This window comes from Amaranthus tricolor, chromosome 8 (assembly GCF_026212465.1).
Source record: "Amaranthus tricolor cultivar Red isolate AtriRed21 chromosome 8, ASM2621246v1, whole genome shotgun sequence".
In the NCBI taxonomy this organism is placed as follows: Eukaryota; Viridiplantae; Streptophyta; class Magnoliopsida; order Caryophyllales; family Amaranthaceae; genus Amaranthus; species Amaranthus tricolor.
Window position 1 is genome coordinate 28,293,464 of NC_080054.1, and position 60,902 is coordinate 28,354,365.

General features: G+C 30.3%; 7 protein-coding genes across 8 annotated transcripts; 5 read left to right on the forward strand and 2 right to left on the reverse strand.

Moving 5' to 3' along the window:
• Positions 1-8,446: 8,446 nt before the first annotated feature.
• LOC130820761 (zinc-finger homeodomain protein 10-like) lies at positions 8,447-9,644 on the reverse strand. The gene has a single exon (XM_057686265.1). The coding sequence runs from the start codon at positions 9,561-9,563 to the stop codon at positions 8,754-8,756; it is 810 nt and encodes a 269-aa protein (XP_057542248.1). The 5' UTR covers positions 9,564-9,644; the 3' UTR covers positions 8,447-8,753.
• A 15,104-nt stretch (positions 9,645-24,748) lies between these two features.
• Positions 24,749-25,516, forward strand: LOC130821763 (uncharacterized). Its single transcript, XM_057687545.1, has 2 exons — positions 24,749-24,855; positions 24,982-25,516. The coding sequence occupies exons 1-2, from the start codon at positions 24,749-24,751 to the stop codon at positions 25,514-25,516; spliced, it is 642 nt and encodes a 213-aa protein (XP_057543528.1).
• A 4,518-nt stretch (positions 25,517-30,034) lies between these two features.
• On the forward strand, positions 30,035-37,251 carry LOC130821237 (uncharacterized). Of its 2 annotated transcripts, none has more exons than XM_057686919.1 (5): positions 30,035-30,503; positions 30,595-31,664; positions 35,488-35,901; positions 36,607-36,669; positions 36,772-37,251. In XM_057686919.1, exons 1-5 carry the CDS (start codon positions 30,418-30,420, stop codon positions 36,879-36,881), a joined length of 1,743 nt encoding a protein of 580 aa, XP_057542902.1. In that variant the 5' UTR covers positions 30,035-30,417; the 3' UTR covers positions 36,882-37,251. The 2 variants fall into 2 exon arrangements, with proteins under 2 accessions (XP_057542902.1, XP_057542901.1); XM_057686918.1 differs by having other exon boundaries at positions 30,038-30,503; positions 36,443-36,669.
• Positions 37,252-38,910: 1,659 nt separating this feature from the next.
• LOC130820758 (60S ribosomal protein L34) lies at positions 38,911-41,620 on the forward strand. The gene is made up of 4 exons (XM_057686261.1): positions 38,911-39,066; positions 39,173-39,252; positions 41,066-41,175; positions 41,267-41,620. Exons 1-4 carry the CDS (start codon positions 38,988-38,990, stop codon positions 41,358-41,360), a joined length of 363 nt encoding a protein of 120 aa, XP_057542244.1. The 5' UTR covers positions 38,911-38,987; the 3' UTR covers positions 41,361-41,620.
• Positions 41,621-41,652: 32 nt separating this feature from the next.
• On the forward strand, positions 41,653-43,008 carry LOC130820756 (kunitz trypsin inhibitor 5-like). Its single transcript, XM_057686260.1, has one exon. It carries the CDS (start codon positions 41,653-41,655, stop codon positions 42,433-42,435), a length of 783 nt encoding a protein of 260 aa, XP_057542243.1. The 3' UTR covers positions 42,436-43,008.
• On the reverse strand, positions 42,991-45,453 carry LOC130821764 (G-type lectin S-receptor-like serine/threonine-protein kinase At2g19130). The gene has a single exon (XM_057687546.1). It carries the CDS (start codon positions 45,451-45,453, stop codon positions 42,991-42,993), a length of 2,463 nt encoding a protein of 820 aa, XP_057543529.1.
• Positions 45,454-47,707: 2,254 nt separating this feature from the next.
• On the forward strand, positions 47,708-53,294 carry LOC130821229 (probable methyltransferase PMT2). Its single transcript, XM_057686909.1, has 7 exons — positions 47,708-48,090; positions 49,050-49,698; positions 50,062-50,272; positions 50,481-50,775; positions 51,824-52,198; positions 52,287-52,364; positions 52,711-53,294. The coding sequence occupies exons 2-7, from the start codon at positions 49,057-49,059 to the stop codon at positions 52,946-52,948; spliced, it is 1,839 nt and encodes a 612-aa protein (XP_057542892.1). The 5' UTR covers positions 47,708-48,090; positions 49,050-49,056; the 3' UTR covers positions 52,949-53,294.
• Positions 53,295-60,902: the final 7,608 nt, after the last annotated feature.

The following is a 60,902-nucleotide window of genomic DNA, read 5'->3' on the forward strand; positions in this document are numbered from 1 at the left end:
TTTGAAAGGGATGTGTATGGTTTGTCCGCTAACCTTCCTCGTCAAATTCTAACTTTCACTAGAATATTGACTTGAGACTAAGAGTAAGACTAACTTATGAAACTGATTTTTGATTTTAATTATGAAATCATGACATGGTTTAACAAGTTATTTTCAAATTTTCAATTTTAATTATTTTAAAACAATAATAAAATTAATTAAAATTTAAATTTCAAGTTTTTTTTACCAAATATTAAATCTAAAATTTAAATTTCAAGTTTTTTTTACCAAATATTAAATCTAATTAAATTATATATTTTAAAATGAAATTATTATTAGTAAACATATCATATAACAATTTGTGGGAATAATAAATAACATGGCTATTTGGCAAAGTTGTGGACTTGTGGTTCTACCGCGGTGTGGGCTTGAACTAATCCAATTAATCGCAAAAAAAGCAATTTAGGGCCTATTTACTTCGTTGAATCCAACTTTTCAACAAATTGACCCTAATTTAATTAATAGAAATTTTTAAAAATAAATTTCTTTCGAAAATGTTTGTCGAAATATGCATCTCGTATATTCATATGACACTGAACCTAGAAAAGTATTGCTCGTTATTAACAACGATCAATTTTTTTGATATTTTTTAAATTATTTAATTCTTCGTTAGGTGTATCATAAAACAATATTTTCACCTATCGGTTGCGAATAATCTCACATTATGATTATTTTCTAATAATTTAATATTTTCCATATTTTTGGCTACTAAACACCATATGATTAATAATAGGATATGCTGCCAGCAAACTAAGACAAATGTTCGATTATTCACGAGGAAATAAAGTTAAAAATTAAATTATTAGAAAATAATTTAAAAATAAATTATTCACAACAGATAGAACAAAATATTAAATTATTATTATTAATTTTTTTTATTATTATATAATTCATTAGCTGCTTTGTCTTATTGTGAACCGTCTTTTCAAACAAATACTTCTACCTGCTAATTAAGGATTAAAGTAAAATCACATTTAGAGTAAACTAGTATAGAAACTCGTGCAATGTACGATTTATGAGTATAAAATATATAAAAATATAATTTCAGAAAATAATGCAAACATATATTATCATGATTAAATTTATCAAATACATGACTTTTTAAAGCAAAAATTAAATACTGATTTTTTTAAAAATTATTTATCGAATACATCACTTTTTTATTCAATTAAATATATCAAATTCTAGGTTAGGTATATAAAATTGCTGTAATAAATTAAATAAATACTTTACCTAATTTAGTTTCAATATAAAAAAATCAGATTCTAAATTAGGTAAATATTGTCAATTAAGCAAATATCATCCACTAAAGCAATTCCATTTATTAAGCTCTCTAAGGATGACACTTGTCATTTTTCAGCATTTTTATTAATATGTATGATATGATACTGTTTTTTCAGAATTCAGAAAACTAATACTATTTTCATCTAGTTCTAAGCTTGTAATTAAACAAAAAAAAAATATTTGTGTTTTTTACCGGTGTAAGACTCGTTTGGATTAAATGTAAATATTTAAAGAGTAAAAAAAGTCAAACTAATAAAATAAAGATAAGTAGAGTTACAAACAAATTAATTGAAATAATTGTGCCTAATGATAGAATGAGATTAAAGTAAAAAAAGATGAAAAAAAAATGTGAAATAAACATAGCTTGAACAAATTATGGACTATATTTGAATTTGTTACTTGCTAAATTAATGTTAATGCTACAGCCTACAGGACCATAACAGTGGATTTAAAAAAATAAAATAAAACAAACAATTAAATAAATGAGGATCATTGATATTTGTAGGAAGAAGCCAAAAATTATTTTCATTAGGTGAAATACTGCATAACAATCGCAGACTATTGTTAATTTTAGGGACCAGGGTCTAACTGATGGGCCTGTAACCATGTTAAATAAAATGAAATACTAAAAGCAAACAAGCCCGTTTTGTAGACTGGTTTATTCGAAAAACTCATTGATAAAAAAAATTTTAGAAAAGGAAAGAAAACTGAATTTCAACTTGTATACAAGAAGTAGTCATTTTCCTAAATAGTTTAACTGATCTAATTAAAGTCGTTTTACAGTGAAATAGTCTCAATAAAGAATTAAAAAAAAACAAATTATATTATTTTAAATAATAATTTAACTTTTTAAAAAATAATACAAAATAAATAGAATATATTATTCACATTAAACTACGTCTCCTGCATAGGCAAAATTGCAAATGGAAATGGGCAAAAATTGCTAATAACGTGCCTTAACAATTTATTATTCTTGTATTAAAGGCTTTATCAAGTGAAACTCTGAAAGTTCTCCTTGATATTAAAATTTATATCTTTTTAGTTGCAATATTCTAATTTTAATTTTAAGCATTCTAAGTACTTCTCATATTTAAATTATACTTAATATGAGCATTAGTATGCTAGAAAAGTTGACGTTACGACAAATAATGCAAAATTATTTTGAGAACTCACTCACAAACACTCCCTTATAGTTAATGAAACCCTCATTAATCTCACAAAGCTCTATCTCAAATTTTAGGATACAAATTAAATATCAGCAATATTTTTTTCGTCCCATTTAATTTACATTATTTTTACTTTAAATTGTCTTACTCATTTTATATTATTTTCTTATTTGAAAATTAATACACCATATATTCATTTAATCTCATTCATACATTTTAAATATAATTTAATATCATTTACTCAATTTATTACCTCTCTTCAATCATTTATTACAAAATATCTACATTTTCTTTAAATATACACTATATAATTTCTACCACTTACAAGCTAAGTACTATTTAAAGTTTAAACTCCATATACTTTGATAAGAAATGAAGTATATATTGAAATATATGTATAAACAATAAAATAATATAGGAAATTTAATGTGATAACTTTTGAGATTTTGAATTTACTACGTGATAACCAAAACATTTAAATAATTAACGCGATAACCCTGAGGTTTACCAAATTATTCCACCGTGAGCTTTTTGCAGATAAATCGTTAGCAAACGTTAATTTCGAAGCTCTACGGCTGTTGTACGCCTATTCATGAGACTCACTATTTCAAATGCCATCAGTTTCAACCTTTTCCCCCAAAACATAAACCCTAACTCTACCATCTTTGGATTTGGGGGAAAATATGCTTTGGATGAAAGATTGTAGAGTTGGGGTTTATATTTTGGGAAAAAGGTTGAAACTAATGGCATTTAAAATGGTGAGTTGTATAAATAGGTGTACAACGACCTTAAAGCAATGAAATTAACGTTTGCAAAAAATTTTGATTACCACGTGAAAAACTGTAAATCTCAGAGTTACCACGTAAAATTTCCCAAATAATATCTACCGTGTGCACAAATAGATGAGAATTTTGGTGCAAATACTGTTTGTTTGGTGCAAAGAAATTGATAAAAGATGATAAAAGGTCTACTCAACTCCTCCATATACAACAAGTATTTTGAATATTTTTGGGATCAAAATGTTGGGATAAGCTGAGAAGATAAGGTTAATCATAAGGGCCTAAGCCTGAATATGTAAGAATAAAGTGAAGTAACCCCCAATTTAATTGTTATAGTGCTTTAAAGGTACACCTAATTAATAGGATTAATTTTACTAAATAAAATAAATAAAGATAATTACTTATAATAATACAATTATATAGGTGTTGATTCACATTAATTAAGATTATGTACTTTAAGAATCGGATTTTCTCTTAGAATATTATATAGAGAGCACTAGGTTAATTTTAATACTACATTATGGGGTCTATTAATATATTACAAGTCCACTTTATTCTAATTTTTTCTAATTTGTATCCTTTTGAGTGGTTAATCTTTATTTTATTTTTCATTTTTTTCCTTCCCTAATTTTTAACTCATTCATCTCCTTAACAATGACATGTTAACAAAATTGTTTGTAAGGATTCAATCAATGAATTCACATGAAAAAAATACTCGTACGACATGATTGTACAAGTAGACATCATATTTTTTTTGTAGTGTTTAACTTATAATATAATTAACTTACAAAGTATTTTTTTTTAATTCTAAAATCCCAATTATTTTCTTAAAAAAATAATTGAATCATTCCATTTGTAGGTGTAGGCCGTAGGGCACTGCATCTTATTATTCATCATATAGTACTCACAAGCATTTTTTTGGGGAACTTTGCTTGATTTTAATTGCTTATTTATCAAGCATTATGTTGATGATTTTACTGTAATGGTCCATACTTTTTACTCCATACCGGCCACTCTCTTCATTAGCATATACTAAAATTATTTGTACCATCATCATCAATACTCAATACTCGGTGTATCTCGCAAATTAAAAAAACTATGATTAGAGTATGGGGAGGGAAGAAAGGTGAATACCCATAAAGAATAGTGCCACTAAAAAGTCCCTCAACTCGAGAAAAATCCACAGTTGAATTATCAGAAAAAATATCTGTGGATATAAATTTATGAATCCCTCTTGTATGAGACCGTTTCACGTTGAGATAACTTCAAAATAAAAAATCCATAAACTAAAAGTTTTTATTATTGCACTATTTAATCCAAATATGATACATGTCTCACGGTAAGACCGTTTCATACAAGAATTCTGTGTAAATTTATTTGTATAATACTATTGATAATGGCCCGAACCCATATCAGCCCATATTCCATAAATAGTCAAAGGCACTACATATCAATGGTCAATCTCATAAATGCAAAGTAAATCAAAATGAGTCTTATATTAGATGTGAGTTTTCTCCTTTGACTATATATATTCGATACCACTCTACTAAAATTTTAGATTTTTATTGAAATATTTGGCAGCTAAAAATACGCAATAAAAATTATGAAAATAACGATTACTAGTAGCAACCAAAAAAAAGCAAAAGATACTCCAAATAAAAAAGAAATACTCTTTTTTTTTATTATTATAGAATACCAATTACTATTTAATTTTACTTAGTAAGAGTTTTTACCATCCAAACGCATTTATAAATTTTTTTTTAAAAAAATAGTAATGTTAACTTTAATTTTAAGATGAACTTTTATTACAAACAAAGCTAGTGCGTGGTACAAATCTAAATATTTCAATAATTAGGTATAATACAGCCTAAAATTTAGAAGTAAAACTTAAAACCTAAATTGGACTTTTGCTTTGCCTAACTTGACCATCAATTTTGGTTAAAGATCTATCCCAGCTAATTAATCTTGAATATCGCTATGTGAGAATGGTATCATTAAAAGTTCAATACATTTCCTTTTCTTTTTTTAAAAATTATTAGATTATTAGAATATGCTAATTTTGTTAACGTGTTTTTTTTGCTTGATTTTGCTATTAAAAATAACATTTTTTATAACAATATATATTATTATTAGTAACAATTATAAATACATAGAGGAGTACTTCTATAAGAAATCAATTAGGGTAATGTAGATTAATTAATAGAAATTATTATGCTTAGAAATTGAAGAATAATGAAATAAAATTTCTGATGAAAATGTGTTTAAATGCATCGGATGTCTCAAGGGTAGATAAAAAAATTTATGAAGTGGAGACCACCACTCAAAATATATTAAAAAAAATTGTGACTATCCTAGATTTCAAAACTAAAATGTTTATTATGATTTTCGTTACCTAGGAATAAAAGATTGAGAGTAGAAAGAACATGAATTCTTCAATTATTTTTCCATACAACAGTAAATTTAAAATTTACCCTATATATAAGCCCAAGAAAAATGTATATCAATTTATGTATATAACTAACAATTATTTTAATATAGGCAGTAGACAAACAGAAATGAAAGACTATATAAAAATTGAATCTAAAAGCTTATCTAAAAATAGTAATACTTGCTCTGCAACTGAGATCAATTTTAATATATTGCTTGTTATATTGATTTAGTTTAAGGCTCTTTTATTTTTTTTTATTTACAAAATTATACTTATTTTAACTTATAATTAAATATATTTTCAATTATTATTTTATTTTTATTTTTACTTTGAATTTATTGATTTTTATTAAATTAATAGGAATATATTTTTTATTAAATAAAGATATTTAATGGTATAAATCAAATAGCCGCATTGAAATGTAATCCCTATTGAAATATATGGAGTCATTTAGTCCCTTTAATTTTGCAAGAAAAACCTTTTTGTAGTTTGGTATAGTAAGAGAATAAGATACTTAAAAATTAACTCAATGCAAGAGGAAGTATATGGATGTGTTACTCGTAGGAGAATATAAGACAAAAATAAACTCAATGCAAGAGGAAAGTATTAATGAGTTTGTAAATAAAATTTTAAAAATAATAAAATAATAAAATAATAAAATAATAAAAAATAAAATTATTGTAAAACTAAAATGACAACTTAAAATAAAAAATAATAAATTGAAAAGAAATTAGAGAATATGAATGATGGAATAGTAAAGTGGACCTAGAGGTTAATTATTTTGATTGCAATTTTGGTGAGTATGGTTGGTTTCGTAATTAATGACAGTAGACTTAGATTGTAGGATTGTAGTAGTAATATTTACCTTGTCCACATTTAGCAACATTTTTAAATTTTAAATGATTTTAATTTTTTTTATTTTAGATAATAACCTATTATTTTATTATTTTCTTTTAACTTTATCTATATAATTTTTTTCTTTTTTTCTTTAATAATTAATATTATTAAATATCTCCATTTTTCTCAAACTACCTCATTTTCTCATTGCTACTTTTATAGAAGAATATATGTGTAATTATTTTAGAGTCAAAAGGCAGTAATTGATAGCATTCTTATTATAATTTTCTCTGTCAATTTGAATTTAATGCAAATTTAAAAAATTACAGAATATATGAATTATGTTGCTCTAATGCCCATGTCCTTAGACAGTATATCATTCAACCAAGTTTTTGATGATTCTATTAACAATTCTAGTGAAGGATTATGTCCGTATGTCCATCTAATAATACGAAGTACTCTTAAATATGCATAGGAGTATTAACATATATATTTAATATTTAAATTTTATTTGCTAGAGAATAATAAACGATTTTAGACTAACAAATTTAAATGTATAATCTTGAGAGGTGATATGAAATAAATTAAAAATTAATTGACCAATTAAATATAATCAAAGTAAAAGATTCAAATTTGTATAATATAAAAGATATTACGGTTTATTTGAAAAGAGTTTTCAAATAAGGTTTATATATATATATATATATATATATATATATATATATATATATATATATATATATATATATATATAATTCAGTATTAGAAAAATTGATTGAGAAAAATAGAAAAAAATAACATGATTTTGTGAATCTAAGTTTTAAGTGGATTAATTAGAGGCATTTGTTTTGATACTAACCATTGATTCGAACTAAACGTATTTTTTTAATGATGACAAGGGAAAAAAAACCAAGTAAAAATAATTAAATTTAAGACTTTTTCTAAAAAGTGATACTTATGGGGTGTTTGATATGAACTTTTTAATATTAAGTAAGGGATTAAATTACCATTACTCCACATATTTGTTTGGTATGACATTAGGTTAACTCAATCCCTTTCTTGAGGGTAATGGATACCCTTACTTTGTTACCACTTATTTATGTCAAGTAACAAATTCCCTTCTATGATCAATTAAGTGTTTTCCTTATATTTTAATACCAAACAACATATAACTACAACCCATACTCTTACCCTTACTCCTCTTTATCATTTTCCTTTCCATTACATTTTATATTCCCATACCAAACACCCCCTTAATGTTCAATTAAGACAAGACGTGATTCTCTATAAATTTATTAGTATTAAACTAGCTAAAATAAACTATTACTTCCTATATTCATTCCTAAAAATTTGTCTCATTTAATTAAAAAAAAGTCTCAAATAAAATGGTTAAAGGGAACATTTTATATCCATTCACAATAATTTGAACATTTTTTTTACAGACAAAAGCAAGCGTGCAATCATAATGCATTGTTTTTGGTACTGTTTTTTTTTCTCTTGACTTGGTAAAAATAAAAATTCAAAAAATAATTGTACCCAAAATAGAAACCAAAAATGTCCCTACAGTTGTATTTAAACAAATTACAGCTATATGGCAAGACAAATCTACATAATGTCTTTCATTATTTAGATGAGACATGATACCTTAGGATGACATGACTCTCCAAAAATGACAACTTATTACTATTTTATTATATTTAATAAAGTATCTTATTTTTACATTTTCAACAAGAAAAATCATTTTCATAATACAAATTCATGTCAGCATAGCATCATTATTATTATAATAATAATAATAATAATAATAATAATAATAACACCAAAATTTTCCAAATGATACTGTCTTTATACATTCATCTCTTATCTAAACATAATAATAATAATAATAATACTAATAATAATAATAATAATAATAATAAGAACCAAAAAGTCTGGTTATTGAGGAAATTAATGATGATAATTAATTATTATCACTACAAAAGTGCAAAAAAGTTTAATTAATTAAGCAACAACATAGGAATAATAATTTAAAGTCAATAATAATAATAAAGAGAAAATAATTAATCTAATTAATCTTAGCAGAAAGATTAAATTTTACTGAACTGGTTGTCACGAATCTATTTTACTGAACTGATTAACACAAATCTACCCGTAACCTTCTCCTTTATTCGAGCTTAGGATCTACGATGAACGACGAGCACTAATTAATTAAATAATTAATTATTGAGCTTTGGCTTTTTGAGCACCACCATTAGCAAAATTAAACTCAAGAGGACTACTAAGAACTACACCACAATTATTCAACCCATTAGGAGTATTATTTCCATTAATACCAATTTTCTGTATTTTTTGAGAAGAATTAATAGAATTTGATGAAGAATGCTTATTATTATGCATCCAAACTTTAAACACATTTCTATCAACACCGATTTCTTTACAAAATTCTTCCACTAATTTTTCTTCTCCTTTCTTCAATTTCCACCCAATTTTCTCAGAAAATTCATGCATTTTTTCCTTCTGTTCTTGACTAAATTTCGTCCTAAATCTCTTCTTACTCTGAAAATTGAAATTCCCATTTTGTCCGTTTCCGCCATTGTTGTTGTAGTATCCTAAAACTGTTGGGTTAGTATGAAGATTCTCATGATCCGACGGACCAGAAGTCGGGCTGCTTAAGGAAAGAAGAAGCTGAGAAGCTGAAGGAGGTGATTGGGCTTTCTGACCCGATGGGATAAGGTGGTGAAGAGGAATCGGGTCGTCCGGGTCACGACGGTGGAAGTTACGATGACAACCACATGCAGCGCACGTAAGAGAGGTTGGGTCTGATGGGTTTGTAGTCGGGCCGGGCATAAACTCACAGCACCCGTCTAGCGCGTGGCCTCCGATACTCGCTGCGTGGTTTTTCATACACTCTTTGTAAGTCACGTGATGGTGTTGGTGGTGGGCCCGCTTAGAAGGGGGAGCATGCGGCGGAGTATCGGTGTCAGAGTCAGGAGTATGAGGAGTGGGCCCACTAATGAAATCCATAGCCATGGTTATTGGTAAGGACTAAGGTGTGTTTGGCTAAAGAAGAAAGAAGAGAAAATAGGGAGATTTAGAAGGAGGTTAGTAATAGATGTAGTTGAGATGGGTAATAAATAGTACTATAGGTCTTAAATAAGGAGCTAAGAACCCAAATTCTCACTTAATTTGTGAGATTTTTCTATTACTAAACTAAATACTCCATATAATTAATTAAAACATTACAAATTAGACCATCTTTGATTGGATCGGTCTATAAAAAAAATTGTAAAGTAAGAGTAAAAAATAAATTCTAATGAATTGAATTTGAAAGACATTTTTTAAAAAACGATTGACCGTTAAAATGATTAGTTTCGTATTTAAAATTATTACTTAAAGAGTTATAGTTAATTGTAATTTAAATAAGTCATATTAAATAAATTTGTCATTTCGTAATACCGTTTCACATAAGAGTTACGCAAAATACAAAAGAGTTTAAAGTTGAAGTATAGAAAGTTATAAAAGGACACGTGGCATAATGGTAAGTATGGGAGATCACATGAAAGGCACTACTCGGCATAATATGATTGATAAGATATGGTTAATCAAATTGTTGTTTAAGTTAAGATTAAGGTTAACGTAATTTGGTATTTTGCTAACTAATACAACATCTTTCCCACTAATTGCTCATTTTGTGCTTTTTGGGTAATCAACTAATGATTAGTTAGTGATGATGTACTTTGATACTCCTATGATTCTCTCCTCTTTCACTGTTTTCTAATGTGATTAATTTTTAACTACTCCTACATTATTTTATTTTTGTCATTTTTAAAAAATGTATTTAGAGATGGACAAAAAGTGTGAATTTTTAAATGAGATAGGAAAGTTTGATAAAAAGTTAGGACTCATTAGCTTAAGTCCATAAAGAATATAGCAAATTACTTTAATACTAATCAGTACTTTTCGTTAAATATAACAAATTTAAAGGGTAAATAACTATGTTCTAGCTTAATATGTTTTGACGGATAGTCATTTTAAAGAAAAGTGATTTTTTTTTTTTTGAATAAACCTAAATTGATTTATTGAACTTAAATATATTAGGAAGAACTGGCCTTCATTCACAATATTGCATTAATATATTCTCTGTTCTATTTAATTTGCATGTTTTGCTAGAGTTGTAAATATTTTTTTAGTGAATGAGACAAATAGGAAGCGAATTAAAAAAATCGTGAATGAAATTAAGAGAGAGAATGAATTTCATAAATAAATTAAAAGAAAATAAAGAAATAATGAAGAATAAGTAAATGATAACTTTAAATAGAATTTTAATAAAAATTGAATGAAACAAATTATGAAAGAATTAGTTTTCATTTTATCCTAATACTCCCTCCGTTCTTTTTTTATCTTCCACATTACTATAACGGGTAGTTTCAAAAGTTCTTCGACTTTAGAATAGTTTTTATTTTTAGAAAGTTTTTATTTCATTTTTACCCTTTAAAACTTCATTTTCTTTTAATGTACCCCTTTTTTTTTTATTTATAATTATTTTCTTTCTCATACTTTCAATACAATCATTACTTCACACTACTATTTAATTAAAATAATACCCACTACAACTTCATACTTCCAATACAATCATTACTTCACACTACTATATAATTAAAATAATACTCACTACAACCCAAAGATTTTATCTTCTTTAATATGTCTGAAAACCCAAAATGAAAGATAAAAAAAAACTGACGCACTACCTTCTAATTTGAGACACATAAATTATTTTACAACACAAATTAAGAAACTTTTGTCAAAGTCATTCACTTCAATCTAATAAATGGTTTTTATAAAGTTGCACAAATGGCTCAATACAACAATTAGCTGATTAGCAATAGCATTATTGAACTCAAAAGTAAACATTTTGTCGGCAGTGATTAGCCAGTTCAAGCAACCAATTAGGAAATACTACATATTATAATTTATTTTTTTAATGTCTTATTAATTTTGCTATGATTTTATGATTTTATATGAATTTATGTTCGTCTACAACTTCAATATTATTATTCATTTCATTTATAAATTTTTTTCATTCATATATATTCATTTTAATTTTTCAACAACAATCAATGAAAATAAATAAACTATCGAATTACAACTATTACCAAGATCCAGTAATAGTTTATCATACTGATCAACTCAGTATTCCGCTTAAGTACGTTCGAATGGAAAAATAAGATGAACAAGTCATATTCATATATGAAAAATAGAACTCATGAGAGATTTCTAATTTTCAAATTATATTCACATTACTTAAGAAAAAGAATAACAAGCTCTATTTATACAAAATTAATTGGAAAAAAAAACTAACTTTCCTAAAAATAACCTAATTCTAAAAATAATCTAATGACCTTCCTTAATAATAGGAAAAGTTGAGTGGTAGGTGTTGAACACCTAACTTGCAAAGTGTCTCTTCAAATACTTGTTTTTACTGCTTTCGTAGGAATGTCCGCAATCTGGTTATTGGATGTGACGGATGGAAGACTAATAACTTTCTTTTCAAGCTTCTCTTTAATGAAGTGACAATCTACTTCCACATGCTTTGTACGATCATGTTGAACCGGGTTTTCTGAAATCTTAATTGCAGCTTCATTATCACAATAAAGCTTACACGGTTTAGTTTGAGAAAAACCAAGTTCATCTAACAACTTTCGAAGCCATGAAATTTTATTTATCCTTTTGGCGATACCTTTGAATTCCTTTTCAGCAGTAGACAAAGCTACAACCTTTTGCTTCTTACTTTTCCAGGTCACCAGATTACCTCCAACAAAAGTAAAATATCCAAAGGTTGACTTTCTTCCATCTCTATCTTCCGCCCAATCGGCATCAGTATAGGCTAATAAATCAAGATTACCATTCTTTTTAAACAAAATACCTCGGCCACACGTTCCTTTGAGATATCTAACTATCCTCATGACAGCTTCGAGATGATCAGTTTGAGGAAGATGCATAAATCTACTTACAATTCCTACTTTATTAGCCAACTTAGCTCCCTCTACAATCTGTAAACTATGATTAGCTATAATTCGTCATATAATCTCACCGTGGCCCACTCGTGTGGACACGGGACAACCGTGGGCTCGGGCACACAAATCCACGGTGATGAGCATTCACTTGCACATACACTTGGTGAGATTCATTATTTCCCAAAATTATATGGTAGTAGGAGGATTAACTCACCCAATATATATGCTAGTCAACAATCCATTATTTTATCGATGTGAAATCTTATCTCACATGTGAAATATTTCTAACAATATATACTTTAAAGAGATAGCACAGAGAAATGTAATCTATTTTGTCTCAAATTTAAGACATAATATTAGGAGTAAGAATATTATTACAAAGAAACCACTAAACTCTCATATTTCCCATGGAACCATATATATCTTGGTACATACTATTACATACCATTTGAATGATGATATAAAATTTTGAATCAATACTCAGTTTTGAACTTGTATTTAACATAACAATACTCACTAAAAAAACACGAACAAATAATGAAGGCAAAATGTATTGCAAATGAACGCTAAATGACTTAAGCGACGGTCTGTAGAAAAACTTTTGCTCCTCAGTCCTCACTAACCAATTCGATGCTATAAAATGAACTCCAATTCATTGCCAATTTGGAATATCGTCTGCTCGTCACATTTTTTGAAATTTGATGACAAACTTGTTTCTGTCACAATTTTAACATTTTTTCAGTTAATACTTTAATACTAGTTAATATATAGCTACATCATAAATTGTTGAATATGATGATTCGACACCAATATATAAAATTAATTAATCTAATTAATATAAATTATAAAAATATATAGCTACATCATAAATTGTTTAACACGTATCACTCAAAAACAATATGTCATCATTAGAGTATCTATAACTACATTACTTATTAACTCTCCTGTCGTTGGGCAAAGTGGATCCATTTACTTTTACTTCATGTCAAGGCATACTTTTTATATCAATGCTCTTTTGTTCCTACCATTATACCAATCCTTGAGCCCTCATGTTTTCCGTCTCATGCCCCTCTTGACCATTTTCCTCTATGAATAAGAATTGCCGTTGTTTTTCCTTTTTTAAATTCTAATCATAATTTTTTATGTGCGGGATACTCTGGATATGATGATTATGCCCCTCTTAACCATTCTCTTAAAACAAGAAGCAATACACAAATAAATTATTTTAAAATTCATTAACAATGACCTTGGTTATTTTACATCTTATGAGAATTGATAATAATAATAATAAAAATAAGTTTAATTCAAAAAAATTGAACTTATAAACTCTCTAATTTTATATGCTCTTTTAAAATGAAATCTTCTAATTTTAGTGTTAAATTTTAATTGTGAATTTTCATTGTTAATATATATCAAAAAGATACATTTTCATGTGGGTTTTTAATAGATTTTCTTAATATATATTGTCTAAATATAACTTTTTTTATAATTTTTAGAAATCCACAATTAAAGTTATTTAAATTTATGTTTGTATTGAAATTTGCAATAAGAATAAATGAGAAGAAATAAAAAAAAAACAAAATGGAGTATATTATATACTTTTGACATTATTAGGATATTTTAGTAAATTGAGTTTATAAGGAGTATATCATAAATTTCTAGATAATTTATTAAATATTTACTAATTTGATTCGACAATTTATTATGTATATAAGTAATGTGTTGTTAACCCTGTGCATAGATAATACTCCTACAACAATATAATGTCCGTAATTTTCTTATTTCTTTCATATAGACGTAGTTGGGAAAACTGAACTATCAAAAGGATGTGAAAATCTCTAAGACAAGAACGCCAGACATTAAATAGGCATTAATTAATTTGAAAAAAGTGAGAGAAATGATAATTGGTTTATGTATGGAAATACCTAATAATAACACCTGCAAAACCATTATTCCCATACTATATATGTTTAAGTGATAAGTGTTCTTTGTCTCAGCTCAATTTATTCTGAATGTTATTATATTATCGAGAAAATACGAGGTACACATATTTTATAAACCAAAGAGATATATAATCATCTCAAAACCATATGACAATGGAAATAAGGTCTCCAATAGTTTATAAAATGTGCATACCATCTTTAATTTGTCGATCTGGAATAAACTATCTTATTCTTAAAATTAAAATTATCTTATTCTTAAAAGCTTTAACAAATAAAGAAATTTAATTGGTTGAAAGTTGCTTACATAGCAGCTGGATTATATGATTTTATTACAGATATTTTGTATACCTAACTTAAAATCTTATGAGTTTCAATTATTTTAAAAAACCATTAACTGATGATTTTTTTAGAAAAAGATCTTAATTTTAGTTACTATATATGTATTTAATTGATGCTAAAATCAAGTAAATATATTCTGTTCAAAATTAACCAATTATTGTCAAAAGGAATTTATGAAGTCAAATTAATTGGCTGAATTAATGCCTAAATATTTAAAAGTAATTGCACAATATATAATCAATCCTAAAATATAAGATTCATGAATGAATCAAATAAAAAATCAATTACATCAACCAAATAAACTAGTTTGAATTTGGTCAATTAAAATAAGCTCAATTCATTCTTAAGTAGTGTTTTTATTAATTGCATTGAATTGTATAAGATCATTAATCCATTAATATTCTCATTATTGCTAATTTTATTAAAAAATCATCCATATAAGTTATTTTAAAATGTAATCCATTCTTAAGTAGTTTTTTTTTCATTGATTGATGAGTATTAATGATTGATATACTTGAACAAAAAAATGATATACTAATCGAATAATATGGCATCATCTAATTTGTCTAATATATATATATATATATATATATATATATATATATATATATATATATATATATATATATATATATATATATATTTATGCTATTCTAAAGTTAAATACTACGATGATGAAAAATGACAGATGTTATCTTCCACTAACACATATGAAGAAATTTTTCTAGAAGATTGATGATTAAATGACATAAGTGTTACTCTTTGCCAATAAATAATTAAAAACGCTATTTAAAATATTCCTTAACTAAAATATTACAATACCTAGCTTTTTTTTTTTTTTTTTTTTTTTGAAATGACAATACCTAGCTTATATATACCAAATTTAGAATATGTGTATTTAATTGATTTATAAAATTCATTTAATTAGTAAAGAAATTAAATTTGGGTTCATTTAATTGATTGATTGATCATAAGATTAACTACCTTTGAAATCAAGGTATATGGGAACAATGAATTGCTAGCTAACCAAATGGAATATTAAATCATTTGATACACTAATTGATCTATGTGGTGACAATCCAATTTACAAACTTACAACAACAAAATAAAAAAAATTCTCATAAAACCCCTTTATTTTGTTTTGATGATATCTTTAAATGAAATTAGTGGTCCAATATTCCAATAGAATAATAAGCTTTAATAATGAATGATAATGGTGATTTGATCCATATCTTTTGTACATAAAATCTAGTACCAATTAAGTATTGAATAACTTATATAAGAAACACCTTCTAGGCTTCAACTAATTAGTTCATCCCCACTCTCATTTCATCATTTTTTTTGTAATTTCCTTTTTATTTTTGAATGGAATTTTGCAGACAAGATCATTTGTCTACCACAATAATATAATCTCTTAGAAGGATATTGCCTAGGGCTGGTTAGTAATAAGAATATTTAATCAAAATAAAAGGTGTTGAAGATTCTCAACTTAAATGTACAACTTATAATAATCACTTTCCTTTATATCACAAATTTTTAAATGAGATGGTCTTATGGTGAAACCATTTCTTTTCAACCTACCCATGTATATTTAGTGTTTTAAAATAATTACTTATAATTTTAAAGTAATTAATTAGCTAAATAGACTTATTATATGGTTGAGTCTGTCTCATACAAAATGAGTTGTTTATTTATTTATTATTATTAATTTATTTAATGGTTGGAGTCTTAAAGGAAACATATAGCCTATAGGACTAACATGACTTGCATGTACGTTTAACTTGAAATATCAAGTAATAATAAATAGGAGAGGTGTTATGGTTGTCGGCATTTATTCAATTTTGTTTATGCGTTGAATTTCAAACTTGAGCGGATTAACGGTTCAAGGTTTCTAAATATTTTAGCAGGTCATTTTAATATATTATGATAGAAATTCGATACTTATACTTTTTAATTATAGTGGTATATCTCGTAAATATAAAATTTTGTGGTAATTGTTTATAAATGATGTTAATTTTAAAACTGGCTTTTACAAATAATTCTATTATTTAAGAACATTTGCCATTTATATTAGAGAAAAATAGTTTTAAAAATTGACGTGACTTTTATATATGCAGGAGGCGTTTGGCAAACGAATGTTATGGCCATTAATCGAACCCTCAACGAACTTTTGCATAGTTTTAGTTTTGTTTTTGTTTATAAAAATATATATACAGTGCACTTTTATGAAGTTTAGCCACTCTAATAACTATGAATGATCTTTTAATACTTTTTCACCTTAAATTATGACTTTATCATTACGAAACATCAGATAAAATTTATATTTGGTACTTGATAGTAAACTATAGTAATAATCACACAATTGACTAACAATTTTAGAAAATTAAAAGTTTAAGAAGTGAAAAATGAAAAAAAGTTTATATTATTTAATTATATATAAAAAAATAGGGTTGCTTAGAGATCATAACATCGATTCCTATGTTGCGGAAGAGTGAATAATATCACAACATTTTTTTAAAAAAAAAGAAAGTCTAGAATCTCAACCCTATCACTTTTTGGACCATTACTTTACCATATCTCACCTTTTTAACATTTTCAAAGTAAATACATACAATTAAAAAGCATAGGAGAATAAGAGTATTCTCTATATCTAACTTTTGAGTTTGTCATTAAAGATAATGTATTATAAGAGGAAATATCACTTTTAGTAACAAACTCAAAATCTCAATATAAAATGCATTAAAAGAATTTTTTTTAGCTCCAAGCCTCCAATTTGTAAAAATATTATCAACTGATCAACACAAGATTTTTTTTATTCTGTGAAAATGACACGATTACTCTGATGAAATTAAATAAAAATTTATAATTATGATAGTAAAAGTGATGTAAATGCTCTATGTGTGAGTTGAAATTTGCCCTATTTTTTAAGTTCGTTCGATTAGATTTATCTCATTTATATTTTTGTTTTGAATGATACACTTTTTTTTTTTCATCTACACACTCTTCTTATATTTTCATCTTATTGATATATTTTTGTCACTGTTCTATAAAATATTACTTTACAAATTTTTCACTTGTACTTATATACTTTATAAATTTTAATTTAATTCAACCACAATAAACATGTCATTATAGAACAAAAAATCTTTTGTTGATGAAATTTTTACAAAGTTGGAGGCTTGGAGCTAAAAAAAAATTTCTTTTAAGCACATCTTGTGCCGATATAGATCTTAGAGTGTTTACTCTGTTTTTTTTTAACTTACTATAAAAAATAGCATGACACGTTACTTTTAATAGCAAGCTCAAAAGCCAAAGGTGTAGGTGGGTATACTCTTATTTTACTATGCTTGTAATTGTACTACTTCTGTTTCTTTTCACTTGCATACAATTTTTGCATTGTATATATTCTATGGTATTTTAGTAATTGTAGTTATGATACGAGAAAAAAAATAGTCATTTAAGATGTTTTATTCGTCTCGTCATATTTTTTTATAACACTAATTAATTTTATAAATATTAAGTATGTATATATATTTTTAAATATAAACAATTCAATAAATACATTAAACTGAAAAAAAAAAGGTTTTGAGAGCAACAAAAAAAATCTATTACTAATTGAATCCTTAGGTGAAAGAGGATTAAAAACCGAATTGTGTTAGATTTATTTAATTAGTTTCAAAAAGCTAAGGTTCATAAAGTCCACTTAAGACATCCTTGACCATAAAACCTTGGGATTTGAGAATGATGATGACGTTATCTCCTCTTTTCAGCTTTCACCATCTTATCTTAGACCTTAAGCCACGCCATTACGAGTCTTCTATAAGTTTATGACTTTGGGGTGTTGTGTTATACCATTTCAGTATGATTATACTTATAATTAATAGTAATATTTTCTCATTTAACATCTATGCTTAAGTATAAGTATATCGAACGAAGGTAATATATGAATTGATGGCTTATTTCGTTCCTTGTTTGATAAATTAGATAATTTTTTTTTTATTTGTAAATTGTAAAGTCGATGTTATGTCAATTATTAGGAAGATGTCCCAGAAAAATAATTTTTTGTTGTTCACCGTGTATAAAAAAATAGAATTAAAAGCTTAGCATCAATAAAAAAAAAAAGATAAAAAGAGTAGTTTTTTAATTTGAATTAAATACATTTTATCAAGCACTTAAAATTTACTTTCCAAAAATGGGATTAAAAGCCACATTTTTAGCTTGTTTGAATGTACATATCAAATACATTTTTTTACTGGTTGATTAACTAAAAACACAAAATTAAAAATGAACTAAAAACTATTAATAAAAAATATTTACATGCACTTCCTTTAAATTTTTAATATTTATGTATGTATACTGCTACCTACTTGTTCGATAATTATAATCATGTTTTGTTTGTTCAAATTTAACTAATTGAAAAATTAAACTCGTCTATTATATAAACCAAATATTTCAGGCATCCTCACAAACAATTAAACCAGGCAATGGCCAATCCAACACTGGCACAATTCGCACATACCCAACACCGAGCACGCCATACTCACTTTCTGTAAAATTGGTATGCCAGGACGCCCTATTTACAGATCATTATCATCATTTTCATATATATTATCATTATCATATTTATTGTATTTTGTTGACAAAAACTAAGACTACATTTTAAAAGGGATAAAGTATGACAAATCATAGTCCATAATATCCTTAAAGAGGATATGACTAATGAGTTTTTCATAAAGACCCGGAAAATAAAGGAAAGCTATATAAGATAAAATAAAAAAATACGATAAAATAAGACAAGGCAAAACACATATGACCGATTAAATCCTCAACTACTCTTGTGGGAGAACGTCTCTTAAAGAGACGATATCAAAACAAGAAGCCCAAATTTTCTTTAATTTGTATTAATTAGGTTATTTAGCCCATATATCTAATGCGTCTCTCAGAGAGACTGTCTCTTACAATAATTTGTGATAAATTCGCCATTTTATAACCATTTTCATCCCCACATACTTTCTTTCTTCATTTAGTCCAAGACCGTTAAATGAACAAAAATTCTTGTGAGAGACGGTCTCTTTGAGAGCCATCTCTAATTGGGCTGACCCAATATATAATCTTTGAAATATTGTAAGTAGGCATAAAAAATGATGTTAGTAGGCATTTAAAATATTGTGAGTAGGTATTAAGGATACGGTATGTATACATTAAGACTAATGTAAGTAAGCATTAAGTTTTAATGGGTTGGACCTGAAACACGTCTCTCAAAAAGACGATCTCTCAAGAGACCAGCTGTTAAATGAAATCTTACCCATGGGCCATGAGCCCATGAGCATTGAGTCGAAATATCCATGAAACAATATCGTCAAGCAAGTAGCAAGACCACATGAGAAAATTTGAAATGATTAAGATAAATTATCAACAAAATGAACCAAATAAGATAAGTTTCAACTTATTTTCAAAAGTAAGCGTGAAATTTCCAAACCTGTGAAGTAACTGCGAACAACTTTGACTTTTTTTTTGATCTGTTCGCAGTTTGACCTGTTCATGGTGGAAGCTGCTGTGCGTATTTGTGGAGCTAGCTGTTCGCAGTTACTAACTGCGAACAGATAAAAAAAAATGTCAAAGTTGTTCGCAGTTAGTAACTGCGAACAGCTACTGTGTTTTTATTGACCACTAACTACGAACAGCCCCATACTACAAGTTTGAAAATTTCACGCTTACTTTTGAAAATAAATTAAAACTTATCTTATTTGGTTCATTTTATTGATAATTTGTCTAAATCATTTTAAATTTTCACCACATAATTCTATCTTCCTTTCTTTCTCTATCCTCCTTGAACCATACCCACTACCATAGTTCATACTTCATATATGTTCATTACAATAATTGGGCCAAACATAAATAGGCCTGATCTAAGGCCAACATATTTTCCCAAACTTGCCTTTAGTCAAACCCTACCACGTTAGCGGTTAGCCTATAATGAGAATTACACTCATTCTTTATTGAGGTCGTCTCACCTTAAGACGACCTTAATTGGGTCAGCCTAAACTCTATGAAAAAAATATTTTCCATACAAGTATAAATTCAAATTTTATTTTATTTTTTTTTATGTTTTTTTATTGATGGGCTGCTTGTATGGCCTCGTCTCACGATGAGACGGTCTCATACAAGCCATGTTGTTAGAATTATTACTTTAAATGATGGAATAATTAGAATCATTTAGTAATCCAGCAAATGAACAATGAACTACTCTTGTAAGAGACATCTCTCTTACTAAAACGACTAAAAAGTTCACAATTTAATAATTTATAGTAGTTAAACAATTTACCTTATGTATAAGACGCTACTCATAATACTGAGCCAACCTCATACAACAATTTATGATAGACAATGGCATCTTTGATTAGCAACAACTACAAGCTCTCGTGTATAGGGAGCCAAAATTACTCTAGAACAACTTAAAACATCACATAAACATAATGTCAATTGTCAATTATAAGCACAATAAATATAGGTAATTTACAAAGCTACACCAAGTCCAAATGTTTTTAGTCATACTATTTCTTCTTTCCAAGAGACCACTCCCATTCGTGTGGAAGTTTTCCATGAGTGGAAAATTTATTATGAGTTTTTGTATTCCATTAGTGAGTAAGGTTAAAAAACCTTGCAAATGTTTCTTAAAAAAAAAAAGCTCAATGAGGGGAAATTTTTAACAACCCAAAACAAATATAAGCTTGACACTTATCCTAAAAACATTTTTTATTTTTTTAAATAGTTTATTTTTTATTTTATAAATATATATAAAAAAATACAAATATATCAATGGTCATGAAATTTTATGCTTTATAATTAGACGCCCATTTTGCTATATTTTAACATACTTAAAAAAATTGTTTTTAAAATTCTATATTAATTAGTATTTAGGAAATGGTGAAAATTTTTTTGTTTTCTCTTTGATGAAATAACTTTTCTATGTAAAAAAATTCCACATAAAAATATGATGTGGATGAAAAAGAAAAGTGTGGAGAGATATTGGTGAGGAAAATCTTTCCCCTCACCAATAAGAGTGCTATAAAAACTCGCAAATACAAAAAGATTGTAGCATTCAATGGTTGTGACTAGGGGTGTTCAATGGGCCGGATAAGGGCCGAGTTGGACTTAAGTAAATATGGGCCGGACTAGAAAATGACCCTTTAAAATTAATTTGGGCTTTAAAAGCCCGACCCGGCCCATTTTACTACTAAAAATAATTTTAATCCCCATTTATCAATTTATAGCAATTAAATTATCATTTATAATAAAAAAATTGAAAAAACATTAACAATTTCATTGACATTGTCATTTATAATATTTAAATTATACATTAATTATGCTATTTTAAAAGGCCCGTTTTCGACCTTTATTAAGCCTTTTTATAGCCCGCTTCCTTTTATATAAAATGTAGCCCATTTTCGGTCCGACCCTTACAAAGCCCTTCTAAAAATGGGCCGAATAAGAGCTTAAAATGGGGAATTTTTGAAATTCTTAAGTGAAAAAAAAAATTAATTAAATAAACTAACTTTCAAACAATTTCCAAAAGTAAGCGTCCGTACCCCAAAGCTGTGCTTTGGAGCTGCTCGCAGTTAGTAACTGCGAACAACTATTTTGTCTTATATGCTGTTCGCAGTTACTAACTGCGAACAGACCTGATCTACAAAATCAGATCAGTTTCTGTTTTTCGCAAAATCCCAATTCAAAAACCCACTTCACTCGACATTTCTACCTTCTCCCTCTAAAACCATTGATTCATTCCATCAAATCGTGCAATCCTCTTTCAATTTGGCACTTCAAAATTAGTGTGGGATACTATAGCTTGCGCAAAGGTAAATTTTTTTGTGTTTTTCTGGTTTATATTTGGATTTTAGGGTTTTAATCAAATTTGTTTATTTATTCAAATGTAGGTTTGTAGTGGTTAAATCAAGACTAATCTTAATCATCCATAAGCATTGAAGGTAATTTCTAATTGTTTTTATAGCTTTATGTTGGATTTTGAAGTAATGTTGTTGTATTATTTGAATATTATTAGAAAATGTTGATGTTGATGTTGGTATTAGAAATGTTATTTGTGAAATTATGAATTGATTTATTATTTGGATTATGTGTATTATATATGTATGAACTTGGCTACATTATGGATTTGAATAATTTGTAGACCAAAAAAGATTATAATCAAATGAATATAATGTACTTGTATGGACATGAGTTGATGTTGATGTTGATTTTCTTTGTATTAATGTAGAAAATGGCATCATTTCGCGTCACTATAGTATGTTGTTGGAATGGTTGTATTAGAGAAAATAATGGCAAAGTTCATTATGTTGGGGGAAGACGTAAGTTGTTTGCTTGCAATTCGAACATGGATTTGAACCACTTTAGACGTTTTATATCTTCTAAGATTGGATTGGACCCTACTAGAAGTACCGTAAATATAAGTTTTAAATATGCCTTGAGTGGAGAATTTATTGCCTTTCCTGTTGAGGATGATGAGGCTATAGATGCGATGTAGGATCATTCAAAGTCCACCCAAAGTCCCTCTTTGGAGTTATACGTAGAAGAAGTACCATTAGGGAATGTAGTTGCTTCTAATCCTACTCCTACCCCTATGCCTATATTAACTCAGGAAACTGTAAATCCCTCAATGGTTAACTTAGGAGAAATTGCTGAGATGGGACCTTTAGATGATGGAAATGAGAGTAATGAGCTTATTGACGATCCTTCTGAGGACGATGTGGATGTCGATGAGGATGCGCTAGCAAATGACATGACTCTAGGCAACATTCCTACAATCATTCCTCCTACACCTTATGCCCTCTGTCCACCTTTAAACGAGTATGCGGAGGACAACTCATGGAGGACTTGGGCTTGTGATACCACATACATCGAACAGGGAGAGTTTGAGAAGGGTATGATGTTTGATAACAAGGAATCGTTGTTGGAAGCTATCAGAGTGTATCATATTGGGAGAAATGTGGAGTACAAAACGGAGACCTCGAACCAAACTGTCCTGGCCTTGAAGTGCAAGCGGGTTTGTTCGTGGAAACTTAGAGCTACGTTTGACTCTAATTTATCTTCGTGGCGTATTGTTACCTATAAGGGTAAGCACGGTTCTTGTGTATTGGGTAGTGACAGTGTGTCGGCTGGACACATTCACCTGACATCTTCTGTCATTAACAATGTTATTAGAAATTGTGTTGCTAAAGACCCATCCATTAAGGTATCTGTCGTACGTCAGATGGTTAAAGATCGCTTTGGTGTGGATGTGAATTATAAGAGAGCGTGGTGTGCAAAGCAACAAGCTTTGTTATCCATTAACGGGACATGGGAAAGTTCTTACTCACTCCTTCCACGCTTTTTAGAAGCTTTGCAACTTTCCAACCCGGGGTTAGTAATTGAGTGGTATTTTAGGGAGGACAATGACATGGATGTATATGTGAGACCTAATATTAGGACCTTCCAACGTGTCTTTTGGGCCTTTAAACCTTGCATTGAAGGCTTCAATTATTGTAAACCTCTTATTGCCATTGACGGCACACACTTGTATGGTAAATATCGCCATACCTTATTGATTGTCATTGCCCAAGATGGTGATAAGGGAATCTTTCCATTGGCCTTCGCATTGGTAGAGAAGGAGAACATAAGTGCATGGTCCTGGTTCATGTCCTGTATTCGTAAGCATGTCACACAGAGGATGGGGTTATGTGTTATTTCTGATAGACACGCTGATATTTTAGCAACCATGGAAGAGCCGGAGTGGCAACCACCTAATGCTTATCATAGGTTTTGCTTACGCCATTTGCTTAGCAACTTCAATCGTGCTATGGGTAATGTTCAGTTGAAGAAGTTGTTTGGTAAAACAGCTGAGCAAAGACAACAAGTTAAGGTAATGAATGGTCTAAAGGCAATTGCGACTGCAAAACGAGAGGCAATTTTTTGGATTGATGACGTGGGTGATATGTCTAAGTGGTCATTGTGTCATGATGGAGGACATAGGTATGGCGTTACTAACACGAACTTAGCTGAAGTTTTCAACTATGTGATGAAGGGTGTACGTTTCTTACCTTTGACAACACTTGTTGAATTCACCTTCTATCGGGTTAACGATTATTTTGTTCAAAGGCGTGAACGTGCTAGCGCATGGTTACTTGGAGGACACATGTACACAGCGCATGCCACGAGAATTATCAATAGAAATACTGAAAAGACAAATTTTCATGAGATAATCGCATTTGATTACAGAAGTGGCGTATTTGAAGTTAAGACCGGGAGGGGTACTAGAGGATCGTCCAAGGGGGGAAAGATTCAACAAGTTGACTTGAATCAAGAGAAGTGCACATGTAACAAACTTGAGATATACCACCTTCCTTGTTCACACATACTTGCTGTGTGCATCAAACGACACCTTTCATTTGGGAGGTTCGTGGATCCGTGCTATACTAGTCAAAGTTATGCAAGTACATACGAACATTACTTCATGCCCATGATCGATAAGAGGTCATGGCCGCAATACACGGGCTTTGAGCTTAGACACGACCCCGCTCAAATTCGTGGTATAGGGAGGCCTAAGTCTAAGAGAATTGCCAATGAAATGGATGAGGGTAGACCAAATCGATCTAATTGTCGTCGTTGTGGGAGCGAAGGTCATAACTCATAACACTAGAACTTGTAACTCAAGGTAATATGTTATATATATTATTCTAGAATAATAATCTGTAACTCAAGGTAATATGTTATATATATTTTATATTATTACATAATAGTAATATTAACTAAAACTAACTCGAACACAGGAGTACAGGAGATGGATCCAGCAGCTCCAGGACCCGTAGACCCTAGTGTGTTAACCATGCAGCATGAGCACAGGAGTACTCCTCTTTGAGATGCCCAGGTTAGTTTACGATAGTTATGATTTACATTTTACTATTGCGTACATACAAGTAACTTATTTATATTTCAATATTCTTAGGTGTCTGATGCGGAAACGCTGGGCACCAGGCATCCAGATTCTATTCCATGGGTTCATGAGCGTTAACGATTACCTTTTGTTTATTTGGATTGACTATGTACATATATATATATATATTTTAATTAACTTGTATATTTCAAACATTTGTATATATTTTGTTGCATATATATTTTAATTGACTTATGAATGATCGGAGTTTTGGCGATGAATCATGCCGCCTTAAAGATACATCGACTTGTAATTACCTATTCTAATGTCTCTAGTGCAATTACAACAACAAACAACTCAAAAATAAAGGAAAAAAAAATTTACTTAGCTGTTCGCAGTTAGTAACTGCGAACAGCATATAAGACAAAATAGCTGTTCGCAGTTACTAACTGCGAACAGCTAGTTTGTCTTATATGCTGTTCGCAGTTACTAACTGCGAACAGCTCCAAAGCACAGCTTTGGGGTACGGACGCTTACTTTTGAAAATTGTTTGAAAGTTAGTTTATTTAATTATTTTTTTTTTCACTTAAGAATTTCAAAAATTCTAAAATGGGTCCCGGCCTAATGAACACCCCTGACAAGTATTGAGGCAAATAGTTTTTCTAAGTTTGATTGCTCACAATTTGGATGATGATCGAACAATGTAGGTCACCAAGAACACTGACATATGATAAATGAGATAGATTCGGTCTTTGGGGATTATTGAATTAAGAATCAAATTATCTACTAATGATGAGATGTTTAAGCACTTAGTGTTAGTAGGACATCTAAAACTTAAGTTAAAAGTCAAAAGTTAAATAGATCAGATTTAAATTTTATATTTTAAAATTTTGTGATAAAATACAACAAAAATTTTCCTCAATGACCACCTAGCTATAAAAATATAAAGTTTATCATAATATTTAATGGTGTCATTATGTATATTTATATTTATTTATTATATTTTGAAAAATTATCTTAACCCACTAAATTGGAATATAATCATATATATGGTCTATGGATATCTTTTGTTATTATTAATTTATTAGGAAGCTAATCTATAATTTGTCTAGTCATACCCATGAAGGTTCATGTTATTGATTGCCACCATCCATGCCAACATCTTGTTCCTTTTCTTGGAGAATAAAAATACAATGCATCCATGGGGAAGAGATACGAAAACAAACCAAAATCAACACTTTGGAAGTCTCCATAATGTTAATTCCGATCCTTTCAATAAGCAAATCCATTTTAATATTATTGATTTGGATCCTTCCAAACCAAAAATTTGAAATGTTGTTATTCATATCGATATCTTGGGTTTTTAACAAGCAACTGATAGCTTATTAAATGATTGGTTTAACTAATTTATATTTATATATTGTTAAAATTCGGGTATCATTGAATTGGACTATAGTGGATTGTTCGGTTAAATAGTTTATTGGTTGATCTTCACTTATTTTGGCATAATTAGTTGGTTGAGTAGTCAAACCATCTAATAAAAGTCTTTTGTTCATTTTTTGTTTAAAATAACCGTTTGTTACGAATAAACTATTTTTAAACAAATTGCTATTTGGTTAAATTAGCCACTCCAATCAACTAACAACTATCAATGACCAATTGTTTGCCAAGCACACCCAATAATTTCTAAGTTTGAGGGTGTGTAGTAAAATACTTCATTTAGTGGATGATATTAACTTATTTTAAAACAAATAGAAAAATGAGTGTTTAAACTATTAATGTTTGACAAATTAATTAGTCGAAACAAAATAAAAAATTTAATTAATTTTAAACAAGCTGTTCATTCAGTAATTTCAATCAAATACTAGCTATTAGATACAAATATCAATGTTTTGCTTGATTCATATACAATTGTCGGTTTACCTCATTTTGGAGTGAAAAATTAGCGTGGATTCATGACTTCATAATTGAGCATTACGAATGCTCGTGCCCATTCTAACCAAAAAGGTTGACTATTAAATGATTGATTAATCGTACGTTCTAATGAGCCCACAATGTTTCATTTAAATAACTACTCTTTGTCTCACAAATTTTGACAATTAGTGAGAAAATTTTTTTAAAAAATTGATTAAAGTAATATTTTAAGAAAAATATGCGAAAAATATATAAATGTAATAAAATAGTAAGTTATATATGTGGATGAATATTAAATGAGTATGGGTTATTTTCAAAAATAGAAATCATAGAAATAAATTATACTTCCTTTCTCCTACTCATTCTACATTAATTGTCATTTTAATCTGTTCTACTCATTTTGCATTATTTTTATTTTTTAAGAAAAGTCCACCATTTTTTTTAATTTCATACATATATTATAACTCTTTTTCAATTTTATCCATATAATTTATCTATCTCTTTATGTATTGTTAATTTTTTAAAAATCCTATAATTAGTTTTTGCTTCAAATTTATTGGGTCGGAGAGAGGTTCTATACTTCCACTTCCAACAATATATTCTTTTAGCCTATTCTTTGATTCGATTAAACAAAATTCCACCGACCTATTAGAGCACATCCTTTCCGATACTTTGAAAGACAATTTACAACTCAAACAATGCATTGTGGCATTATGAGAGAAAATTTTTTTTATTTGAGATTTTAGTTGGTTCAAACAAAATTAAAAAAAATTTATTTTGCCTTTTGTTTTTCATCCAAAATTCCAATTTCAAACCATAACAATAAAAAAAAAATAAAAAAATCCTCAAAATCATAATAAAATTATCAGATTTTACCTAATAAAAAAGTTTTTTCCAAAAAATATTTAATAAAAAAATTGCCAAGAAATACTTAATAAAATTTGTTATTTTTCAAAGAGTACCAACTATCAAGTAATGTTTTCCTTTAGTTAACTGTCAAATACAACGGTTGACTGGTCAAAATTGAAAATTCTTCTTTCTTATGTTTAATTTCTTTTCTAATTCAATATCTTCACTTATCTTCTTCCTCTACTTTTAACTCAAAATCGAAAATTCTTGGGAAAATTTTTAATTTTGACTTGTTAACCCTAATATATGACAGTTAACTAAAGGAAAACGTTACTTGAAACTTTTTGGAAATTAAAAGAAAAAATTTTGTTAGATATGTTTTGGCAAAAATTTTTTATTAGATACTTTTTTTAAAAAATAATTTATTATATATTTTCTGACAATTTTTCCTTTATATTAAATCAATTTAATTTATAATTTTTATCCGTATAACTTTTATTCAAAACTATCTCAAATAACTTTCACACTCATACCGAGTACTAAAAAGTGTACTTTATTGAGAAAAGTGCATTCCATTACATTTGTCTTATTTTTTTTTTTATCATCCATATATTTTTAAAATTTTTATTCATAAATTTAAGTTACATTTTTATTTCATTTACAAATTTTTTTCTCACTTTCTAACCTTTTAATCATTTTTAGTCACTTTTAATTTCTAACTATTTGTGTTATACACTCTCATATTATTCATATTAGTTTTATTTTTAAATAGGGTTAAGTCACACTATTAGTCTCATTTCTATTTATAATGTGTACCTTTTACGTAATTACCATTGCTCACATTACCTAATTATAATTGATCGAATGTAAAACCATTAATAATTTACTTATTACTCTTTCTCTTTTTTTTAGGTGGTCTCATTTGACCCATTTAAAAATTGGTAAAAAGTTAAATGAAACTAATTAGAAAAATAGGAAGAAGTATTATACTCCCTTCTATTCACTTTAAATATTCCATTTAGTTTTAGCACATTTGTCAATGTATATTTTCAATCTTAAATATCTCTAATTGTGCTTGAGTAAAAATTATAAAAAAATGATATTAATAAAATTTACAATAAGACGAATCAAATAAGATGTCACTTGACTATATTATAAATTATAGATTAAAAGCAAAAACCAATGAGACATTTAAAGTGAATAAGAGGGAGTATTTGTTCAAAAATTTCTAATCAATGATTTGTAAATCACTACAAAAAGACAAAAAAAAATTAATAATAATAATAAAATATACAAAACCAAAAGAGATAAATTAAAATAACAAAACTCTCATCTTATTAAATCCTATCATAAAAAAATAATTTATTAACCTTACAAATAACTATTATTTACTAAGATCTTGAACCGGAAGTCATATCATGATATCAACTCCTCCAATTAAGGCAACAAAAGTTGTCTTGGTTTTCTTTGAATAAGACAGTCCAAACACGTCCCTAACTAGTAAGTAGTAACTCCCTATTTATTTCTCTCATTTGTTTAGAAAAAAAGCTTTCATTTTCATCTCCAACAATCTCGGCATTAAGATTTAAGCACCATCCAAAATTTTCCCTATAGTTTCTGCTCAAACTTCGGTTATATCTTAGTAGTTAGTAATATTCTACAAATCAGAATTTTTTTCAAATTCATTTTAATTTCTAAGAATTTTAGTCAATGCCCTTAACTTATACTTCTAAGTCATTACCTTTCACCTTTCTCTTTGCTTATAATGAAGAAATTTTCATGGCTTGTTTTAAACTCCACTAACAATTATAAACCCATTGTTTTTCCATGGGTTTAAACCCCTAAACCCATCTTTCTATCCCTAATACTATTGCTCTTAAGGATATAGTTCCTTAAACATGCAAAATTTTAGCAATTTGAAATGGGTTTTTCCATGGAGTTTCATTGTTCATGTATTTGGTTCCATTCTCCGGTTCTTTTTGAGGTAAATTTTTGATATTTCTTATATGGGTTATTAAATTTTGTCCAATTTCCAAATGGGTTTATGTTGATTTCCATTTTGTGTTTTATTGCAGATTTTTCAGTGAAAATTTTGTTGAAAAGGGTTCTATTTTGGATGATTTTTGTGATGGGAAGAGTATTGAAAATGATAATGAAGAGATGGATTGTGATCAAATTGAGGAGAAAGAGGTAGAAACTGTGTACTATACAAGCAATACAAGTAAATATTTATCTTCTTCTGGAAATAGTGTATGTGCATTCATCGAAGAACCTCAAAATATGCACTTTAGGGTTCAAGAAATATTCATGATTTCCCAAAATAATTCTTCTCCTAAGAAAGATGATACTTCTTTTGAGGTCATTTCAGGGCAGTGTTCTGTTGATTTTGATAATAACTCGTTTAATCATGATCTTAGGGTTGATTTCTGTTCTTTGGAACATAATGATTGTCATGAGTTTAGTGAAGAAATGGGTGTAAAACAGAATGAAACAGATTTCTCTGATTTTGGTCTTAGTTTGGAAGAACAAGATGAAAAGATTGATCAAAAAGATGAAATTATAGAGAAGAAAGAATTTTGCGATGAAGTTCATTCATCTATATCAAATAGTGATGATTTTTGGGCTATCATTCATGAATATGATTGTTTCTTAGATAAAAATGATGAATTAGATTCTTGTTTTGATGAAATATTGGATGAAACAAATTATGATGAGGCAATGGAGTTTGAAAAGGTAAATTATGATCAAGATAATCCAAAGTCAATAGAAGATTCTAGAAACAATGTAGAAGAGAATTTGACAAAAGATGAAATTTCAAATCTTGATATTGATAAGGAAAGTGTGTTGGAAGACTCAAACAATGGTGAAGAAGATGATCAAATAAAGACAAGTGATATTATAATGGCACAAAGGGAATTGATTAGGCAAATGAAAAAGGAAATAAGGCAATTGAAGGTATGTGGGCTTCCCACTATCTTGGAAGAATTAGAGTCTCCAAGAATGGAAGAAGATTTGAGGCCATTGAAGATTGATAAGAGAATGGGACATAAAGATAGAATGCAAGAGATTCATACCTTCTATAGGATGTACTTGGACAAGATGAAGAAATTGGATATTTTGAGTCATCAAACTATGTATGCTATTGGTAAGTTACCTTGTTATTTATCCTCTTTGACTTTAATTTTTTTTCTTTTGTGATTGATTACTACTTGTAGGTCCAGTATAATCTTACCATTTTCTATTAAAAATGATCTACATCTTTTCGGATCAGGTGTTTTGGGTGGATTTGAAATTAAGTTTTGTATAGTGAGGATAAATCGGATTCGATTACAAGATTGGGTAAGACTCGGGTTATTAAGTCTATTTTGATCGCCTCCACCAAAAGAAGGTTATTTCTATTTTATTTAGGTAAAATTGAATTTACATTTATTTGCTAAATTAATTATTTTATAATTAATGAAAATATTTTATGAGTTTTTATTAAATTTTGAATTAAAATGAAATGAAATAAATTAGGTGGAAAAAATGAAGTAGATACAATTCATTTGTATAAATTTGAAATATTATGATTAGTATGCCTAATATTCCTAATCTTATTGAAAAAGACAATGAACTTGCACATACACCTTACATTAATTTTTAGAAAATCAAAATATGAAGAATCCTTTTCTGGTAAAGTGTGCACCTTTGATTATTTTTTTTAAATTTTATTGATGTAAAAGGACACTTGGTGCAATGCCCCCCTTAAATTAATTTGTTAAGCCTATCATTTATTTTGGACACATTGATAGATCTTTTGTATAACCCCATCATGATTCATGCCTTCATGGAGGGATGACCATATTTAATATTATTGTCCTTTTTAAAATCTCACACTTATGGGGAAAACTGAAATGGTTACTTAGTCCTACCCTGCGTTCTTTCATATTTTTTTCACTTATTGCAATTTTGGTGAATATATCATATTGAGAAGATAATATATATTTCTTTTGTTTTTCTCAAATATCATTATTTGACTCAGAAATAGTTTTACAGTTATTAATAATGTTATTTCAAAATCCATAGCAATAAAGGGAGTATAAAATGCTATTACACCTATAAACTCATGAAAAAAAAAAAAAGAAAAGTGCAACAAAAAACACACAATTTATTGGGAAAGTTACCCTTTTCAATAATTAAAATTTTTAGAAAAAAAAAATATTTTTTTAAAAAATTATCGTGAATAATATAATTTTTTGTTAATTTTCCTACAATAATACCAATTATGAATTAACTATGAATAATACCAAACTTAGGGGTATATTCCAGGAATAATATCAAATTTAGTTTATTAACTAATTTACCATTTATTTTTGTCTTATAATCACTTATAGTTTATTTTTGTCTTATAATCACTTATAGTTTGATTTAGGATTTTCTAGAAAACACCCTTAAAATTGGTATTATTCATAATTAATCAATAGTTGGTATTATTATAGGAAAAATTAACAAAAGATTATATATTATTTAAAGTAATTTTTTTTGACTTTTTAGTGCCCTGCGCCTTTTAATCTATCCTTTTTTTTTCTTCCCGTAAAACTCAATTTTAATTTTCTGTTGGAATGAGTACATCATTTATCAAAACAAACAAAATATCTTAGTTGATGTTGCACTGCCTTCTTCCTCAACTTTAGTTCCAGAAACTTTAGCTCTTGATTAAACACCTAAACACCGACCTATTTAATGAAAGTATGACTAGGACTATATTGTGGGTAGTGGGCCAAACTCTTTCATTATGTTCCTACCAAGGTTTCCTTATCAAAGTTGTTTGTTAATTTATGAATTTGCACCTGCCTACTCTCTTTTTTCGGTTACTCTCCTATGAGACGTACTTAGCTGTGTAACTGGTTCGGTTCCGATAGCTTTTTAAAAATATTTTGTCATACTAATTTTAAGACTTAAAAGGATAATTCCAAGACTTAAAAATCTAATTTTAAAACTTAAAAGGTCAGTTTCTAAATTTTTCACATCTACGTTGATGTTTGAGTCATCCTATTTTAAAGTTAGAATGAGAATTTAATCTTGTAATTGGTCTTTAAAGTCTTAAAATTGGTTTTCTAAGTATTGAAATTGACCTTTTAAGTTTTAAAAATATTAAATTATATGACTTAAAATGTCATTTCAAATCCTTAAAATTGGTCTTTTAAGTCTTTAAATTGGCTTTTTAACTCTTGAAATTGACATTATAATTTGTGAAATTGCTAAAAAAAATATATATAATTAGGCCGAACTAATAAGACGCATTTCACAAGTGAGACGTGTCACTCTCACCCAAGTTTTTGTGCTCTGTTTTTAAGTATTAGAGGCTGTTACTTGTCCATATTCATAAACTTCATGTGAGCCTACACTACAACATCTTTTTACCCTTCCTTTTTGTATTTGACACCACTGATGAAGACTCAAGTTGAAAGATTTTTTTTTATGTAAAAGTTGAAAGAATTATTCTTATTTTCTTTTGAATTTGAGTTTGTAATAAAAAGGTAAATTGATGGTTGAGGCTTTAGGATATTTTATATACTTCAACACGCTCCTTCACACGAGAGCCCTTTAAAATGTGGATGCAACAAAAATCCTCTTCATAACTGACGCTAAAATATTCTACTTAAATGAAGAGTGGTTGAGATTTGAACCCGTAATCTTTTGTCATATTGGCATTGATATTATGTCAAGGAACCACCTCAACCAAAAACTTAAGCAGATGACTGGGCTTTAGGATATACTCCCTCCAATTCACTACTAATGTTCCATTTGCTTTTTAGACACTATTCATTTCTTACTCTTAATTTGTATTTTATTATTAATCTATAAGTTAAAATATAGTCAAGTGAGATCTTATTATATTCATCTCAACGCAAAGATTATTTATATCAACTTTCTATAATTTTTAATTATGTACAATTAGAAATATTAAAGGTCGAATAAGTGCATTGGATAGAGTATATAAAGTAAATGAGACATTGGATATAGTATATAAAGTAAATGAGACATTAGTAGTGGATTAAAGAGAGTATTATATACTCTAACAGTTTTATTATGTAATTAATGTAGCAAATTAAAAGGATGAAGAACGTATTAATCTGTTAGAAGAAAGCTAAATGAATCATATTTGAATTTGAATTAGCACACAATTGGATTTGGAGTAGGTAAAAATTTGAGGGATTTGTCACATCGGTTATATCTACCAGGCTATTTAAAACTTCATATCTATCACAACTCACATATCTACTATCTATGGACCCATAAACATGGAGTACCTACCAAATTTATAACCTTATTGTTAACACAAATGTAATGTAAAATCCACAAAAATTTACCCATACACTGTTACATTGGTCTATCCTTGAAAGTTGCCTATTTATTTCGAACTTCCATGAGAACATGAGATTTTATTTTATAAAATGAATATTATGATGTTCTTTTGTACTTTCTCCGGCTATTGTATCGAGATTAAAAACATATGTGGGATCTTGTTTTATTTGTTTTACTGCATATTTTTTTAATATTAAATTTTTATAATTTTTAGTTATGTATAGCTCTAAACATAAATCATAAATAATTTGACAAACGCATTAAATTGCGTAAAACGTTATTTGGGTTTAAGTCAAAAGACAGAGGAATTAGTTTTTTTGTTTTATATTCTAATCATTTGAGATTAAAGTTCTGACATTGTTGTTGTATAATGTACTATATTAAAATTACTTATTAAATTATGTGCACTTCTTATTTATTTAAAATTGCAGATAATATTTACTACCGAGGGTCATTTAAAATCAACCTATTTATTATTACTAACAAGTGTAAGGTTGCGTGCATCCGATCCTCGAAACTTGACCCTACGTGGGAGCCATTTTGTAGCGTTGAGGTACTGAAATATTGTTGAAATGCTACTATTTATATAGGTTATAATCTTGTTTTGGTTTTGTTTGTAGAGCTTCTGCAGTTGAAATACCAAAAAATGACCTCAAACAAAAAAGTGAAAATTCCAGTGATGAAGTCTTTTGTAGCTCAAAACTTTTGGTTTAACAAGCTAAGAAAGCATGAATCAGAACCAGTTGAGAAATTAATTAGAGATTTAGAAAGAGAGTTGGAATTAGCTTATGTTGGTCAGCTTTGCTTATCATGGGAAATGTTGAAATGGCAATATTATAAAGCTGAAGAGCTACAAGTTCATGATCCTGATGGGTTTTATCAACACAATCAAGTTGCTGGAGAGTTCCAGAAGTTTCAAGTGTTATTGCAAAGATTCACTGAGGATGAGCCATTTCAGCATGCTTCTCGAGTCCCACATTATGTAAAGACCCGTTCTGATCTTCCTGCCTTTCTTCAAGTTCCCCTTATTAAAGGTAAACAAACTAACCTTTTGTGAGATTATATGTTCTTTTTTTTAGGGGAGAATCAGGATACTTGGAGGTGTTCATTCGGGTCGGTTTAAAATTGGGTTCCGTGTCCATATTGGTTTTTACGTAATTGTAAATCATTTTTAAAGTCAGGTCAAATCGGGTTCGGTTACAAGCTCTGGTAAGATTCGCGTCATAGGGTCTGTTTTGAATACCTCTAAGGATACCAATACGAGGTGAGTCGAACACTTACCTCTATATGAGGGCAAAGGCAGAGTAAAAACTCGCAAATGTATTTTAGAGTGTGCTTTTAATATTTGAGCAGTGTCACATAATTTGCTAATCGCCTTGAAAACCACGAATCATAAAAGGCGAATTTTCGGCTATTTTTGAAGCATTTTGAGCGAATGATCCTGTGCAATCGAACATGTTGAACATGTTAGGATCTTCTAGCATGGCCTATGCACACCCTTGCCATGAAGTGTGTTAAATAATCAAATAGTTTGAAGGAATTTGAAGTGAGAAACAAATTTGGATTGCCCTGCAGATGATCCCAAGAATGAAAGGGGAAAAAATGGGGAAGATGGAATCTCAATCAAAATGCTTAAGGAAGTGATAGCATCATCAATGTGTTCATATTCAGAATTTGTCCATGCTGATAAAATTGAAGCCTGCACATTTTTTCTGATGGGTATTCATGGACTTGATCAGGTCATTCTCCAACATCCTTCCGACACAGAATTGCTTACGGAGATTCGCTCCATTCTTCAAAAGGTTTGTCGTTGTTCTCTAGCTTACGATGATCTATACTGGAGGGTGCCTAGTCCGCAACTGCTTACATGATCAAAGACTAATAACTTGTTTAACATTTTGTAGAAGGAGAAAAGGCTGAAGGACCTAGTAAGAGCTGGGAACTGCTTAGTGCGAAAGTTCCAGAAACAACAAGATCAAAAACTAAGTCACGAGATGATCGTTGCACAGGTTGAGCTCCGGTTAGTCGCTCGAGTGTTGAGTATGCCGAAATTGAGTACTGATCAACTGTTATGGTGCCATAAGAGATTGTACAAGATTGATATTATTGATAGAAATATAAACATAGACTACACCTTTTTGCTGTTTCCTTGTTAATAATCATGGGTTAGTATTTTAAGTAGATGTTGTGTATTTGCTAAGGTATGTTATAGGATCCAACACATATGTAATATGTATAGATAGAATGGGAGTACTTGGCTTTGTAAAGTACCAAGGATGTTTTATGAAATCCTTGGGTGTCATTTTGCTGCTTAGATGGTTTAGAGATAAATAAAGCCCATGATTTTTGTGCAATAAAATGGATTAAATTAAGGTCTTTTGGTATCAGTGTAGTTTTTGTTTTTGCATGTAATATATATTTTATAATAAATAAATAATTTAATCAAATTTTTAATAACATTATAAAACTTGACAACTAAATAATAAAAATTACTTTTTTTGATTTTTTTGTTTTGATTTTTAATTTTCAAAAAAAATAAAAACCGAAAGTTCAAACCCAAGCCTCCCTCTCTTATCTCTCCTTTTTTTCTCTAGAAAAACCTAACTTTTATAGTTAACTTTTCAGTTATTATTAATCTTGTAGTTGATGGTAAGTCTTTATCTCTTTATTTGTATTTCTTTTGTTTTTAGTTACAAATAAAATTCATTTTCTCTATCTTATAGAGTCATTCTATCCGATTATTAGATTAGATCTATCAATTTATTAGGTTTTAAAATTTGTTATGATAAAGCCTTGTCATCATTTTTGATGTTAAAAAGGTATATGACGTCACTAGGGTGTCAATTTTGCTAATGCAGTCAATAATTCAATAGTATCAAACTTATCTCTATTTAAAACTCATATCAGATTAAAAAACTCTCTCAAAGAAGATTGTATCAAGTAACAATATAATAGATAGAATACTTCAATATCAGATTTTCTTTATAATAATCGTGATTTTTTTATATTGAATTTTATTTGATTAAAATATCACTAAACTATTAGGTGGCTGGGATATAGAAGTATTATGCAATGAAATCAAAAATTTTGAAATCTATCATGTAACGAGTTCACGATGGTTCTTCTTAAGGTTAGAATTCATACCTCTTAAAACTAATCATTTATAGTTCATTATTTAAAGGTTAAAATTAACCACTTTAATATTAAAATTGATTTCGTTAAGGTTATAATAGAATCGTTTAACATTATAAATTATAACTGATCACTATAAAGGTGATGACTTATAATTAAGTAATATATACTTTAAATTGATTACTTTAAGGTTATAATTAATTATTTTTAAATTTGCAAGTCATCAAGCTAATGTTGTATGTTATAATATTATAATTGATCACTTAGTTTATAACTGATCACTTTTTAAGGTTTGAAATTGAATTGATTAGAATTGATCACTTTAAAAGGTCATAATTGATCTATTTAATGTTATATACTTTAAGTTGAAATTAATCATTTTAAAGTCAAAATTAATCACTTTTATATTAAAATTGAAAATGAGCCAGTTCGTATATGTTTTGTCACCATAAGACCGTCTTTCTCGATATTTGTGTTTACAAAATTGAACTGGAGGCCTGTTTGTGATTCTGCAATTAAAGAAATATTGAAAAAAAAAGCTTATTATAAAAATAATTTCCTAAATAAGCTTTGAAAAATTTTAATTCTCACAATAAGCGTTTTTATACCAAAGCTAAGATCAGGTATATTCGCTGTTAATAACAGTGAATAAAAAATTTTGACTTTTTTGACTAGTTTCTTTGTTCGATGATAGTAACAACGAATATACCTGACCTCAGATTAGACACAAAGATGCTTATCTTAGTTCAAATTTTTCTAAGCTTATTTTTAGAATTGTTTTTGATATCAAGCTTATTTTTTATTTTTTTATTTTTTCGGAACTAAAAGCCTAAATCAGCTAAACAGTCGGGTCTGCCACAGCGGCCCATTCTAAAACTAGGGTTTTATTTAAGATCTGAGAGACTGAGACACATATATAACCCTAATCACCTTCGCTGCAAAACCCCTCTTTTGCTTCCGCTTCATCTATATTCATAGAAGAGCGAAAATGGCGCAGAGACTCACTTACCGTAAAAGGCATAGCTATGCTACTAAGTCCAACCAACATCGCATCGTCAAAACTCCTGGTTTGCTTCTTCTTCCCTTTGCCATTTTGTTTATCGTTTGATTTGATTTTTGAATTTGATTTATTTTTGATTCTGTGTTATTGATGATCTGGGTTTTCATTCATAGGTGGAAAGCTTGTGTACCAGAGTACCAAGAAGCGGGCTAGCGGTCCTAAATGCCCTGTTACTGGGAAGAGAATTCAAGGGGTAAGATCTCCGTTTTTTTTTTTTTTTTTACTTTAATTCACTGGGTGTTTTATAATGTATAATTTATAAATTGATGATTTTTATAATTGTATTGATATTGATTGATGGGTTATTTGTATTATATGATATTTTAGCAGTAATTTGTTGATAATTTTATGAGTTTTAAAACATTACTGTTCCTTGTTGTTTGTTAACCGATGAATGGTTCTGTTGATTCATCTCAACGATGTGTTCTTTGGAGATCACTGAACTTTGTTAGTTATTGATTTTCAAACGTAATTTGTTGATAATCACTCATGGGATTTAAGCATCATTGTTCTTTATTGTTGGTTAATTGCCGGATGATTCCCTTGTTTTACATTTACGTCTTATTCTCATGTAAAATGATTGAGCTTTTTGAAGATTTTCACAAATGAATTTGCTTTTGTCCAAATCCATGATGTTTTGAAATGTGCCCAATGATGGAAAATCATTAACAGTGAGCGGTTGCAATGTTGTTATTTGTCATTAGGCTTTTCTCACCACCACTTATCACTCAATTCTTTACCACTAATCTCTCCATCTCTCTTATCTCCCCATCATTATTTCTTTACATACTATTACTATTATTACCACTACATCTGCTTCCTTGTGGTGGGGAAAAAAGGCTTTTGATTGATTTCACTTGCTTATAGCCACAGATGATTCAGTAAAGCTATGAGATCTGAGGGCTTTATATTCTTTGAATGTCAACTTTGTTTTGGCTGCTCTTGAAATTGGTGATTTCCTTTGTTTTGTTTTTGCCCATGAAATTTATTTGAACATCCTTGTGCCTAGTTGTGGTTCTGATTTGACCTTATGTTTTTAAAGGAGTTGTTTACTATATGACTGCATATGCTTTCTGATTTCTCTACTGGCCTAAGAAATGCTATGGTTTCTCCTTGATTGGTTCCTCAATCTTAAATTCTTGCATGACTTTTGCTACTTGAGGGAGTTACTTAGCATTGCCCAATGATGGATTGTGTAGATGTTGAGCAGTTGCATATGGTTGTTTGTTGCCATTAGCCTTTACCTACCACCGGCACCTTCAACTATCACTGACTTATGTCCACCTTCCATTCTCCTCTTTCTCTCTCTCAAGCATTTGTTTGTCGTGAGGTTGAACCCTTCTCACAAGGGCAGAACCGTGGAAAGGAATACATTTAATCACATGGCCAACCATGATTATCTATCATTTATTTAGTGTGATGGTGGTATTTAAATGGTTTCAGTGATGTGCCTGTGCTTTTAGTTGTACATGATGTTTTGAAAGTTATGAAATCGGGGGCCTTTTGGTGCCTAGTGTAACCAGATACAGTGTCTTATGTACATTGAGGATTTGGGTTTGTAATTGTATTTCTCATAATTGTTTATGCTCTTGCTTTGGGCGTTTTTTAATTGATTTTCATAATCATAAATTAGTATTACACAGGCCGAATGAAGCATTAACTTTGATACCGTCAATTTCCCATATTTATTCTTGTTTTTTTCTATTTGGGGTAGGATAGAGAAACCCTATAAGCAAGGGGAGAATAATTTATAGCTTTTTGTATGCTGTGAGAATCGAACTCCTGTGATAAGAAAAACCCTCAACCACTAGGCCAACCCAACCTTCTTGTATTGATTCATTTTTGGTTGATCCAGACGATTCAAATTGTTTAGGTAATGATTTGGCATAATTGTTCTGCTTGATCTCTATTGAGTGTACTTCCCTAATCTTCAACTTTAGGGATTTGCATTGTTATATTTTGTTCTTGATTTTGTCCATTTGACCTACATTTACATATGCACGCAGATTCCTCACTTGAGACCCACTGAATACAAGAGGTCTAGATTACCCAGGAATAGAAGAACCGTTAATCGTCCTTATGGTGGTGTTTTGTCTGGTAGTGCCGTAAGAGAACGGTATGCTACTTCCATCTTATACTAACCTTGTTTTATTCCTATATACTAGAGGTGTATATTTATTTACAATATGAAACTTGTAATTTTACAGGATCATTAGAGCTTTCCTTGTTGAAGAGCAAAAGATAGTGAAGAAGGTCTTGAAGATCCAAAAAGCCAAGGAAAAGCAGGCTGGAAAAAGTTGAACGTAGAGCCATCGCAATATTTTGATGGTAAATTTTGGAGCTTCATTGTAGCAAATTATGGGAATTGGAAATGTTTGACCAAGTCCTGAAAATTGGTTTGTATTTTACGATTGATTACTCAGGCTAATTCTAGTTGAACTTTGTCGACAATTCTACTTTTCTATGTTTGTTCCCCTTTCTATGCAAGATTATATGTCAAAAGACATCTAAGATTATCGCTGTGCTATACCATTGAATTAGATCTTGTCTTTGCTGTGGTTGATCTGGTCTGCTGGTCGCATTTGCCCAGTTTATGTACAACTCATTACTCATTAGTCATGTTGCATTATTCATATTTTATATCTGTTTTTTGTTAAGACAATCATCTTACACTTGCTCCTGTCATTCCACCCTTTCCTCCTATCTGGTCAACTTCCTTCTAATGTATCAGAAAAATATGATTCCTCATTTTATCATCCTGCCGACAGCGGCCTTGCTCCTGCTCTTACATGGTCTTTCTGATGGCAAAGTTGTTGACAATGTAGTCCTCGATACCAAGGGCCGATCACTCAAGGCCAATTCAATGTACTACATCCTTCCGGCAACTCAAGGTCAAGGAGGTGGGTTAATGATGTTGCCTAGAAACAGAACCTCACATTGTCCTCACTGTGTTTCACAACTGAATCTGGATATTTTTCCTGGTCTTCCATTGTGGTTTCTTCCTGAAAACCCTAAACAAAAACGTGTATCTATATCATCTGATGTTAACATCTTGTTCAATGTTGTCAACTCGTGCTTGCAATCTGCTGCATGGCAGATAATAGTTGATCGTGCTACGAAGAGGAAGTATGTGGGAACCGGGGGAGTCATAGGAAGTCCTGGGGAGGAGACGGTGCGTAGTTGGTTTAAGATTGAGAAGGTGAAGAGAAACCGTTATGGATTGTATCAATATGATTATAAGATTGTGTATTGTCCAAATGTTTGTTCTTTTTGTATGGTGATGTACGGAGATATAGGCGTTTTTGTTTTAGAGGATGGAAGTAGGTTTTTGGGTCTTTCTGATCACCCGTTTTACGTCATGTTCAAGAAAGCTTAAGAATTTTTGTTTTCAAAACATTTGTATGAATGCCTTCTTTGACTTGAATATAAGCTCAATTGACTTTCTCAATTCAAAATTGACTTGTTAAATCATATTCACTTTTATTTATGTGAAGGTGCATATGGTGTTTTCTACCAGAGCAATCGAAACAATCTCTTTATTGTTACAGACAAAGCTAAGACCGTATATATTTGATTCATCCAGTCCCACCTACTGAAATGAACTAAACTTGGACGATTTACAGATTAGATCTCCGGGATAGTGTAACTTAATTTGCTATTTGATTCGCTTCAATTCGCATAATGACCCATAAATAACCCAAAACCGACCATTATTCGCTTTTTTCGGTCGTGATTAGCGAGGAGATTATTGAATCATGCGAGTTGTGACAATGTTTCAGAGTCTAGACCTGTATAAAGTCATCTACCAAAAACAACTTAGAATAGATCATATTCATAACATATCAAAAGTAGAAAGCATTACAATTCATGGCAAGAAAATCCAACTGAAATAGATGCATACCATTGTGAAGCTAGACCTAGGAAGTACTACTTATATGGACATGGGTGTATTGTGGTTTACTGAACTAGCTGATGCATAGACAGTGTCTTCTGTAGAATACTGGTTTGATGAAAGTTCTGTGAAAAACCGAAGACTTCCTCCATTATCCGCAAATACTTGTAGAGATTGTGGGATCGGAGGGATCTCAATATCCAAAAATCGTTCAAGAACTTGAACCGCTTGCCCCATCGATGGTCTTTGATTTTCGTTGTCTTGGATGCACCAACATGCAAGTTTGCAAATTCTCATAACTTCTTCTTTTTCAGCGACTCCATCTAATCGAGGATCTATAATACTTAAAACATCGTCTTCCCTAATAATTGTGCTCATAGCCCAAGTCGGGAAGAATTCTAACCTTCCATCACTTGCTTCATATATGTTTCTTCTGCCCGAAACGAGCTCGAACAGCATCATCCCATAGCTATAAACATCGGCTTTTGCTGTTATTGCCTCTCCTGAAATCCATTCTGGTGCCAGGTAGCCTCGTGTACCTCTGATTGTGGTTAAAACACGACTGAACTCTCTTCCTACTAGCTTCGCTAATCCAAAATCTGCGACTTTTGGACGAAAATTTGCATCCAAAAGAACATTTTCTGGCTTAATGTCACAGTGAATGATGCAATCCCTGCATTTTTCGTGTAGGTAAGCTAATCCCCTTGCTATTCCGACTGCTATTTGATACCTCACATCCCACCCTAAAATCTTCGAGTTTTCTCTTTGAAAAAGATGTGTGTTTAACGATCCATTTGGCATATACTCGTAAACCAAGAGTTTCTTAGACCCTTCTGAGCAAAACCCATGAAGGCGAACAAGATTAATGTGTTGAACTGTCCCGATTGCACTAACTTCTGCTCTGAATTGCTTCTCCCCTTGAGTATTGTTAACACTCTCGAGCTTCTTCACTGCTACTACTGTCGAGTCTGGCAATATCCCTTTGAAAACAGATCCAAAACCCCCACTTCCGAGTTGGTGACAGAAATTACTAGTAGCAGATTGCAAATCTTTATACCCAAATCGCGCCAAAGAGTGCTCCATCGTTTTCACAGCTACGAGTAATCGCCTTTTCCCTCTCCAATAAACACCAAAAACAAGGCCAAACAGAGCAACCAGTCCCACAACCAGGCCTACAGAGATCCCAACGACTAATTTCTTATCCCCGCGTGTTTGGACTTCCGAAGCAGCAACTCTAATGAAGAGAGTTTTTCCGCTACTATCAGAAAGTCGCCTCATGTTCAACAGCTCCGAAAACCAAACGAAACAACCATCATCATCGAAAGCATACGCAGAGCACGAACAATTGCTTAAACAAGCAGATTCACATTCTACTCTAGTAGAAGCTAAGATAGAATGTGGATTCTGTGGTAGTACTTTACCGGGATTTGACACAAACTTATCTCCATCTTTACCGCCCTTGCATGATAATCCGGCTTTTCTAGCACACCCCCTCGAATAATCCTTCAAATCCCACTCGATTTCTGAATTCGGCTTGAACCCTTGCAAGCAATTACAGTAAGGCATAGATGATTGGTCACAAACAGCAAAAACACCACAGTATGAATAAACTTCACACTGCTGTCCGGGCTGTGAATACAGCAGAATCCATTCCTGGGTGTCTTTCTTCCAGTTATAATCCCTGAATTGTCCCGAAACATCCATGACAAACCTTGTAACAAGTGAAGTGTCATGAACTGAAAAAGTTATATAACTCTCGTTCTCATTATCAACATAGTCGAAGCTAACTTGCCATGGCGTAAACCTTCGTTCAGGAACTTTACTAAAAATATTTTGTTCGGGAATCCACAAACCACTATTCCAATACTGCTCGGTTTTGTTCCAAAGCATGATAAGTTGATCAGCATTAGGATCATGCTCATAAGTATAAAACCCGGTTCCAGGATCCTCTGAGTTCTTCCAAGAAGTGAAAGATATGCTCGATTTTGTTAGTTTGTTTACTCCAAACTTACTACCGGGCATAAACGTATTAGTTGGATGCTCAAAACTTTGCCAAAGGGGGGGATTCAAATTAGAATTGTCTCTCAGAACAAGGTTTCCATCGTCTAATAGGGTCACTCTGATGGGTTTCGATGATCTGTAGTTCATGTTTGTGAACCAAATGGGTGATTTACACCCATTACAAACAAGAACTAAATTACCATCATTTAACAATCTTAGCTTGGATTTATGTTTATTAGAAGCAGGATTATCTCTATTAGCAACCCAAATAACAATTTGACCAGGGATTTTCTTGTACCATATGCCTATATAGTACTTGGGTGTTTTACCTGGTTTGAAGAAGCCTAGCTCAAACTGCCCATTAGCTGAGATAATTGTTTGATTCCCTGTAAGATACCCATTTGCAGGAATGGTATCAGCTGCAAGACATGAAGAAATTAACAGGTAGAATGCATAAAATGAAGCAAAATGAAGAGCTAACAACCATTTTTTTTCATTCATGGTTCAACAATTGAAAATATTCATGTAACCATCTTTTGTAAATAACAGTTGACTGTCCTTGTTCTTATAAAGTCGATAGGAGGAATTAAATGGAATGAAACTACACCTCAAATTTGTTGGTTGACTTAGTCAGTAGCAATGAATTTATTCCCGTCAAACCAGAATAGGAAGGCCAGGAGCCAATGACTACTTAGACCAATTCAAATGAAGTTTTATATTCATGTAGCCGATCCATAAAATTCTAATACCTTATATTAATTGAGTAATCAAATTAGATAAGTTTTCAAACATTTAAGTTTTTAAAATGATATATTCAAATCTTTTAGTTTTTTAAAATACATATACAACGATTATATTTCAAATTATATACATCAAAAAAGTTTCAAATTACGTACTGTTCTAAAATACAACACAATTCCAAATCAAATAATCAAATATATATGATAGTTTTTATATTTTTTAAAAATATAAGGGGCTATGAGTTAGATTTGGGTCTCAAAAATGTAGACTCGAACCCGAACTCGTACCCTGAGATCACATACATAGATTCGATCCAATCTTTAGAGTCTTAAAATAGGTGGATCCAAACCCTTAAATTAGGGTCTGATTGAGTGTAACATTAGGGTTCAAGACCCATGCCCATCCCTAGTATCTATTAACGGCCCGTTTGGTAGGTAGTAATAAACGGTGGTAATGAGAATGAAAAATTATTGTAATTTTAGTTGGAAAATCTCTTAGCTACCTTAATGGTCATACTTATCCAACTTCAATCATCTCATTTTCTTCATAAAATTCATTCCAATGCATTACCATAGGGAGAGGTGATATCAGGTGATAATAGAAATTTGTAAATAAAAGAACTCTTTTATGATCAAAGTTTTATTACCATGGCAATGATATGGAGCTTTTGATAAAGTTTTACACTATAAATTATTTTCATTACCACCATTTAGTACCACTAACCAAACGGACTGTAAGTGCTATATACATCTCTCTACTTATTGTTTGTACTATCACCATAATTATTTGGAGTAGGTCTTTATTTGAAGTTATCAACCATGAAAGTCTATAAAAGATAAGTTTTTTCAATTGTTTGTACTGTCCCGGTTGAAAAAACTTCATCAAGTTAAAGAATTCACCAAAGTCATGCTATAACTATTATTGAATTCAGGCACCACACACCGGAAAATTTCAAGTGGTTTGGCAAAAAAAATAAATGTCAAACTAAAAGGTTCGATGCAACAACGATGGAAAGTGTCAAATACAAATAGAAATGTTGAAAATAAGAAGAGTATTAGTTTATAGTGCAATCAATAAACTAGACAAATATGCTAGTGAATAATATTTAGAGCATAGTAAAGAATTAAAAAAACTAACACAAAAAATTATATGCTCCATCAAACTTAATTACAACCGCACTTAGACGAGAGTTAGATTGATTTGTGTTTGAGAGACAAAGATCAAAACATGGTAGGAATTATAATGGACAAATGTTTTGGAAGAGTGACTAATACATCAATGAGAGTAAGTAATAAGCAAGGAGGGTAATATCATGAGACTTTGGCTTCGTAAACATCATTTAGGGCTATAAGTATTTTTTTTAAGGGAAAACCACAAGTCAAAATACGAAGCATAAAAAGGCCATGAAGTGACTATGAGCATGTGCTCTTTCGCTTGATTGCTTGAATTTAGGGCAAGCTAATGTCCGTGTTGATTGCTTGAATTCAATATTCAGTTATAATGCTTACTCTCTTCTTGATATGACTTTAACAATAAAAAGATTCATACACATTACTCTGTAACATAAAATGTTGCACATTATTTGCTTATAAAAGCTTTTTTAACACAATAAGAACTAAAGTTTACAACATTAACTATAGGTAATAATCTATAAATTTGAGTCTAATAAATACATAGGCGGAGCTAAAAGTGTCAGGGTCGATCAAGATGTCTTTAGCTTTTACATTTTTCCTTTTAATATAATAACTATAAGAGTCGAACAACTATAATCTACTTAAGTAGATTAATTTTTAAAGCAACTTTAACGCTTTAAATTTTTTTCATGAAAATACTTGCTCAATTTATTATCCATAAAACAAATCATTTTGAACCTAGGATATAGAATCTAAAACATAGGAACCTAAGACATAGGAGTAACTTAAAGACACTTGTGTTTAAAAAATAAAAGAAAATCAATATGGGAAGTGAGGCCGACAAATATTTAGTGTATTTAGATATCAAAAATATCCAAAACTAAAAGAATTAAAAACTCTTGTCTTGCGCCGTTGATCCCGATGCTGCCATCTCTCTGTAAATGTAATTGCGCGTGAGACCCACCTACTTAATAAATTCAGATCTTGCTTCAAATTCATCCTTCATCATTTCATCAATACTCCCACACTCCTTACCCACTCTTGCTACTGTTTTTTGATCTCTAAACAAATTTTAATTGTGTTAGAAATCCCAAGAAATAGAAATAAAACAAGGGTTTTTATATACTTTCTTTTCTTCTTGAATTAATTAATTAAAATTGGGTCACTTTTGGGTTTTTACTTGTCTTTTATTTGTCATCTTGAAATTGGATCAACAGCTTTAGTTGCAGAAGAAATCACCAATTGATAGAATTCTATGCTTTTGGTAAGTTTTACTCTTTTTTGGTAATGATTGTTGGGTTTGCCCGCCTTTTTCTTTACATTTACCAATTGTTTTTTGATTGGTTTGTTAATTAGCTGCATTGCTTTTAGTATTTTTATTTGTATCAAGATTCATGTTTCTGGGTTTTTTTGTTGGAGTACGTTGCAAAATTGGTTGATTTGGATTGATGGGTTTTCTTTTTTGAGCTTGATCTTGGTTGTTTAGACGTAATTTGCCTTAATTAAGCAAAATTGACTATAATTTTGGAAAATGATGATTGTTCTTGAAAAAGAATTGTTCTTTTTTGAGGGTTTTTTTGGTGTAGGAATATCCATCTCTTCAAATGGTTTCCTTATTGTTTTAATATTGGATGAAAAAATTACTTTTTCTATTAATTGATTTAAATCTTTCATTACTTTCTTGAGATTTCATTGCTTTTTTTAGATTGTAGAAGTAGTATTTATAATCTCCAGTGTTACTCATTTGAACTTGTCATTCTTTTTGAGATATCATTTCAACTTGTAAGGTTAATGCTGAATTGCTGTGCTAAATTACTCCAACATCATACTCCACTAGTTATCTGTTCTAAATTTTAATCATAGTATGTTCTGGATTACAAGTGTTTAAAACAAATCCGATGATTCGATATTTATCCGACCTTATAACTGAACTCGATTTGACCCGACTTCAAAATGAACTTAATATTACGTAAAAGTTAATGTAGACACAAGACCTGATTTTGAACCAACCCGAAACACGTGACCTGAAATCGACCCGATTACCCGAGTGAACACCTCTGGTTCTGGTAATACTTCTCAATATTTTTATTGATCTATCTTAAACAATGTATGGTACTATTGTAGGGGTGTTAACCAGATTTTGGTGGGTGTTTTAGTTGATTATGATAATTCTTTCGGGTATGTTAGTTGATCAATCTTGAATTTACATGGTAATTGTCGCAGGTTGCAAATGGCGAACAAACCATCTGGTGATAGTAGGACTAGAAGTTCTATATCAATATTTATCGTTGTTGGTCTATGCGGCTTCTTTTATCTATTAGGGGCATGGCAGAGAAGTGGTTTTGGGAAGGGAGATAGTATTGCTATGGAGATTACTAAAAGTGGCACAGATTGTGCGGTTCTTTCAAATTTGAATTTCGAGACTCATCATGGAGGAGAAATTAAGACTGGTGATGCTGATATCAACGCAAAAGTGATTCAGCCGTGCAAGGCTAAGTATACAGATTACACTCCGTGTCAAGATCAAAAACGTGCTATGATGTTTCCTAGAGACAATATGGTCTACAGAGAAAGGCATTGCCCTAGTAAAGAAGAGAAGATGCGTTGTCTTATCCCCGCTCCAAAGGGATATGTAACTCCGTTTTCCTGGCCTAAGAGCCGTGATTATGTACCATATGCAAATGCGCCGTATAAAGCATTGACAGTGGAGAAAGCCATTCAAAACTGGATCCAATATGAAGGAAATGTCTTTAGGTTTCCAGGTGGTGGTACACAGTTTCCTCAGGGAGCGGATAAATATATTGATCAACTAGCGTCCGTGATTCCGATGAAGAACGGCACAGTTAGGACAGCTCTAGACACTGGGTGTGGGGTATGTTATGTTTCTCTTCTTTCAGTTGATCTTCTCTGTTAGTAGTTAGTACTTGTTTCATCAGATAAAATGAATATGTAGTGGGGGTTTTGGCAAACGACTAATAGCTGGTAGCTGATAGCACATTACAGTGGCTGATTTGACTAGCTGATTTCGAACCCGTTGCTAAGAGCAACTTGTTAAAAACAACTTATTCATTACAATAAGCTGTTTCAACCAGCTAGTTTACCAAACATTAGCATTGGCTGGTTTGACCATCTAAGTGCTCTGATTGTATTAAAAATAAGCTAAAATTACCCAATAAGCTACATTGCCACACTCCCGGTGTGTTTTTTTGTATGCTGAACGATTTGGTTGTGTTAGGTTGCAAGTTGGGGAGCATACCTTTGGAGCAGAAATGTCATTGCGATGTCATTTGCACCTAGAGATTCTCATGAGGCTCAAGTTCAGTTTGCTCTTGAAAGGGGAGTACCTGCTGTTATAGGTGTTCTTGGAACGATAAAAATGCCATATCCTTCCAATGCTTTTGACATGGCCCATTGTTCTCGGTGCTTAATCCCATGGGGTGGAAATGGTGAGTTTTTGCAGTTGTAACTGTAGCCTTTATCCCTTGGGAGTAGTGTAACATGATTTGCTAGCTAATTCGCTTTATGAATTCGCGATTCAGTCATATTTGTCCGAGAATAGCCTTACACTGACCATAGGTCTCAAATATGAATCATTTGTAACAACCTAGCCTTTCAAGTAGCTAATTTGCAACATTTTGGTCTTACATTTTGCAGGTGGGATTTATATGATGGAAGTTGATCGTGTTCTTCGACCAGGTGGCTACTGGGTGCTTGCTGGTCCTCCAATTAACTGGAAGAATAATTACCAATCTTGGCAACGTCCTAAAGAGGATCTGAAACAAGAACAAGATAATATTGAAAAGGTTGCTAAACTTCTTTGTTGGGAGAAGAGACATGAGAAGGGTGAAATTGCCATTTGGCAAAAGAGTCGAAATGCCGATTCATGTCGTAGGAGACAAGCTGACTCTCAGGCTACCATTTGCAAAGCCACTAATCCTAATGACGTTTGGTAACGTTCTCACTTAAATATGATATTTTGATAATTGAGGTCTTCCTTTTTCTCCGTCCTACTTTAGGTAATAGGTTTCAGCTTTTAATCTTTGATGTGTCATGTTCTTTCCAAAACTAAACTTGTAGACATGAAGGCACTGTCCTGAAATTGGATAAAGTTACAGGGACATGGCGTTTACAAAACATATCCCTGATTCTTGAGTACATTTTCATGACCTCTTCACATACACATACTTAACTTTGCTAGTTATTGTAAAATTTCAATGTCACCCCATTTTCATGACCTCTCAAAATATGTTTTAAAGATATTTTTAGTGTGAATTTGACAATCGAAGTGTCGGGTTCAAATTACTTACCCTTGTTGAAGTGTTGAGTGTCTAGTGTCTGACAAACGTATACAAGGGTTTATATGTTCCAGTTCAACTATGAAGCGTACAAGCTGACTGTTTGCTTTGAAGTCTCGTGAACAATTTAGTGACTTTAAAAGTAATATAATTATCAATTCGCTGTCGTGCTCTCCAAGATTTCAGGATTGCATTTCTATGAAGTTATATGCAGCAACTGAAGTTTTCTTTTTTGCGTATGGGATTATATAGTGTAACATAATTCGCTAGTTGATTTGCTCAAATTTTCCCAAGAATAGCCTAAAACCGACCATAATTTGCTTTTTTGATTTGCGATTCATGAAGAGATTAGCGAATCATGTGACACTGGGATTATATGTAAATCTGGTTTACTCGCAGACCGACTATATGGCGTTCACATAAGCTTCAAGGTGCTTAAGTTTGTTTAATTTGATGGTTGCGTTCTAATTATACTTTAGATATCTCATGGGGTATAGGATCACCAAAGGATACGATTTCATATGTCGGAACTTTTTTTTTCCCTTTTTGTTCCCTACCTTATTCTTCTTTGATGAGAACAATAATGTGTATGGGGGTGACAAGAGAGTCTTCAATTAAGTTATCTATGTTTGTTGTGAACCCATCTTTTCCTGTTTTGGTTTCTTATGTTAATTCTTAATTAATCCTTTTGCTTGTTTACAGGTACAAGAAAATGGACACTTGTATCACACCATTCCCTAGTGACGGTTCCGGCAAGCAGCTGAAGCCGTTTCCTGAGAGGTTATATGCTATGCCTCCCAGAATTGCTAGTGGGTCTGTTCCTGGAGTTTCAGTTGATGCATACTTGAATGACAATAGCTTGTGGAAAAAACACGTCAAGGCTTACAAAAAAATCAATAGCCTACTTGACACTGGTAGATACCGTAACATTATGGATATGAATGCTGGATTAGGAGGTTTTGCTGCTGCAATTCATTCTTCCAAATCGTGGGTTATGAACGTCATGCCGACAATAGCTGAAAAGGATACCTTAGGTGTTGTATTTGAGCGAGGGCTGATCGGCATCTATCATGACTGGTGCGTGATCGTTTCTGACTTTTGACAAGCCTTGTTGGACTCTTGAGTTATTCTAGATTTTGATTGACTTGGCTCCTAATTGTTGTAGGTGTGAGGGTTTCTCTACATACCCGAGGACATATGACTTGATTCATGCCAATGGCGTCTTCAGTTTATACAAAGACAAGTAAGTCTTTTTTCTTATATTCAAAACTATAAATGTAGATGTCTTTAGGATAAATTGCTTGGGACCTATATAGTTACTATCCTCCGTTTTTTTAATAGCTACACGTTCAGTTTTCACGTTATCTGATGCATTTTTTCAAAGAAAGATTTAGGAGGAACACATCAATCTTTCCTTCCCTCCTCTCCCCGTCCTTACCTTCCAAAAATGTTATCGAAATGTGGTGTACGTTAACCACCCCCCGCTCCCCCAAGAGAAAAAAATCGTGAAGAGTGCGGTCTGCATTTTGTGGGTAGTATTGGTCTATTTTGTTTGTGCTGTACTGAAGATTTTCCTCTAATGAATGCAGATGCAACTTTGAAGACATGCTTATAGAAATGGACCGTATTTTGCGTCCTGAAGGTGCAGTAATAATTCGGGATGAAGTTGACATGTTGGTGAAGGTGAAAAAGATAGTAGCTGGTATGAGGTGGGAGACAAGAATGGTGGATCACGAGGACGGTCCCTTGATTTCTGAGAAGATCTTGGTTGCAGTTAAGCAATACTGGACTGTCGACGGAGGTAATAGCACATCCACACAACGATAATGATAAAACAAAATACGTGAGTCCCATCCGTGAGTCCCATTCTTTACCTATCAACTTCAGTCATACCAGTAACACACGTTTCTTAACCGAAAGTGTTATGATTACTGTTACTGGATGTAAGCGCTTCTTGTCATCAATTGTTTCGACCAATGGTATTCTTGATTGCTCGCTGTGCTTGTCGTCTTCGACTTGTTGCTAGCTGTCAAACTATAGATTTGAGCAATAGAGATAACTACTGGTATAGACTTATAGTTCCCCTTTGCTGAGCGGAACTGTTCTAATTCTGTCGACTCCGCTCAGTTTTTGTTGATTCTGTGTACTACTTATTGATTAGTTCGTTTCTGTATGTTTAACCGTGTCCAATCTTCATAACGAGACACAGACCTGATAGTCTCGACCGCTCACTCGACTAAATGAAGAGCGTGTTTGAAGTAGTTCACATCAAAGAGATGGAAAGGACTTGAATAACGCCATGAATGATGATTTGATAAAAACATGGCGTATATGGCGGTTAATGGTGAAGGTGCTTTCAGGACTCATCACAAATTCACAATACACTGCCGTTTTTGCTTTTGCATGTAAGGAATTTTGTCGCGAGACATGGGTGAGGATGGTAAATGATCGATGAAATCAATCACTCTTCTGAAACGGAATTTTCTTAACGTTCTTAAAACTTTGAGATCTTTATACCAAACATATCCTACGAAACTATGGGGGTTGAACCAATAATCATTCAAAGAATTGTTTTAACAAATTCTCATAAATTTTAAGTGGATAAGGAGAATTGTTTAACAGCGTAATACTTGAGATATCCTACGTTTGGAGACAGTCTAGCAGCTCACATAAGCCTTCTTCGCACCTCGTTTCGTTCAAAAAACAATCGTTGATTGAGCACGAGCCCAGGGGCGGACCCAGGAATTTTAGAATAGGGTGGCACAATATTTTTAAATATGTATTTTAAAGCACGATTAAATCAAAATTTAATTTTTACGTTAGCTCGAAAAGTAAAGAAATTATCATAAAGCTAACAAAATTGTACACTTGATTGTTTTAACAACAAAACAAACATGTAAAAAAAATTATAACATGTATAATTTTATGTAGTGAAAAAAATGTATAAACTATAATGTACTCTTGCTTTATTGTTTAACAAAGTATAATGTTATATTCTTATAATACATATAATAAATAAGTTAGAAATAAATATAATACATAAATTGGAAATAAATATAAAACATTTGTTAGAAAAAAATAGAATATATTATAACTTTTGTAGAGTTAATATATGCTATTTTTTTTGTCCGGACATTATTAAAAACAAAAATCATTTGTCCTTGTGGTCTTCGGTGAAAGCATTTTGCATTTCTTCATGACGTAGTCGCAGGTTCAATTCCTTACAAGAGCAAATTTTTTTAAATTTATGGGTGCCTAGGCAACCCCAGGTAAGGATGGTCATGGGGCGGGTCTAGAGCAGATCCAACCGCACTCGGACACTTTTAATTTTTAGAGATCCAGACTTGGATTCGGACCCTAAGGGACCTAAATTTTTCAGACCCAGACCTAGATCCTCCGAATCTGATGGGTTTAAGGTCTTTAATGGGTCCAAAAAAAAGTCTCTTTAATTTGTCGAATTTGAAGTGTTTGTAAGTCATTATATTTGTCGTATATTTGTAAGTGAGTTATTATCGTATTTTACAAATACTTAATACTAATTTAACATCTAAAGACGCATAGCGTCATCCATATACACTTAAATTCTATTAGAAACACTAGTTTGAGTCCATGTAATAAGGGTAATTGGGTTAGCACTTAGCAAGTAACATATATATATATATATATATATATATATATATATATATATATATATATATATATATATATATATATATATATATATATAATGATTATATGAAAAGAAAATAAGTGTTGGGGGCAGAAGTCATACGTAGAAGACAAATAGAAATAGAAAATTTAATATTTATAAGGGTTTAGATTCTGGACCGAAACCCACCAATTATTTTTTAGATTCTAATCCGACTCCGGTTCTGAGCGGATTTAACAGGGTTCTGGACCCATAACCATACCTGTTGTGATTGGTGTGACTTGAGTGCACATTTGATGAGGTGCATTCATGTGTGACCTTTGGGATGGAATCCCATGAATGTGTTAATATGGGTGTATTAAGTTAAGTTTGATGATTGATTTATGATGATGATTAAGTGTGGATTAATAAGGTAATGAAGTGTGAGAGTTATGGGACTTAATGAAGAAGTGCAAAGGACTTGGTTTATGTTTGGTTTATTACAGCTCGATCAGAATTCTGACAGAAGAAGCAGAATGGCCGCTCGACCTCTCTGCTTGACCGAGCGAGCTACCAGCTCGACCGAGCGAGCCTTATTGATTGATCGAGCGAGCAAACAGAATGCATCCAGAAAGGGTCTGTACTCCGCTCGACCGAGCCGCTCGACCGAGCGAGCTCTCTGATCCGGTCGAGCGGTTCCTCTGATGTGCCTAAGATGCTGTTTTCGACCTTTCAAGTTCTTGGAGAAGTTTCATGTCATTCATTATTCAATATTAATTCTGTATTTAGTGAGCTAATGACATTTATGTACCTAGTACTATATATAGGGAGCTCTCAATCATCAAATGGACATCCACAAAAATACACCCCAAGCCAAACACTAGCCTATATCTCTTCTCTATTGTAATTCTCCATATTTGAGAGTTCTTTGAACTCCTTTTGATAATATAAGAGATACTACACACCGGAGGACGTAGCCTTAGTTGGGTGAACCTCGTTAAATCTTTGTGTCATTTTATTGCTTTATTTTCTCCTACAAACATCGATATTATTGATAGCGTAATTTGTTTGTCACAAAACCTCATACACTCGATCTTGGTAATATTGGAGTTTGAAACACATTGTTCGAACTCTAATACATCGTCGTTTTCAATACCTAACCTTAGGCAACCTTCCAGGTCCGCCCATACACGAGCCTAAGTGTACTTTATGCTCGTTTGATTAGCTTTCAACTTTCTCGTTCGACCTTACTTTGCTCATCTGAACACAAGACAACCTCAACATTTGTCCATTCTCACCATCTCATGCTCATCCAAACACTTTTCAAATGATATCGGTACATGCCATTTTGAATAACAAACAATTTTCAATAAGATAAAGCTAATAATTTTAGCTATTTTTTCACCAAATGATAAAGCCAATGAAACAATAAAAAAATACATTATTATTATTATTATATTAATACTCCTATTAGACAAAATAAATGCAACTCCATGTTTTTTTTTTCTTCTCCTCTCTTCTTCACAAATCACATTTCTTCTCAAAAAATTTAACAAATTTCCCCGACCTTCTCACAAAATCCAACAAAATTACCTAAAATTTGTAGCCGACACCACATTTTGTATTTACATATATTTTATTAAAAATATTTTCATGTCAACTAATAATTTAATTCCGAGTTGAAGGATTGTTACACCAAACTTTACCCCGCAAAAAAGACATAGCATGAATAAGAACCACAAAATAAATTTTGGGATATGAAAGAACCAACAAAGCTTTAAAATCTTCATGCTCAATCATACACATATCCATCATAAATTTTCATGTCTATACATTTAATGTTCTTCATTGTCTCTCGTCCTATCTCTATTTGCTAATTTTTTTTATTCCATCAAATTTGTCCCATAGTTATTTGGTGGGAAACCTAAAAAGAAAAACCGACATATAAATTTTATAGATGAGACAAAAATATAAGTTAAATAAGTGGATTAAAAGTCTAAAATTAAAGAACAAAGTGTGGATATTGACATAGAAAATCCTAAATAATAACTAGCCCGTCTTACCATGAGACGAGCTCATACAAGTAAGTCCATTTCTCTAAGTGTCACTTTGAAATTATAAATGATCACTTAAAGGTTATAAGTGATAATTTTAATACTATAAAAAGTTATTACTTTAAAAATAAATATACATTAGACCAACCCAATTAAAATGATTTTACCGTAAGACCGTTTCATATAAAAATTTATGAATAATAACTATTATTTGCAAATAACCACAAAACACAAAATATATTATTAAAATAAATAAAATAATAAAATTAAATTAAATTTTAAAAGTCCTCCTACAAAATGACTTAATGAGGGACCCATAAGTCCACTTTCACTTGGAAATTTTTTTATAAAGTTTTTACTCCCATCTTTAATATTGACAAAATTTAAAATAAAACAAATTACAAAATTGATAAATTGATTAAAACATTAAATTTGGTGGGACACAAGTAGTAGCTGATTTCACATTGCAGCTGCAGAACAGGTGGGGAATAATATAGGGCGGGCCTCCTTATCATCTAATTTTGACTACCACTTATATACGTCCGTACTCATAGTTTTTGTCCCCTCTTTTGACATTAAAGTCAGTGCAATTTTTAACCTTATAATTCTAACTTTCTCCGTGTTTTAGACTTTTAGTTGAATCCTAGGACATTTTTACACGCTTAATACACTAATTTAATCACAAATAACTCTAATTATATATATTGAAAAATTTAAGAGACTAAAAATAATAAAATTCACATTGAGACAATTCTAACAATATACCAAATGACTATGTTTTAACCTATAAACTAACAATAATATGAAAATTAATGACACTGATGAATAGTGTCAATTGTCCTTGAGTGCACGTAAAAAAAATTGAGGAAGTATTTTTTTATCCCTTTGAGTTTTTACTATATGACTCAAATATGTTACTACATTCGTTTTAGTGACTTTGTCATACTTAGTATTTAGATACTATTTACAGTTCATTTTTAATTTATATTTTATTCTTAATTTATAAGTTAAAACATAATCAAGTGGGATCTTGTTTGATTCATCTCAACGTGACGATTATTAATATCAGCTTTTATAATTTTTAGTTATGCATTATTAAAGATATTAAGATTTCAATATATGTCTTGAGAAACACGCCAAAATGAAATAGAACAAAGTTATTAAAATGGAGGGAGTAAAATTTTTTGAGTTACTTGGTTGCAACCTTAGTTAAAGAGATATAAAGTAGCTTAGTTTCAGTCAAGAATGTCATTGTAGGAATAGAGGCTGTAGCTATCAAAAATTAACCCAAATAATTGAAGATGAATATGACTCCATCAGACTCGAAAAATTATCAAGATATTTACATATTTAAATTAAAATTAACTTGAGTTGAGATATCATATCTGAAATCCGCTCGAACGTCCGAATAAACACCTCTAGAGAGAAGTATCTTGAATATTTGCTCTAAGTATTGCTCAAATAACCCGAATTCCCGACTTTAGCAATTTTCTTAAAATTACACTTTATGTTTCATCTATAAGGAAAAATAAATTAGCAGATAGAAACATTAGTGACTGTTAAGTAAAAATTGTTAATCATATTATTTGTTTTATCCACTATTATAAAAAAAATCCAATTTATATAATGGGTACATAATCAACAATTTGACCTATTTTTAGTTGAAAATCATAATTTAATATATATACAAAGATTATTGACAATGCGGTTCTTTACTCAAAGTAAATACACATTGACATCATATGTCAAAATAGTTGATGGTAATTTTCAAAAATTGAACCGCCGTCAATGTCAACAGTTCGGCTTTGTCGTGTACGTTGGACAATAAATCTAAGTCTGTGGATTATATTGAGGAAGATAAGAAATTAGTGAAATTGGGAATTTTGATTTACTTTGGCATTAATTTGAGCAATAATTCGATTCTCTCCTCTCTTGTATTAAAAAACTATGGCTTTTGATGTGTTCCTCTTGGAATGAATAACAACAAGATTGTATGGTTTGTTTGCCGTACAGCTGCCACATAAATACAAAATCATGTGAAGGCTTGAAACTTCTTTATGACTACAATTTTATTTTTGCTATGCATGATTTATCACCTATGAATTATGATATACTCTTTGTCCCTCTCATCCTCTCATATTGCACCCATTGCAATATCAATAAAATTTAGTGAAAAAAAAAATTAAATTAAAGAATACCATTAAAAATAATAAGTGAATGATAGAAATAAATAATTATGGAGGGAGAATAAATATATGTATGAGATTAAAAGAAAAAAAAGTGGAAAAAATTTAATGAAAAATAATATAAATTTAAAAGTATAGAGATAATATTATCATTTAATGATAAAAAGTTCACTTGGAACACTTCTAAATGAGATTAGAAAATTTTAGTCAATTACGATTATTTGTAAATAAAACAAATAAAATAATCAAAATAAAAAAAGTAAAACAAAATTATAAAAATGAATGGTCTATGGGCTATAGCATAGTGTCACATATCAGTGATTAACAATTAATGTAAATCACGATTATAGATATATTACTTTGGAACATATAAATTTTAAGGCTTTTTTGGTCTAATTTGTTCTATAAATAAAAATCATTCTAAAAGTGGATGTGCATGCATGAGTTGTACGTTTAATGTAATTGATGTGTATGTTATAGTGTTTAAACAATTCCACTTTGTAAACGAATGCAATAAATGATGGATGCAGATGTATAACGTACATTCTGTTACACAATTAATTGTACTTAATGAACATTGTTAAAACAAAAGGCTTAAGCAGGGACCATATATAGCACGTATTATTAGCATTAAGCACTTCTATTTTATTCCATTTGTCAAACGAATCATAATAATATCAATTTCAATATCAAAGCCTTAATCACAAATAATTAGGTCGGTTATTATATAAATTAATATATCATTTTCAGTGATCTTCCACATAAATTATATTGATTTTAGAGAACACTCCACGAGAATCCATTTTTAATCGAGATTATAAGATGTGATCAAGATTTACTAAGATAATTGTCACAAACCTAGCGCTCATCGTTTTCCTTTACTTAGGCTTGAGATTGAAAATAACGACTAAAAGATAAATAATACAATCAGAGTAGTTTTAATCTTATGTCTTTGTCAAAGGTTTTTATTCTAACATTTTAGTCATACTCATTCATCTATATTTGTATTTAACTACATTTTTAAATATTACTATTATTTTTTACTCAAATCTAATAATACTAAAATTTAAATTAATAAATCGAATTAAAATTATTATTTGGATATTTGATTTAGTGAAAATTTAATCCATTTAAACTACAAGGTCTATTCTTATAGGAAGGAATTTTCTATATGGGCACCGGAGTGATTGGTAAGAGATCATATCACAATCCAAGTATTAAAAGCACCCAATATCAAGTCTTTCACATTACTTTAATGTTGTTGAATTTATGTAAAACTCCAACTGTAATGATATATGCAAATCAACTAACATACAATTCACCATTACTTATTACTTTCTAGCGGTCTCTCTCTTATTCAATTTTTCTAACTCTGTGACACCACAAAGTATAAATAAGTCAAAAATTTTATTTTTACATGTCTATTAGATTAATTTAACTGTCATTTTTCTGTTATATATATTACACGTTAATTCATTTTTTAATAGTTAGTACTTAATTAAATGATCAGGAATATAAACTAGATAGGTCCATTAATTCTCCCTTGTTAAAAGGCTTAGATGCATGTGATTGGCTTTTTCTTCCTAAGAAAAACAAATGAGCCTTAAGATTTGGTCGGTATAAGATAATTTTTTTTGGCATTTACCTTTAATTTCTCTTTGTAGGGCTTATTGCCTTTTCTTGTTTCTATGAGTTACAATTTTAATGCTTCTTTTTGTCCGTTAATTTCGGAATTATTAAAATAAATTAGGTGATTTGTAGTTTTTTTCCTAGTCAAAAAATATCTAATAAATTTTTTTTGCCAAAAAATACCTAATAAATTTTTTTTAAAGAGTACCAATTAACATTTCCTTCAGTTGACCATCAAATATAATGGTTAACTGGTCAAAATCAAAAATTCTTCTTCCTCATCT

What these genes read in the sequence shown, in the direction of transcription:
- LOC130820761 (XM_057686265.1), bottom strand. Translation starts at nt 9,563, where the DNA reads ATGGCTATGGATTTCATTAGTGGGCCCACTCCTCATACTCCTGACTCT.
- LOC130821763 (XM_057687545.1), top strand. Translation starts at nt 24,749, where the DNA reads ATGAATGGTCTAAAGGCAATTGCGACTGCAAAACGAGAGGCAATTTTT. An exon ending in TGTCATGATGGAGGACATAG is followed by an intron (nt 24,856 to 24,981) that starts GTATGGCGTTAC and finishes TTTTGTTCAAAG; the next exon opens with GCGTGAACGTGCTAGCGCAT.
- LOC130821237 (XM_057686918.1), top strand. Translation starts at nt 30,418, where the DNA reads ATGCAAAATTTTAGCAATTTGAAATGGGTTTTTCCATGGAGTTTCATT. An exon ending in TCAAACTATGTATGCTATTG is followed by an intron (nt 31,665 to 35,487) that starts GTAAGTTACCTT and finishes TTTTGTTTGTAG; the next exon opens with AGCTTCTGCAGTTGAAATAC. An exon ending in TTCGCTCCATTCTTCAAAAG is followed by an intron (nt 36,670 to 36,771) that starts GTTTGTCGTTGT and finishes AACATTTTGTAG; the next exon opens with AAGGAGAAAAGGCTGAAGGA.
- LOC130820758 (XM_057686261.1), top strand. Translation starts at nt 38,988, where the DNA reads ATGGCGCAGAGACTCACTTACCGTAAAAGGCATAGCTATGCTACTAAG. An exon ending in TCGCATCGTCAAAACTCCTG is followed by an intron (nt 39,067 to 39,172) that starts GTTTGCTTCTTC and finishes TTTCATTCATAG; the next exon opens with GTGGAAAGCTTGTGTACCAG. An exon ending in GGTAGTGCCGTAAGAGAACG is followed by an intron (nt 41,176 to 41,266) that starts GTATGCTACTTC and finishes GTAATTTTACAG; the next exon opens with GATCATTAGAGCTTTCCTTG.
- LOC130820756 (XM_057686260.1), top strand. Translation starts at nt 41,653, where the DNA reads ATGTACAACTCATTACTCATTAGTCATGTTGCATTATTCATATTTTAT.
- LOC130821764 (XM_057687546.1), bottom strand. Translation starts at nt 45,453, where the DNA reads ATGAATGAAAAAAAATGGTTGTTAGCTCTTCATTTTGCTTCATTTTAT.
- LOC130821229 (XM_057686909.1), top strand. Translation starts at nt 49,057, where the DNA reads ATGGCGAACAAACCATCTGGTGATAGTAGGACTAGAAGTTCTATATCA. An exon ending in ACTAATCCTAATGACGTTTG is followed by an intron (nt 50,776 to 51,823) that starts GTAACGTTCTCA and finishes GCTTGTTTACAG; the next exon opens with GTACAAGAAAATGGACACTT. An exon ending in TTCAGTTTATACAAAGACAA is followed by an intron (nt 52,365 to 52,710) that starts GTAAGTCTTTTT and finishes TAATGAATGCAG; the next exon opens with ATGCAACTTTGAAGACATGC.